Source organism: Accipiter gentilis, chromosome 15 (genome assembly GCF_929443795.1).
Source record: "Accipiter gentilis chromosome 15, bAccGen1.1, whole genome shotgun sequence".
Taxonomy (NCBI): domain Eukaryota; kingdom Metazoa; phylum Chordata; class Aves; order Accipitriformes; family Accipitridae; genus Astur; species Astur gentilis.
In genome coordinates, this window is record NC_064894.1 from 30,155,530 (window position 1) to 30,226,946 (window position 71,417).

General features: G+C 42.4%; 1 protein-coding gene and 1 long non-coding RNA gene across 4 annotated transcripts; both read left to right on the plus strand.

Moving 5' to 3' along the window:
- Window positions 1-2,381: 2,381 nt before the first annotated feature.
- TRMT11 (tRNA methyltransferase 11 homolog) lies at window positions 2,382-30,700 on the plus strand. Of its 3 annotated transcripts, none has more exons than XR_007508213.1 (13): window positions 2,382-2,546; window positions 3,914-3,979; window positions 4,711-4,784; window positions 7,148-7,229; window positions 7,324-7,416; window positions 8,506-8,640; window positions 10,329-10,485; window positions 15,194-15,274; window positions 15,948-16,112; window positions 17,505-17,577; window positions 18,314-18,465; window positions 21,796-21,916; window positions 30,133-30,252. XR_007508213.1 is itself a non-coding variant. In XM_049818039.1 (13 exons), exons 1-13 carry the CDS (start codon window positions 2,472-2,474, stop codon window positions 30,262-30,264), a joined length of 1,386 nt encoding a protein of 461 aa, XP_049673996.1. In that variant the 5' UTR covers window positions 2,387-2,471; the 3' UTR covers window positions 30,265-30,700. The 3 variants fall into 3 exon arrangements, 2 of the variants coding, with proteins under 2 accessions (XP_049673996.1, XP_049673997.1); XM_049818039.1 differs by having other exon boundaries at window positions 2,387-2,546; window positions 18,314-18,445; window positions 30,133-30,700; XM_049818040.1 differs by lacking the exons at window positions 2,382-2,546; window positions 3,914-3,979 and having other exon boundaries at window positions 4,711-4,791; window positions 18,314-18,445; window positions 30,133-30,700.
- Window positions 30,701-46,648: 15,948 nt separating this feature from the next.
- On the plus strand, window positions 46,649-53,109 carry LOC126046102 (uncharacterized). Its single transcript, XR_007508214.1, has 4 exons — window positions 46,649-46,745; window positions 47,726-47,826; window positions 48,598-48,754; window positions 52,370-53,109. It is a non-coding gene; the product is annotated as an uncharacterized LOC126046102 (long non-coding RNA).
- Window positions 53,110-71,417: the final 18,308 nt, after the last annotated feature.

Consider the following 71,417-nt stretch of genomic DNA (forward strand, 5'->3'; position numbering starts at 1 on the left):
TGCTTACATCATGGACTATCTCTGCAGTACGTAATTATTCTGGTGAAGCAGGGACAGACTTTTATGTACCCAGAGAGATCTGACTGTTATAACTGTGTCTTTGCTGGATCATATCCTTCACCTGTTGAAATACACAAACGAGAGTTTCCATATAGTACATTAGTACAGCTGATACTTTTCTTACAGGCATTGGAGATAAAACAGAAGATTAGTGCTGGCTTTTCTGTGGGGAAATGCAAATTCTGAACAACTTAATAACTGAATTATAAATTAGGTATTTCTGTATTTTAAAAGCATTGCTTTTTTTTTTTTTTTTAAGTAAGGTTTCATGGGAATTTGCCCATATACACATGTTGATGCTGTTGCATGTGAACCCCACGGGCAGTGTACAGAGCTCCCTGAATGCACCAGCAGAATGTGCAAGTCACAGTCAAAAAACACTTGTGTTGCCTTTGGGTCTAGAACAGTGCATGGGGTGAGCAGAAGATGGCAACACAATGGCTGCAAAAGAGAATTGAGAAAAATCAGCAGTGGTACACATTAAATAATGGCCTTTCATTCATAGGCTCTCACTTTTAAATTGAAACTCATGATTGTCATATGATCCTGTTGTTATATTTTTTGTGAGAGGAGGGTGGTTAATTCTAGCTTTCTGGATAAATATCAACTTGAGTAATTACATTTTGTGTACTTAAAATTCCCCTGAAGGCTAAAAAGGATAATTGTTCTTCCTTTCCCTCTCTGAAATAGTTATGTAATGCTGCCAGCGTAAGATGACTCCCCAAATCTACGCTAACAAACTGCTTGTTTCTCCTCAGTGGCAGTAGAGGAATGTATGTTAAATTTACAAACACAGCATCTGAAAAGCACTTTGTTTTTATGTCAGGATCAAATACTTGGTCAGTCTTATTTATTAATATACATCCACTTTCAAACTACGCTGAGCAGCATATAGAGACTGCCAGCAATTTTGCACGGATCCTCAAGTCAAAAGCAGAAAAAAACTTAAATTCTTCTGTAGAAAACAGCATCACTGGAAAATCGAGGTATTCACCTTCTGAGAACAGACAGCAATGCTCTGCAGATAAAGTAAGCAAAAGCCAGTCTCAAAGAGATTAAGCTTAAACAATAATACCAGTAACCCCTCCTAAGGAGTTTCTAAAATGGAAGCTATACAGCTAGGAAATTTAAAGCGAGACAGATCAGCAAAATAAAAGCAGAGTTCTTCCACTGAACCACTTTCAGCAATCCCAAGGTTTTGTAACCAATCTCAGACTCGTGGGATTTGTCAGCAGTTCAGCAATGTGTTTATTGCTGGGTCTCAGCACTCAACTGAGGTGAACAAGCCTGACCCACATCTACCTCTTTTCTTTCTCTTCTAGGAAAGTTCACGTTTAGCTGCCGGTTCACATTTCAACTGTTTCCTTGTTGATCGTCAGGGCTAAAGCTTCATAGCAAACCTTAGTTTTGATTACCACAGGAGGACATAACCGGAGAAACTGCAGGATGAGATTATGGAGATGCATAAAGAACGCAGCCCATGCAGTGCTCGCAGGTCATGAGCAAAATCTTAGCCATCTAGAAAAAAAGCCGTCCAAAAATCAGCACAGAAAATACTGAACATGAGTTCAGTGCTGAGCTGGCCTGGTCCTAATAAAAAGCTTACTGAAATCTGGATAAGCCGCACCTTTCAGCTCAACATAACAGGGAGATCAGTGAGTACGGGATTATAGTTATCAAGTCTAGATGTTAAAATAAAACAAAATACAAGCTGCAGTACAACTCCCCCCCCCGCCCCCCCCGTTGGATAGTCACATCTCTGCCTCTTTTCTGGGAATCTCTTCCTCGTCTCCACCTGCTCCTACACGCATGTCGCCGGCGCTGACCTCCTTCCCGTGGAAAAAACGAACGCCGCTCCTTTGGCATCTGTTAATTGTTAATGCGATTTAACGATCTGTCCCACCGCTACCAGCGAGGGCAAGTTATTGCCAGGGAAAAGCCAAGGCCCAAACCAGCCAGACCAGCGCCCGCCTCAGCTTCTCCGTCACGAACCCCTCAGTGAAACGGGTATTTATTTACTCATTAATTACACACAGCTGCTACTGCGCTGACGTACGGCGCGGGTTCTAAAGCACACGCAAAATACCAATGAAGAAAAGGGCGCAGAAGAAGAGGAAACGACCGCTAATTAATCAGCGAGCAGTCCCTTCGCTGCCGGCCCCCTCAGCCAGCGGAGCCGGCGGCAGCGCCCGGAGCGGGGCGGGAGAGCACACGGGGGGTCCGTGTCCGTGTGTGGGGGGGTCCGTGTCCGTGTGTGGGGGCTTTTTTCTGTCACACACCTCCCTCCCTTACCGATGGCCGCGCTGGGGCCGGCAACGGCGGCGGCTCGTCCCGCTCCTCCCGCTCCCGCCGCAGCGCTGGGCCCGCCCGGCGGCGCATGCGGCCCGGGGTAGGCGGGGGAATGGCCGGACATGGCGCTGGCGGCCCCGGCGCTCCGGCGGTACCTGCTGCTGCTGGCGCAGGAGCACCTCGAGTTTCGCCTGCCGGTGAGAGGGGACGGGGACGGGAGCGGGGCTGGGGACGGGGCCGGCTGCCGCCCGCCCGCCCGCTGAGGCGGAGGTCCGGGCGGGCTGGTGCGGGGCCGCCCCTTCTCCCCTCGGCCTTGCCGCGGGCGTAGGCTTCGTCCTCCTCCTCCTCCTGCCCCCAGCCTCCATGGAGAGCTTCTGGCGTTAAGGCAGCGCTTTCCTGGCCGCTTTCTGGAGCCTTTGGGGCTAGCAGAGGTCGCCAGCGAAGTAGCTGGCGGTTCCAGAGGGGATGTGGAAACTGGCTGGGAAAAAAAAAAAAAAGGGTTTGCAAACACGTTTTTAAAGGTCTTGGTTTGGTGGCTTTTTTAGTTCGTTTGAGGCGCGCAGGTGTTCCCGCCAGCGCGGTGTGGGTATGTAAACGGTGGGTGCTGTCCCGACGACAGGCGAGGTTCTCTCCGTCGCACGCGTTTGTGGAGCGGCAGGAGGGTGCGGAGATCCTCATTTTCCAGAGGACGACTTGGGCCGCAGCGAGGACGGGGCTTCTCTGAAGCCCTGGGGCCTGCCGGGATCCAAGGGAGAAGGTCTCCAAGGCCTCGGCGGGCGTCCTCATCGCCAGCCGCCCTCCTCCGCCTCGCACCGCTGGCCCTGAGGACTGCTCGCTTTCGATTCCGAGCGTTCGCTCCTGTGCGGGCAGAAGGGTTTGAGCGTTGGGCCAGAAGGGTTTGCCAACAATCTGGCCAACTCAGGGTCGGAGAGAGCGGACCCGCTTCTGCCGTGGTACGGCAGCGTGTCGGGCGTGGGAGCCAGCCAGTCCTGCCTCAGATCCTGCAGCCTCCTTGTCATTGGCACGTTTGTGCCAGCTGGTTGCAAAATTTGGGGCGCAGAGTTGGTTCCCTGTCGCTAAAGTGGTTTCGCCTTATCAAGTGCTATTCACAGAAATCATTAAAACAAAAATAAATGGTAATGTACCTGAAGCCGCCTGGTATTTTTTATGAGTCCCTGGTGGTTTTTATGGGTCCTGGCTGAACGTCTGGTTTAGCATATGCTCAATTTCCGTGTTTATAACAAAACCCTCTTGTTTGTAAATTTAACTTGTGATTGTTTTTTGGTTTTTTTCCCCGTGATGACTTACAGAGTTACTATACCCTGTAACAAATTTCGATACCCTAAGTGCTCTCCTAGGCACCACCTTGAAGAGCTAGTAATACAACATCCAGGGTAATATTGTTTAAAACAGTGCTGAAATGCAGAGGAGTTTTGTCAGAATTGGTAGGTCATCATTACACATGTTTTAAAATATTTAATGTGTATTGCACCATTTATTTTCCTTGTTTTCATTAAGGTTTTCTTTTGCACGTTGCTTTTTACTATTTGCTTTTTCACTTTAGGAAATAACATCTTTGCTGTCGCTTTATGGTGGACAATTCAGCAGTGAGCAGGAAATTCGCGTAAATGTAAGTGAGGACCAAATACTTTACTTGAGTGCGTGTATGATGTACAAGTATGTTCTTTATGGTATTTTTATTAAATGTGGATAGCTGAATAAATGTTGAAGTTTCTTAGGAAAATAAGGAATCTTCTAAAAACGAGCAGTTCTCAATTTCAGTAAAGACTCGGAACTGAGTAAGAGGTGCACAAAACCCACCTCAGGATGCCTCCATTTAACAGTGTGAAAAGAAACAATGCCATCTGCTGGGAGGCTCTCCTTGCTTTTCAGAATAGCTGAACCATGAAAACATGCTGCAGCAGTTTGAATTTGATGTTTGCCTCTAAATCAATGAGACAGCGTGTCTGGAAGAATGAAGCTACGAAGCTGTATGATTCTGGTCCCAATGCTTAGTCAGAGAACGTTACTGGGTTTTAGTTCTGCTCGTGTGTAATGAGGTATTTTGGGTCTTAAGACGATGAATAATCTAGAGAAGCATAAAAAAATAATAATATTTTACCAAGTCAAAGATATGGTGAGAAAATGAAATACCTAATAAAATTTCTCAGACATTCAAGCTGAGTATACAGTTTTACCTCAAATTAAATGTTTTATCCTCATGTTCTCTGTACGTTTTGTTTTTTTTTTAAATCTTCAGTGAGCATGTTCTGTTTTTATAGAACAGAATTGTGTAGTTCTGTAATTCATGTGACATCCTCCAGCTAGGTATTTGCATCACCTATCTTCTCTTTATTTCAGTCTCCGTTTTGGATTCTCAGTATTCCTTCAGAAGAGATGGCAAGGGGACTAATGAAACGGACAGTATGTGCAAAGTAAGAGGTGAAAAATCTTGTAAATGATAACTTAGGTGGTGGAAATTTGTTCTGCTATATTGTGGCAAATATCAGTTTCGTATGGAGTCTTAAAATAAACAGCCTCTGATTACTTCTAGAATTGAGGAGGTGTTACTGGAGCCTGTAGGACTGATTATGTAGCATGCCTGTCCTCTTTACTTAGTGTACGATCAGTGCAGGGTCTTAAGACAGTGTTCTTCAGTGCAGAGCCAGTACTTGTCTTGTAGTGTCACTGAGGTTTTAGTTGCCTTGAATAATGTTTAGTTAGTTGCTTGTTTTAAAATGTGTATGGAATTAAAAGATTAAAAAAAGTGATACATAAAAACTGAAAATGAAGTTTGGAAGGGAAAGGTAGTGATTCCTTGTGTCACCCTCCTAGCGCTGGTATCTGAGCCCTCAGGCCAGACTGCTGCAGCAGATGTTCTTCTAGAAAATTCAAGAGCACAGGAATATGCCAGAGAGTGATTGTTCCAGTGGCTTTTGGTCCTTTATAGAGGTGTCTGAATAACATGCTTTCCAGTGAGGCTTGAGAGATACCTTGGAGGCACGGTTCAGGATGAGAAGCAGCCCAGCTGTGGTATGGCTCTCTGACCATACTAAATCTGGGGTGTCTGTGCTGTCCTGTTCAGGGTTAGTTTGGGCACCTCTGCAGAGCATTGCATGGCACCTGTTGAGTGCTTCTTGTGTCACGTATTCAGTTTTACCTACAGTGACTTGGGTTGTACACTCTTCCCTAAAGAAACCCTACGTATACAAAATTGTCCTTGGGATAGTATGTTTCTAAATGGGGATAAACTGTACTGCACTTCAAAAAGCAGCTGTCGGCATCTAAGGGAGTAAAACATGACAAAACAGCTTGCGGATATTCCATTCGCCATGCTCTTTCAGCTAATGTATTTTATGTAGAAAGCATAACTGTCCCCCTGCTTTTTTCCTGGTCTGCTACTGGTTGTGGGGACATATGTTAGTTTTTGTGTAAGATTGCTGGAGCATCTCCATTGCAATGCTAATTAATATTAAAAGCTCTGAAGCATACATTTATCTAAATAAAATCTCCCCAGCATTTTGCAGGGGTTTTTTTGCAATACATATGTAAGTGTAAAAGTAAGAAGTGGTCCTGAAGGTGTTGTAAGAGCTTCTTCTCCCAACAGTTGAATAAAATTCAAAGATGAATATTCAGTTCTCTCTAATACAGCCTATGCTGTCAACATGTCCGTTGCTCCATCTAGAAATATAGTCTAAATTCTCACAGTAGATAGAAACAGATGCTTTAGGAAAAAATTAGACACTGTTAAAATATGTACTTTTTTCAGGGTAGAGGCAGGTTAGAAATATAGCCTTAAATAATTTATTCAGGAAAGGAATACTTGAAGAAAATGGCTTACCACTGGGTGTTGGTATCTGCTATTGTCACTTAGTAAAATGTAGTTCTCGCTTATTTTTGCTTGAGTGAGCTCAACCTTTGAATGTTTTGAAGATTTGCTTTCAGGAGTCATCTTTGAGAAGGTACTACATGGCACTGGTAATCCTTAAAGGCTGTGTTTACGATGCATTGCAAATGCACATAAGAGTGCCCAACAATACATGCAATGCCATGTATTAAAAAAATCCTGTACTAAAAAAAGATTTTTTTTTTCCCTTTGATACGGAAAGTCTACTCAGTTTGGGTATTTTAATGTTGGGGGAAAGGTCTATGATGGGATGTTGTGCCTTCATTACAGTAGCATCGGTTATCTCATCTTCCAAGGCAGTGCTTTGCTTAAAGCTAGCAATATGGAAACAAAACAAAAAAAGTGTGAGACAGCATAGTGTTTAAACATCTGAAAACATGAGCCATCATAACCACGTCTTAAAATGGGATAGAACCTCTGATGATGTTATTATACATAGGATGTTACAGTTTCACAATTTGTTTTACTCCAGGGTAGTGTAACACTTTGAAAGTCTGTTCTTGACCTTTTTCAGCCTTTGCTTACCCCATAAAATCAATAGGTACAGATGAATTTTGGCTCATTCGCTAGTATCGCTGTGTGCCAGAAAAAGGTCTGGTGATATCCAAGGATACATAAGATGGAAATTTACCTTTTAGTGTACGTTACCAAACGTAAAAGCTTCATTGAATTTCCAGTTTAGGATTAAAAATAAGTGTGTCCCTGTTAAGAACAAAACTTAAACATGTGCCAAGAGTTAAATAATGCACTTCAGTACTCCATAGACCAAAGCCTAAATCCTTTGGCGAAGAAGGTTAAAAGGAGTAAGTATCTGCAAGGCTTAGCCCCCCCCCCCCCCCCCCCCCCCCCCCCCGTATGACTGCAGTCTAAAAAAAAACTTTGTAATTTCAGGTCTATATTTGAACTGTGGGGTCATGGAAGATCTGCAGGGGAGCTCTATGCATGTTTGAAGAACTATCCAATGGACAAGATGGTATGCATATAAAGTATCTGGATAATATGGTTCCTTAATCACACTGAATAGCACTGCAGCTGTACTAATGAAAGTGTCTTTGCCTTTTTTTCAGCTTCCATATCTACAATCAGACTCTACTTACAAAGTACACATTCATACATTTAATAAAACACTGACCCAAGCACAGAAAATTAAAAAGATAGATGTAAGTAGATCTTTAAGAAAACTTTGATATTTAATTTAATCTATTCACATTGTTCTTATGCCATGCTATCAGTGCTGTCTAGAGTGTATTTAAGTTTGGGTTTCTGAAGATCTTAAACCAGTTTACAGCTTATGCCTTCTCAGCTCTAAGTGAGATCTTTGTGTCTGAATTAACATGCTCCTCAAAATTCATGACTTTGGTTTTTGTTTTGTTTGGTTTTTTTCTAAATAGACCAAGTAAGGCATATACAAAGACAAACAAATATCACTGCTGACTTCAGCCTAGTGTGCTGGGGAAGCTGAAGCTTAATGCCCAAAACTGTAAGATTCAAATGGCTGGAGTTAGGTGCTAGACTTTTAGAAAATCTGTGGCTTGATCTCCATAGTAGGCATTTATTGCTGCAGAATGTGGAACAAGCCAGTCTAGTGACTTCAACTGCAAGCTGTGCATTGTGTGCCGATTTCCTGTTCTGTCCTGATGCTCTTGTCTGCACCTGTGCTCTCCTCCTAACTGTATCAGTATTTTTAATTAGGAAATTTTTCTAAATTACTGTTAATTTTTGCTCATCCACATTCTATATCTAGCAGCTATTTATCCTATTTACTTCATTTACAGAGACTGAAATTACCTGTATTAATAGTAGCTACCCTTTCCTGTTTGTTTAGACTTTGTGTGCATGAAATAATGCTGAGTATGTAAATCGGTGTAGCTGCACACCATTGAGATTTTAAATCTCATTGTTCGTCATCGTGTTGTTTTTGTAACTTGAAAATTGCATAATTAATATGCACAGTTCATTTCCCCTAAAGTTGGGTTCTGTTCAGTTAATAAAAAAGTTATCCCTGATTTCTAATCCTTAATCATTTGAGCTATCTTTATTCACAAGAAAGGCATTTCAAAAATCTAGAGAAAATTGAGAATGTACTTTTAGTACTAACCTATCATTTCTCACAAGTGGAATTGTGGTTTGTTTTTTGGTTTGATTTTTTTTGTTTTGTTTTGTGGTTTTTTTGTGGTTTTTTTCTGTGGGCTGCGTATTTCAAAAATTTGACCCAGCTTTCTTTTACTCTGTTTTTCTTTATTTTATAGGCCCTTGAATTTCTGCCATTCAAAGGAAAAGTAAATTTAAAGAATCCAGAACACATCTTCTGGATTTTGGAAGATTATGGAATGGATCCTAATAATGTTCCAGAAGAGCCCTTTCACCTGTATTTTGGTAGATGGGTGCGTGAGTACACTTGCTTCAGTTCTTACGAGCTTGTATTTTCAGGAAAGTGTTCTTCAATTTAAATGGAAAAAATTGTGTTGACCCTTAATGGAAGCAGACAATATAATTGTGGCTGAATCTGTCACTGCATAATACACTTATGCAAGTCTTGAAAGTCCTTATTGTGACTAGGAAAAAGCAGGTTAATTGAGCAATTTAGAGGTGGAAAAAATTGAAGTTCTATCTGGGACCACACCTTGTCTTGCCCTCCACTGAGGGAACTCAACACAGCAGCGAGACTGCACAGCTATGGTGGCGTATTATATTATTGTCGGCCTAGATGGAGCTAAAAGCACCAGCAGGTTGTTTCAAACACAAAGACAGATTTACAGGAACCGTAGATGCCTTGCGGCCCCCCTGAGTTGCATCAGCCCAGCTGGAGCATTCTGTAAGTGCTTCGGGTGGTCCTGATAGGCACCTCCGTGGAAAGGCACGGGCTGATTGATCCCTGGGGATTTGGACATCAGCAGGTCCAGCCCATAGGTAGATGCTCGCCCGGAGGGACACTGACAGCGCGGTGCTGTACAGTAGGAACCACGTCCAAAAACTGTCTGGAGCTTGTCGTCTGAGGTCTTTACTCCAGGCTTCCTTGCCTGTTGGTGTTTGCACTCCAAACCTGCTGCGTTATTAGGATATCCTGAGGAAATCTGATCTGGTCTTTTATTTTTTGTGAGGAAAAAAAGTGGCTTCCCGAAGGACGTCTTCCAGAATGACACCAGCCACTGATGGGAATATGTGCTTGCAATGTCCTGGGTCAAGGGCAGCTGGAAGGAGGGAGAACCACTGCTGACATTATACAGCTATGGTCAGGGGCTTGAGTACAGAGAAATTAGAGATCCAAGTGATCTGTTCGCACCTGTAAATATTCTCCATGCCTGTGATTAATGTGAAAGCACCCTAGGATGTGGCAATACTGCAAAACGTTGCAGCTGTTGTCCCATCTGTGCTGGATTCCTGAAGTGTTTAAAAACAAGTAAACCAACCTGAAAAAATTAGGCAAGTGTATTTTGTTTACCCAGTAAGACTGATGTTGACTGGAGCTGGGGGATAGTGTTGGAAGAGCTTTTGAACATGTGTTCTTCCAGATTGCTTTCGTCCTCTTCAACATATTTTGGAAGTCTTATGTAAAAATGTTAGCATGTGGTCTTTGTTTGTTTTTCCAGTAAATTCCGCTCTGTCAACACTATCCTAAGTTTAGATTTTGAGTGTGACAGAAATGCCAGTGAAGATGGAAATTCTGCGATACCTTAAGCATGTGTGTGTGTATGTGCACGCATGTGTTAACATGCATTTCTACTCATCATAATTTTGAAATTCTTTTAACTCTGAATTGCCAGGAATAGTTTTTCTGATACCTAGAATAATAGTAAAGTTGCACTGATTGTTATTTCTTCAGAAGAATTTTCCCTCTAAATTGTTTGTATATTTTTGACCTCTGTCTTGAAGAATTTCTGTAGGTGTTGAACCAAGATATCTGTTGCCTGGAGAGAAGTCTGTCATGTTTTCAGATGGCAGAAAGCAAGGTGGTGTGTTATGAAATGAAGAGTTACCTGTTTGTTGGATGGTGCCACTTAAGCAAGTCTGTTAGCCTGTCTGCTTATATCCTGTATCTAAGACCTGACAGTGATTTTAAATGTTTCAACAGATTGCAGATGGCCAAAGAGAACTTATTGAGTCCTATAGTGTAAAAAAGAGACACTTCATTGGAAATACGAGCATGGATGCCTGCCTGTCTTTCATTATGGCAAACCATGGGAGAGTAAAACCCAATGATGTTGTATATGATCCATTTGTTGGAACAGGTATATATACATTTTTTTTCTGTTGGCAGGAAAAAGTGGGAGATTGTGTTAACTGCTCGCACCATACTTTTACCTGGTGCAGCAGCTTCTGGTGTTTGATACTTGAGGTGATGCCAAAAGCAAATTGGTGATTATAAAATGAATATTTTGTTAACTTGAAAGGGATTTTGGGGGAGGGAGATCAACTTCGGAAGATGTAAATGCTTCCGACAAATATATCTTCACTGTATTATTTTATGTAACATGGCTTAAATGCCAGTTCATGCGTGTGATGGACTGCTTAAGATCCAAAGAGACTAACAACTGAAATTTGGATAGAGCACTCCCTGCAGCCACTTTCAGAATGTTACAAGGAGCAGCATTTTTGGAGGTGGCTATTTTGAGGAGTGTTGAGGGCACTTCTGGACATATAACACAATATAGCAATAGTTTGGCCATAGCATTCAATAGTGATCAGTTCCTTGTACCATCACGTCTTATCTTCAGGATAATATTATTCACACCATGTATTCGCCCCCAGCTGAACTTTTCTTAGTTAAGCCAGGAGGGGGAGCTTTTATTCCACATATTACTCTGTGTGGCATAGAAGTCCTTTTTACCTAAGGGAAACTCGGACGTTTTGCAGGTGAAATAGAAGATCTATTGTGTCAGGTTGTGGCATTTAATCTTACAAGAGTATACTGTGTTAATCTACCTATAGTAGTTTCTTCAAAAGCATAGCAAAGGCTGTGTTTTGGACCTGTATTTTGCTAAACTTTGATGAAGAAGACTGTGTGTAAGATGCATACAAAAATATATTAATGGGAGGATGAAGAGAATTAACTGCAGAAATCACTGCAGAGAAGTTAGGGAAAGAGGAGGCAACACTACAGGGTCACTAGTAGGACAAATTCTTATTAGCATTTGGCTTCTCTGTACCATGGAAAACAGATCAGGGATATAATATTTTCAAAAGCACAGGGCTTTGGTGAACTAGATGTTTTTGTCTTAAATTTTTCTTCATGTAGAACCTGAATTTTTTTGTGTGCATAATAATGTCTTCTGAAATTTCCTCCTCCTCCTTGTGTTCCTCGCACATAGGTAGTACCCTTTGAAAGGCTGAGGAAATTCCTCTACTTCATCTCAAAGCAGTTTGTTTTATTTCATTGTCTGTGGTTTTGTGTCTTTTTACAAAAATATGCTAAACCTAAATCACAAAAATTTCTGAGAGCATGCATTCTCTTGGGAGTGAAAATCAAATTAAAAAAAAGGGAAGGGTAGAGCTAGAGAAAGAAAAATCACATAGAAGTGGTGAAGCTGTAGAAATTGAAGATAAATGTTAAGTTGTATTTCAGTTCAAAAGGTAATATATACAAAATACTCCCCAAATTGCCTAATGATTTGAATTGCAATTTTTGTGGTTTTATTGCACTAGACATCTGTAATATATAGGCTTGAGATTAAAGGTATGTAGGGACACTGGAGATAGTGGGTGGCACACCATTTGTCAGTAAAGTGTACTTATGACTAAACAACAAAACCGTGGCTTTTGCACCTCCTTTTGGTGAGTAAACCCCAGGAATTTCAATTGTCTCTTGAGGTCCTTTAGAGGATTTTCAAGACTGTCAGTGCAACAGTGCCCTCCCCCTGGAATTTTGGGAGATAGCTCAGAATTGAGAGTGATGCAGTGAGTCTGAGCCGATGGGTTTGGAAAGGAGTATTTTGAAGAAACTGCAGTTCAGATTTCTTTATTGGTGCAACTTTAATTAATACCTGCCTTGATTTCTTCCTGGGTTTTATGCTGAAAAGGTAAATAGTATCAAATCAGAATGGCCTTGCAAAATGGTGCTTGCTTGTTGGAAACAGACTGGTTTTGCTGGATGAGCCAAATCACAAGTCTTCCATGTTAGTGTAAGAGTGGACAATTGCAATTTGTCCTTGGAATAAAAAGTGCTTTTGACCAGGCCTGTTTGAGAGACTTGATTCCCCTTTTTTGTAAAGCAGAATTGGAATGGCTAGGATTGTTTTTGAGTTCTAAAACATAACTTCCATAAACTGTTTAGATATTCTTTCCTCAGTGTTGGGCAGAGGGAAGCCTGCAGGTTTCTGGAAATAAATCAAGTCTTTTACCTGAATACTTCGTACTTCCTCCTAGACAATCTGTTCAAGTTATCTCAGTAAGCTGCTTGTTTGTACCTTTGCAAGATACTTGTCCCTACTTTCCCTTTGCCAATTTGTGATACTTGCGAATGACAGGAATTTTTTCTTTGACATCCTGGAGGATAGTGCTATGACCAGACCCTTCTCTGTGCTGAAGAGGTGGGGGCAATAGTGTATGGTAGAAAGGCAGGACATTCGGTGCCATCATCATTCTGCTAATAGTCATCAGGGGACACAATGATTCTGTGATGGACCCTTTGTATACATCTGTTTGATACAGTAGGTCAAAGGGCTGGCTGTATAAGAGTATTTAGGTATTCGTGCACCTTCTGTTTGAACACAATTGAACTAGTACCAGCTGAGATTTATTAAAAGCTGTAAGTTCATGTTTTTCTAACTTCTTTTTCCCTGTGATTAAAAACTTTCTTAGATGGGCAAAGTACTTTCTTCTTACTTTTTTTATAGGACTGGGTGGTATGCCATACTTGGGGTCGGGGCTAGCTAAATTTGTCTTGACCCTCTGGAGGTACTGCCCATCTGTTCTGAGGGATTGCAGCCGAGAAGGGAAATGGGTGACTCCTCTGGGGTGAGTAACCTTGCTTTTCCCTGATCCATTTCACAAGAAAAAGCAGAGGAATTTTTTTTTTTCTTTTTCTCCCTCAGCTTCAGTTTTGGTAGAGTTCATTAGCATATGGCGTAGGAGTTTTCTAGTGCCCTGAGACGGGATCTTTAGCCTGCGCACACAGTGCATGTTAGGGATTTGTTGGTGCTGAGTGGGTGGCGTGGGGCAATGCAGCCACCTGAGATGCTTCTCTCCATGCTGCTGGTGAGTGGGAGAACTGGTGTCACCCGCACAGCGAGCTTGCATGTTGTTCCCTGTGCTGGTGAACTCTTCGTCCTGGAGCAATCGTCCCCTTTATTTTAGCAGGACCGTTTGTAGCCATAAGCAGTTAACGTCAGTCGTGTGGGGTTCACAACCTTGTTCTCGGTCACTGTTCTGTTTTAAACCATTTTGTTAGCTATGTACCTCCTTATTAATGACTCGACAGCACAGCTCTGGTAATTGTTGTGGTTTAACCCCAGCCAGCAACTAAGCACCACACAGCCGTGCTCACTTCCCTGTCCCTGGCCCTGACCAGTGGGATGGGGGCAAGAACTGCGGAGGGGGGGGAAGTTTAATTCATGGGTTGAGATAAGAACAGTTCAATAGGACAGAAAGGAAGAAAATAATAATGATAATAATAATAAAATGACAATAATAATAAAAGAACTGGAATATGTGAAACAAGTGATGCACAGTACAATTGCTCACCACTTGCTGACTGATGCCGAGTTAGTTCCCAAGCAGCGATTGGCCCCCCAGGCCAGCTCCCCCCAGTTTATATGGGGGGTCATGGGCATGATGTCACGTGGTGTGGAATACCCCTTTGGCCAGTTGGGGTCAGCTGCCCTGGCTGTGTCCCCTCCCAGCTTCTTGTGCCCCTCCAGCCTTGTTGCTGGCTGGGCACGAGAAGCTGAAAAATCCTTGACTTGGTGTAAACACTGCTTAGCAACAACTGAAAACATCAGTGTGTTATCAACATTGTTCTTATACTGTATCCAATACATAACACTATACCGGCTACTAGAAAGAAAATGAACTCTATCCCAGCTGAAACCAGCACAGTAATCTTCTGCTGTCTGTCTTTTTTTTCTTTTTTTTTTTTTTTTTTTTTTATTTGGAAGCTGTTAATGGGATAATATCATTTGCTCTTTTCTGTGAGCTATTCAACCATCGCCCAGTTTCAAGGGGAGATCACACATGCATTTTTGGTAGTTGTTTTTTTTAATTAGGAAAGGAGATCACAATAGTAGCGATTAAAAAATTAGTTTTATCGCAGGATGAGTATGCTAATAAATGTACTGACAAAACAGGTGGCACACTCACAGAAAAAATGCATCTGTATATAGCTTTCACACTGCAAAACAATTACGGAAACTTTTTTGATATTGCTGCTCACATTGGAGATACTTAGATTTACAAGGTTCTTGACCATTGCTTCTTACTTGGGGAATGGCCACATTATACAAGCTTGATTTTAGACACAGTTAAGGAGACTGACTTTGAGAACAGGCACGGTAGAAGTGCCATTTGTTTGGTGATGATTTTTCAGATTGTTTGCCAACAGTTTGAAATTCTGCTCCTTGCAAAGTAGAATTAAAAGTTTTGGTTCATGTAACGATTAAAGGATCTTATTGCCTTGAAATACAGAAGACCTTAAATGAACTCCTAAGAACAGTCTCCAGAGATAAAGGGTGACATAAGGCATAGCAAGCTAAGGAAGATCAGGTATAACAGACAAGGAACTTAGTGTTATTATTTCTGATTACAGTTGCATAGTGATTCTAACTGGTTGGTAGTTTTAATTCTCTTGTTTTTTTTTTTTTTTTTTTTTTTTTTTTTCTTGGGTCTGCCTTTGGGTCTAGTGTGCTACTGGTGTAAACTCCTGAAGTTCCTGAGCAAAAAATCCTAACACAGATAACATTTATGACAGCAGTTTATACTTTTCCCCTTTTCTTCCCTTTATAGGTGGCCTTCTAATCTCCTCAGCTCACTTTGGAGCGTATGTGTGTGGTACTGATATAGATTACAACACAATCCATGGATTGGGTATGTTAAATATTTCTAAGCCACTGAAATCTTACTCTCTGGAATTTAAGAATACTGATGGTAGGAGACAATACTTAGTGGATTTTAAAGCAACATTAATCTTCACAGGATTTATTTGGTCATGCTTATTTTTATTGACAAATGTACATGTATCCTAGCTAAGCTATTCACTTATTTTTTTAAGTAGGAAATATTTAATAAAAGGAATAATGAAAACTAAAACAAAGTTCCAAATAGTAATTACAACAGCTGGGTGCTTTCTTAGCCTGTGATCTAGGAAGCTTCTCGTAATCTAACCCAGGAGGTCTAATCCCATTCTTCTCTGAAAAACTGCAGTGGAAATTGTATCTGACTTATTGGACAGGATTATGACTGATGGATAGTGAGAACATCTTACAAACCAACATTTTTTGTAAATGTGTTCTGTGATGCCCCTATGTAGATGGTGCAGCAGAATTTTTCTCATGTATTTTCATTATTCTTTGCTATTTGTGAAGTTTATTGCAAATACTTGTGACAGTGAGCAAAATAAGGCAGGAGATAAACTCTGGGTTTGTATGTGATATTTAGTTCTTTTCCTTTAAATTAAATGATAAGAGTATATAAAAGCTTTTCTTATAAAATAATTTGTTGTTGCTTTTTTTTTCTGTTCCATGTCTCCCCTCCGCCCCAGGCAAGGCAAGCAGAAAGAACCAGAAATGGAGAGGACCAGATGAAAATATCAGAGCTAATCTCCGACAGTATGGTTTAGAGAAATATTACCTTGATGCACTAGTTTCTGATTCTTCAAGACCAATATGGCGAAAAGGGATGCTGTTTGATGCAATCATTACAGATCGTAAGTTTTTTCATGCTTTTTGTTGCCTAATAATGATGACTGAAACATCATTGCCTACGTCTATGCCTGTGTACATTAATTTATGTCTTGAGTGCTCAGATCTGCAGTTTCCATATTACAAAAGATGACCATTGAGAGCTGCATTGTGGAAATCGGATCTGCATTTGATGTCTCTGCATTAATTTAAACATAGTTATAAACATGTAATGGAGCTGGTGATAATACTTTCTTCCATGGAGAGAATACTATGTTTGCCAGTAGAAATCAATATGGCTGAAAATCATCCTTCAAAGAAGTCTCATTCAGTAAAGGCATAACTTTATTGATGCACAGAGACTTCTTATCAGAATGGTACATGTTGGTGTTAGGACTTGAGCTGCAAGACACTGGAATCTGCCATGCAGCTCTGATGAACTTTTCGCGACTTACGTTAAGTGCTTATTGGAATGTTTCCAAAGTGAAATTTTAATGCATTTCTGATACCCTTAACTGCTAGAAGCACTAGCAGTTTGAAAGGATCCTCTGATCTTTTAGAAACCTATGTACTTAACACATTTGTAATGCATGAGAGGGAGTAGAGGCTAAGGGATTAAATAAAAGACCCTGATACAGCAATTTCTGGTCTCTAGTGCTGGCTCTTAGGATGACATTCATATTAATTAGGAGTAGAGTGTGACTTTTCTTTGTGGGTTGCCTGCTAATTTTCATTTGGCCTGTTTGGCAATAAGACAATATAGAACATTAATATGACTTAGAACTGAGTTTGCAAATGTGTCACAACTACTTTGTTTACAAAATGGTTATATTCATGCTTCCATGATACCAAAACAAGTCTCACAAAAAGAAATGTGTTGAACATGAAATAAGTATATTATGCTATTAGAAATGTGCAAAAATGTATGAGAGAAAGCCATCTCTGGCTCTTCTCTGTCTGTGCGAGAATTACTATTTATGTAATGTGTTGGCAAGAAATTCCAATGTATACAATTCAATTTTGAGAAAGGTTAGCTAAGTGCTGTAGGAGAGATGTTTGTGTCTGTCAAAAGAGGATGGGATCATTTGTCACATATTGGAAATATAAGGAGTATCTTTTAATGAACAAAACAGAAAAGCATTGTCCTTTGTAGTGCAGCAAACGTCTGGCTGCTAGAAGCCTCTTCAGCTGAAGGGCTTTCTTTGAAACAGTTTTAAAGTAACCTTTTGGAGCAAGAAACTTTTAATAGATCTTGAAGAAATTACCCTTACTGACTTTCACTTTGTAAAAGCTTTTCTGTTTTTTTAACTTTGTATAAGCCACAGTTTGTGCACTGTTGTGTGTGTATAATATAATTGTATGTTATTTTGACAAAGAGTGAGGTTCTCATCTCTGCATTATGCATTTGCTTTGTATAGCACCATATGGTATCAGAGAAGCTACTCGCAGAACAGGTTCACAAAAGGAAACAGTTAAGTCAGCTGAAAGAAGGTAAGTAAACTGTCAGTTGTAGAATATAAACGTCTTAATGGAAACACAGTCATAGTTTTAGAATCTTTATTATTTCTTGGTTGGCTGTCAGCAGTTAAAAAAAAAATGATAGTACTAATAAAGCAGAAAAGCCCTTTTGGTTCTGTTTGCAAAACTAGTATGCAACTTCCTGAAATCCTCTTGTTTTTTGTTCTCCCTGATTATCATTTGCATGTATTCAGATTTCAGATCCTATTTCTCGTCTCTGTAAACCACCATTACCTTGTGTTTCATATTCTCAGAAAGTTCTCTTCAGTCCTTGCAAGCTGCAAAATCAGTCTAAAATGGAATACCTCTATTTTACCTTAATCTTCTCTTGGATTTCCACTGCTCCTTTCTCTTCGGAGATAACACATGGCTTCTCCACTGCCTGGCCTTCCTTGTCTTCTGCCCTTTACTCTAAATTGCCCTTAAGAAAGATGCTGAGCGAAATAACTATTCCCTACATGCTTGTGATTCTTTGACTTCCACAAGTACTAACGATGATAGTCTAAAGAGCCAGTAGAGGAATTTGGGAAGTCATATTCCTCATAGTAGAAGTTGTACTCCTGAATTGTCCTAGGTAGTTTTGCAAATCTCAGGTAGTGCTATTTTGTGGTTTGGGTTTTTTTGTTTAGGTTTTTTTTGTTGGTTGTTTAACTAAAAATGCAGGTTTTAAATGTGCTTTTATGTTTATACTTCTAAATTTTTTGTTTAGCACAGACAATCACATCTTCGTTTCATCCAGTTATCATCTAAGTGACATCTTTTTTGACCTGTTGAAGTTTGCAGCAGAATATCTGGTGATGGGAGGAAGATTAGTTTATTGGCTGCCAATTTACAGGCCTGAGTATGTATTCTTGATTTCTGGTATGTAGTATGTCAGAATGGGTGCTACATTCTCACTGTGCTTTCTTTTGGGGCATAGTAGAGCTGGAACTTCCATAGTACTAGCACTTAAGAGTAATGCTCAGACTTCATATTTCAAAACTTCATAGGAGGGAAAGCAGATTTTGAAATAAGGTTTTTGGGTGGAGATAATTCCTGACTACCAAAAAGAAAAAGCCTTCACATGTCCTTGCAAATGCATGTCCAATGGGTTGAAGTTTAAGCTTAGAAAATTAGACTTTCAAGGTGCAGATAGATTTCTAAGATAGTACTGGCAAGGCTCTTATTAGTATATGTTTCTACCAGAGTAGTTGATAGAGGTGCACAACAATGTCCTGTAAGAGAACATTATTGGCTCGTTGGGATTTGGCACTACTAATTTAGCTTTCTTCTGAGAAATCAAAAGTCAAGTGACCAAGAGATTGCAGCAAGAGGCAGGAAGCGTAGGGGAGCAGCCCTGTTAAGGACGAGAGGGGCCAGCAGAGACTGCAGGATGCTGTCTGCTCAGTAGTGCAGCCTGGGATTAGAACTGGGTTTAAAAGGAAAGACATCTGTTTGCATATCTTTTTTCAGCATCTCTTCGATACGGTTTTGAGGGTTTTGTTTTGTTTTTTTTTTTTTGTTTTTCCTAAAGCTGTTTCACAGTGAAGTGGGGAGTTGATGTACAGTAACTAAGTGTCTTCCAGATGTAGATTTGCTCTGAAGGTAGCTTCTGCAATGTCACATGTTTCTATGTATAGTCAAACTATACTGATACATAAAGTGGTTGTTGTCCCTGGTTTCACCATGGAAATGGCTTGTGACAGTCCTACATACAATTATCACATGCTGTTTTGAAAATGTGGAAATCAGAGGGAGCCATTTCTGTTACATGCTTCCATAACAGAAGAGTGCACTTAGCAGCTTGTGGGGTTTTTTAATGATAGAATTTGTATCTTAGGCTTTTTTTCTTGTAAGACTATTCACAAACAAAACGATGAATGCCATTAACAGCATTATAGCTAATTGTTCAAAATGTCTGTCTATACATGCTTAACCATGACAGACCATGTGTGGTTGTGAATTCTTAACTTCCATGTCAATAAACTGTCTTTGGAATTACTGAGTTTATTCTGTTTGTCAAGATACCAGAGCTTTTTGTCTGCTCGCTGAACATTGCTAAGAGCATGCGTCCTCAGTACAGCAGTATAAAGTGTTTAACTTCAGGTAACTATGAACTGCACATTCTGGTTCTACTTTAGTTGCTCTTTTGGGGAGGTTGGCTGTCTCAAGCTTCAGTTGGGATGCCTCTTAAAAAGTGAATTTGTACATACTACTATGAATTGAAATACAGAAGTCACTATATCAGCACAGAATATTAGTGTAGGCACTTTATTTTCAGTTGTAATGATGAACACAGGAACAAACATTAAAGCAGGTATGTGAGGGGAAGAAAAGATGCTGTCTACTAATATGTTTTGTTATCAAATATCCCTTGGCAACACCTGCCATCAGGTTCATATGTTATTTGAGATCTTTGTGTATTATCTTAACTCAAAAACGAAACAGGATTAAAATGGATGTCTGTTAAAACCACTGCTACTATATTTCGTACTTGATAATGTTCTGAGTTTTACCTGAAAGAATGTAGAAATATATGCATTAATGCTAACAGACAAGGCTTTTTAACAAAGAGATAATGATCTCTCCCTCTGCAAGATAGCATCTTGCTCCAAAGTTTACTCTTTCAATCTGACATTGAAATCATTGTTGAGTCTGAATTCTTTTAATTCCTTTGCAGTCAGGCTTTTATATGGTTATGAAGAGAGACTTTTAAGATGTGGCAGAGTGCCTACCTTTGTAAGAGAAAGAGGCAGTTTGGTGGTACTAGATGCATCAAAAGTCTTGTGTAATAGAAAAAACAGCTGAGAATTAATTTGATTCTCCTTTGTCAGAAGCATGTTCTGACTTCACCTAGCAAAAGTAGTGGCTTGATTCCACACGTGAGAAGCAACTGAAAGGTTGTTTTGCGATCTGGATGTTTTGCAACAATGCAAAGAGGCAGTACTGTCTGGTTTTTTTCCTATTTACAAGTCTATATTTGGTATTGTCTTGTTTAACAGCTCATATTATCTTTAAGAAATGTCAAGATTTCCATCAGCAGCTGGATGGATCCTATTTTGAGTTGTTACATGTGACTTCTCTTTTTCCCAGAACAGTACATTTACTTTGTGAAGTGCATTCAGAAAATCTACTCCTTCACAGGAAAAATGTGAAGCTCCTCCTTTGTATCTTTTAACTTCAAGTGATAGGTGTGAAAGTTGTTTAGTTCTACTTTTTAATGTCTGACTTCTGTTGACCCCCAAGCATTGGGGAATCATGAGAGCAAGCATTTTACATGAAATAATAGTCACTGACAATACCATATACCATTTTCAGTATTATGTTGTAACTATTACAGGAAAGTTTATTACAAAAACTAAGACTAAATAGCTAATCTATATTTCAGTATATAGGAAGGATGTCTGTTCTCATACTTATTAGCTAGGTCAATGCTTCTAGCTCCTGTAGTCCCATGCAAAGCCCTTAAATTCTTAAATTCCTCTTTCAGCATTTGCAGAGATTGAAAGCAATCTAGAGAAAGCTGTTTCTATAGAAGGTAGTATGCTTATGAGATGGAGGCATTTAAAACACTAACTGCTTGCTTCTATAGATAGGATTTAATTGCAAGCCAGTGTTGCTACCATCTGATGTTAAAAGATAATTGATTTTTGTTTCTTCCCTTCAGAAAAAGTAATTACAATGTGATAAACTTGTAACACCAAATTTCGAAGTCCAGGAATGTCACTGTCTAATGAAAGCTGGTTTAATACATCTTGGAATTGAAGCATAATGGTCTCCTTTTAGGGAGCCAGAGTTAAGTCTGTTGTTCCTGCAACTTTATATATGTTGACTGTGGAATACATTTTTAAAATTACAGCTCTGATTGGATAAGTTATTATTTCTGATAGGCTGAGGTATTTTCTAATTGAAATTATACAGGCAGGCCTGTGTGCATACATTAACATCATGTAAATACATGTAGGAAATGTGTGTGGATGTGTGTCTTTACTGTGAGGTTTTAATTTATTCTACATGTTTTATGTCACAAGATGATTGGAATATATGATGTAAAAACTCTGGAGCACCAACACCTGAATTTCTTTAATAGATTAAAATGCACAGCAACTTTCTAGTCTAAGCCATTTTGTGAAGAATCTGTATGAATTTAGTTTCAGACGCACGTCTTCCAATTCATGAGCTTACAGCTCTATGAATGTTTATTTCTTCCAGATACACAGAAGAGATCATTCCCCGCCACCCATGCCTGAAACTTATTAGCAACTGTGAGCAGATGCTTTCCAGTCACACATCAAGGCGCCTGATAACCATGGAAAAGGTGAAAGAATTCAAGGTAAGCTTGAATTCTTGATTATATTGTGTAAAATACTAGCTATCACATTCATGAAAAGTTTGTTGTATTCAGCATTTGATCCTTATTTCTATCACACGTGAGTTTTTTATGATGGGAGTTAGAGCTTTTGTAAAATTGCCACACGTTTCTTTAAAATAAATTGGGTAGTGATTTAGGGGAGTGTTCTGGTTTTGGTCTTTTCCTTTTTCTCCTCAGGTTTTGATAAACTTTTAATCCTGAGCAAGCTGCTTAATAGTGAGAGAGAGATCTTTGAACTTATGGTTACTTGTGAAAGCTGCATATGCTTTTCTTGGAAAACTGAACTCTGTGAATCTGATCCACAAAGATGCCTAGATGCCTAAGTTCCCACTGATTCCAAAGTGTAACTTGATGCCCAAGTAAATACTAAACGCCTTTGTGAGTCTTGCAGTACAGGTAGACTGTATTCAATTCTGTCACTTCATCTTTGGAGTGGTACTTTTTTAGCTTTCGAAATAATATTGTAGCTGTGATATAAGTACGGTGAAGCACATTGGCTTTTTTTTGTTTTGGGACATGCCAAGTGCCTCTCCCGAGGCATTGGGACCAGGGAATATTGCATTCAGGTCTCCTTTGCATTCTTGCTGCTTCTCTCACTTAATGCTGTTAAAAGAGATGCTGTCGTGCTTTAACTGCAGCTGGCACCATGCAGCTGCTTGCTTACTCCTTCCACCCAGTGGGATGGGGGAGAGAATGAAAAAAACAAACAAACAAAAAAAAACCAAAACAAAAACAACAAAAACCCCCACAAACTAAACCTTCTGGGTTGAGATAAAGACAGCTTAATAGGACAGAAAAGGAAGAAAATAATTAGAATGATGATAATAATAATATGACAATAATAATAAAGAATTGGAATATTGAAAACAAGTGATGCACAATGCAATTGCTCATCACTCACTGACCAGTGCTCAGTTAGTTCCTGATCAGTGATCTGCTCCCCCACACCCAGGCCAACTCCCCCCAGTTTATATACTGGGCATGATGTCACACAGTATGGAATACCCCTTTGGCCAGTTGGGGTCAGCTGCCCTGGCTGTGTCCCCTCCCAACTTCTTGTGCCCCTCCAGCCTTCTTGCTGGCTGGGCATGAGAAGCTGAAAAATTCTTGGCTTGGTGTAAATGCTACTTAGCAACAACTGAAAACATCAGTGTGTTATCAACATTGTTCTTATACTATATCCAAAACACAACACTATACCAGCTACTAGAAAGAAAATTAACTCTGTCCCAGCTGAAATCAGGACAGATGCTAAACAAAGGTGAAGCAAATTGTTAATGAAAACACATGCAAACAGTGAGCAAGTGTTTTTAGTACATTCCTGGTCAGTTGGAAGAGCTATTTTAAATGACAGGAGATACAGTCAGACTTCTTTGTCTGCATGGTGCTTGCTCTAATAACGCAGCATGGTTTCAGTACTGCATTCATAATGCTAATGATGACTGAGATTCTCAAGCAACACCTGAATGTTTTTTAAAACACTGTATGTGGAGTTTCGAGCCAGAGCTGCCAACTTTACCAGCAGTGAGCCAAGAGGGTAGATTATGGAAGTTTTTGACATGCGTGTCTCAGGGTGTTCATCAGAGGTTTTCTGCAGGAGTTATTATTAACGCCAGTGCTGTAGGATAACATGTTCTAATTTAAAAAAATATATCCACCTTTCTGCGAATAGACTTTCATCATTTGTTATTCTTGTGCATCACCTGTTCTTCAGTACATGCTTTGAGAGGTTCATGTCTGGAAATGCTTAACTCTGAGCACCTGAGTCTAGTTGGCAGGCTTACTGCTTAGATAAAACTGTGCAGGTGCTTACACTCAGGACTCCAGATGTCTTTTAGGTAATTTAAAGATACCAGAACCCATGTACTGTTTCTGACGATGCAAAACTTTTCCAAATAACAAATACATATTGACTCCTTAGGTAGTGCCTGCTTGCTGTTTGGCATCTAACTATCTAAGATTTCGCCACTCCAGTGTCCCTTACCTGGGACATGTTTTTTCCTGTTTTAATATCTTGAACAACCTTTGAATGGGATACTTCTGACTCGCCAATTACGATCATAAAATTCAATAGTCAGAGCTTTGGCCATTTTTCTTTTTCCTAAATAAAAGAATGGGGTTTTTTTATGAATATATAAGCATTTATATTTCCAGACAGTTCCTGTCTGCTTTACTAAACTGGTTTGTAACAGGCACTCACAAGTGCCTTTGAATTCAGCTTAGTGTAGTACTCGCAAGAGGCTAAGAAGTTTTACAAATCCTGTAGTGTCATTATGCAGTCCTCCAGTTTCCCCAGTATTTGCCACCAATAATGAATTCCAGATTTCACAGCAAATTCGATTTCACTATCAACACTCTAAACTCTTAACTGGAGATTAATTCAATCAGTTACTGAACATGAAATTGGCGGTGCAATTTGATTGTGCTCGTAATATAAAGGAGACCAAAGTGAATGTAAAAAGTGAATAAGCCTAGTTGAAGTATTGATCTATTGTACTTAATCATAAGCATGAAGTTCATAAATGTTGGATTAAAAACCTCACAAAAGGTGGTATATAACTCACTGTCTTGTAAGCATCCAGTCTGTTCTATTTAAGTTTACGATGAAATCGTGCCAACTGGAAAAGATTTCTTACGGAACACAGAGTTGATATGAATAGGCTTTTCCAGCATGTGCACAATATGAGCAGAAGAGTTGTTTGGTTTTTAACATTTAATGCTTTTTTTGGACAGCCGTGGTGGTCATTAGTAACCCCCCTCCTCCCCAATCTTAAATTATGGTGATAATAATAAAAGTGAATGAAGGCAGTTGTTGTAGAGGGCAGCTAGCTGTAGCCAGCTAGAAACTTCTAGTCTTCTAAAACTCTGAAGGCAGAAGAATTAGAGAAGTGAAGAACCAGAGTGTGGAACGGGAGAGGAACAAAACAGAAATGATACGAGGTGAGAGCTTACTAGCCTGATGTATTATTTTTTCTGTGGACATTAGTGTCCCTTCTTCTGGTATTAAATGGATATGGATCTCCCCAATGTCTCTTTAAACCTGAAATAAAACTTTCTAATTGATATTACAGCAGGCAGGACTGTGTGTGAGTCTACCCTCATTGAACTGTGAAGGGAGGGGGGTTTTTTTTTGAATCAGTAAAAACACTGGTTCAGCTCTCCAAAGACTGTAGGCATTTGTATGTAAGAACTGAAATACAGCAGTAGTGGAAGAATGAGAAGCTGTTGGCTGAGTAGATTCATGTTGCAATGTCTGTCAACTGTGATCTAGTAGGAGTCCAGTCTTCTGCTTTAGGTCAGAGGAGGTTTGAACCAATTTTTCCAGCCCAAATCAAGTGAAAATATACCTGCCATTGTGCCAGTTTATTTTTAAAAAGCCTTAAAAAATATAGTTACGTAAGGCTGAAAGGTCTCAGTCTGTGCCATCTATATCTGAATTGTCATCATTTGTATTTAAATGTCAAATATCTGGTAAGTGGTTAATCAGTAGGAAAATTTGAGTATAAAAACTTAGAGCATTATTAACACAAGGGTTCTTGGGAATCTTTATCTGGTGATCAACCAGCTGTTTTCAGAAGGGGTGGACTTACTAACAGTGTTTAACTGTAAGATTGTTTGGTGTTCCCTTTCTTTACAATACTATGTCTAGCTTTCTGTTTTCTGAGGCTTGTTGATTTTCCCATGCTGAATTATTTCAGCTGTTGCTGAATTACTTGTTTCATTCCTCTGCTGGCTGTCTTACAGAAATATATGGTATCTATTTGGCTGGTACATGCTTCCTAGTTCTGAAGTTTCTCATCAGGACTTCTTAAAAAAAATATTGGAGGAGAGATCTGTAATTGACAAGGGCTACGAGAGACACCTAGAAATTACGTAGCAAGATGAAACAGGAAACTTGACTGAAGAATGAACTCTGAGCCCGTGAAAGGACTCTGGAGCATCAGGCATACAGATCCATGACACTGAATGGGTCCAGGATTTCTGTGTGTCATGGTCACTCCAGAGTCATTACTGGTGTAGAATTTTTCCTACTGAATTTAGCAGTGTCTGTTCCTGGATATGACCTTGATTTGGAAACTGCTCAGTGTTGTTTATAGCTGTATAACATTAGTACAAGTGGTTTCTGTAGCTACTGTCTAGCACCAGATGTAGAGCGGTAGGAAGCTGTGATAAGGCTAGGAAGATTTTTTTTTCTCTTTTTTTTTTTTAAACAAAAACTGAATGTGGGTAATTACCCTGGGGCTGAACTGAGGCATGCTAGATTCATAAAAACCTTTAGAATATCACTTAATATTTGCCAGGATTTAAACAAAAACAAAGCTTTCTTGATATCTTGAAGCTTCCTCCTCTTTCTTCCACTTCTCTTGTTGCTTATTGGAGATCTGTAACACCTTTTTTAGTGTTGTCTTTAGAGCAAATAAGTGTTGAGTTGAAAACTCAAATTAGCTAAAAGCAATTTGGTAGCGTGCAGTTTGACAAGAGCTTTGTTGTTTTCAGTTGTCACAGAAGTCATCATAAAACATTTCAGAGCAAAAGTTGTATGTGATAACTGTTGTTTGCAATTAGTCTGCTGTTTTGAGCAGACTTTAAGTTTTGAGAACTTAAATTATTCAAAGTGACAACAAGGATGATGGTAAAGAATGACCAGGGATTAATGAACATCTTCAGTTCTGACTTTTACAAATAAAGGAAGCAGTCTTTGTCGTCTTGGTAGTGCTGGCAGACCGGGGAAAGAGCTGACAGTGCCAAGTAGGCTGATGGTTGCTGATCAGTCTTGGAAATGATTTCTTGGGAAGTCTCGCTGTTTTGTGTTGAGTAAGCAATTACAAACTTTATGCCTTGAAAACTATGTACACTTGTTTTAAAGGAAATAAATGAAAAAAGCTACTCATCCCTAGATGCAGCTGTGTATAACAAGCAGTACTCCTTATTCCTGTCTAAGTATGTCATGTTAAGAGGAAGAAAGAGACTGTCTCCTTTAAAACAAAATGGTTTAAAAAAAATGGTTCAACTCCATTCCCTGAATTTAAACTTTTTTTTAAAAAAAGGCAAGAGAAAGGAAAAAACATCCATGTTAACTGCACTGGACAGTTAATGTACTTGAGGGAGAGTTGACACTGTCACTGCCACACTCCATAAGAGACCTTCTCTTACTGCAAAACATTCCTGTCAGATACTTAGAGTGCATATTCTACCAATTTATGCTACTCAAGATGGAGCTTAACTGAGGGTGTTTGACTGGCTTCCTTACTAAAACGAGCTGGTACCTGATGCCCGGGCATATTCTAGTCCAAATAGTCACAGCAAATCGTTTCATGAAGATAATTTTTGACCAGTTCTTATCTCTGTAGAGTTAAATGCAGCCTATCCCTAGTGTTCAGATTGTACCCATTCAGCTCCAATGTAGATATAAAATACCCTAAGTTAGAATTTGTTCGGATCATTAGTCTCTGAAATCCGAGAATTCCTTTTACTTTGATCAGTTCCCATGTTGCCCATAAAACTGTTCTGACCAGTAAATATCAACAGTGAGTGGCATCTCCAGGTAGTTCAGGATTTCTTATTTTCTTTCCCCTTTTTTAAGGAGCAATTCCCAATCTGTTATTTTTCTTTAAAGCAATTACCATCTTTATGGGGCAGTCATGTCTGTACAGGGGTGAGGTAGGGAATAGAAGCCCTTAAGCTGGAATGATTGTGATATGGGCCAGGAGCTTCCTTTGTAAGCTCTCCCAAGAAATCCGTGCCTGACTGCAGACCTCCTCTCATCTAGTGAGCAATGATTTGTGTAGCTTTTGATGAGGCCTGGATTTACAAAATGGATTCTGCTGTGGAGTGATGCACCAAAGCACCAAACCTGTTTCCATTTGATGAAGGCAGATGGTCCTCTTACAGCTGTGTTAAACTTGAAGTTTGTTGTCTTACATATCATATCCTCTCTTTGCCCTAACCAGCTTGGGGGTAGAGGGGGGTAGTTCCTTTCTTCCTTCCTCCCTTCACCCTGAATCAGCATTTTGTTACTTAAGGAATCAAGATGAATGGTGTACAGATGTGGGACCTCTTAGGTTGTGGGGATTAATTTTTATGTTAAAATACTGTTGACACATATATCATTATCCTTCAGGGTCAAATATCCCATCCATTTCTCAAAACAAGCAAATTATGTAGAATTATCATTAAAACACATCCTAAAGCTATAAAAATATATTATAAGTTTAGGTCAAAGAAGGATTTCTGACTTGCAATTTCAGGGCAAGAATTAAGTGCCCTTTTCCTCAGAGTGGTGCTGTAGAAGAGACCTGGAGAAGTGGGTACAGGCTGGCTTGAGAGGGAGTGTGTCTTAATTCGTCCTCATTTCCTGTCTGCCTATAGTAATTTTTTTTTTTCCCCATGGACATGTTCAAAGCCTGTTGATTGTCAGCCTGAGAACAGCTTTGGAGGTGGCAGTCTCTGACAGGGGACCAAAAGACAACAGATAGTACCATGTCTGCAGTGGGTTTACTGAGGTCATTTTCTCCTGCTATTTTCCAACAGTGCGGTATTTAAGTAGAACTAATTTGCTGCTACTGGTGTACATGCTTTACGTGTTAGATAGCCACGTGGCACTTAACATTTACCAAGTTAATTTAAGCCAGTGGCATGCTACTGGTATCTGCTAGGATAGCAGATGAGAAGTACTTCATAGTATCTCATTGTGTCCAGAAGAGGGCACTTGTACATGCACACAAGCAGCTTGCTGTGTTGAAAAACCTTTTGTTTCACTCCTTTAGAGTGGGTATTAGGATATCCAAAGCAAGATGAGGTGTTGATCTTGCTAAGGGAAGGCCTAGAAAGGCTACAGAATAGCTGGAGGGGAAGATTGTCCACTAGGATTCAGTTAATCCTTGCATTGTAATGCTTTCATAGTATTTAAATATTGACTTAAATCTACTTCCATGTTCCTAGTACTTACGCTAAAGCATTCCACAATAAACTTATTTTCAAATATGAATAAATAACTCTGAACTGTGAACTTACGTAACGAACTAATCTGTATGTTGCTGCATTGCTTAAAAAAGTTATGACAGTGAGGATGCATTGAGAAGAAACATTTAGCGGAACAGAGGTTTAGTACTGTCGTACACTTGTTTTTATTTTCTCTTTGCACAGTTCAGTTGTTCTATGTGAGACTGCTTATCTCGGTTCCATCTTGCTATTGAGCATAATAAACTGACATCAACCATAAGTGTAAAACCATTTTTAAAAGTTGCCATCAGTTTTCTTTAGCACTCAGATTAAAGTGTGATGTATTGTTTATCTTACAGTATTGATAACATTAGTTGACAAGTATCTTAATGGTATAAAGCCACAGTACAAGATGAACTAAACCTTTGTATATATAATGGTCCAATTTTCTAAACTATGTTCCTGGCTGATGTCAAATAGGTATTATGTGTAGGGATTTACTGTATCAACTTTAACTTTCAGAAGTACATGAATACTGTACAAGAAAAAAATCCTCTGATTGCACTTCAGTAACTGTAGGAACTCATTTCAGTCATTTGTGTTCCTTTTCTGTTTGTATCTGCCCTCCACAAACCTCTGAGTGATTGAATTCTCCAGATGGTATTTTTTCTGGAAACTAAACTTAATATTTTCCTTTATAAAAGTCTGTGTGGCATAGTACCTGTGCTGTCATTCATTCATGCAAGGATTGGATTCTGGTGATGTCAGCTGAGATATTTCTAGTGATGCAGTGCTGTTAACACTTCAAGTGTCTGGTACTGACAACGTGCATCATTTTGCCATACAGAGTAGAATAAAGAACATTTGAATGACTACATAAACCACAATAAAACACCAACAAAACCCCCTTGTCTGCTTACAGCTTGTATTTGATCAATGTCAAATGAGAATTCATTGCATACAGAATTTCATTTCTGGTAAATGTTAAGACTTTGCAGTAGGATGTATATGTTATTGTTAATCCTAATGGAAGGTTTAGCATTCTAATTTTGAAATTCTTCAATCAATCCAGTGACTTAAGTGTTTGCCATTGAATTGTAAAAAAAAACAAACCAAACCAAAACCAACTTTACTCTTGCTTGTAATTGTTTGAAAAAGTTTGGAGGAAAACCAATGGCAATATATGCTGAACATACTCCCATAAAATCTAATGCTTGCATTTTGATACCATGCAGGATCAAGATCAGCATTCTTACTTGTTGGATGGTCAATATATGCCATACAGGGGACACAATTCTTTCCGTGAGAAGTATTTCAGTGGTGTGACAAAGAGGATTGCCAAGGAAGAAAAAGACAATCAGAAGTAAAATATAATATAAACAGATTAAAAAATGAGGAAAGAATGAAGATCGTGTTTCTTTGTAAGGACATCTGGATATGAACATTCATTTGGATGCCTCAGAAAAATAAATACTGCTTTTAATTTTAAAACAAGATGAAACCCACAACACAGGTTGAGAGCAGTTCTTTTTAATTAGCTTTGTTTATAGCAGATTTTATTGTACAAGCTTTTTGAGTCTTATTTAATTTATATATGTACTTTCAAGTACTAATGATGATTGACTAAAACCATTATTGTTCTTTCACCATTAACATTTACAAAAAAGTAGTAGTATTATTTGGCTTCTTAAACTGTGAACATCTGGCTGTTTTAGAAACACGTGGTGGTGATCATTTTCATTTGTTTTGTTTTTTTGTAAATGGTATACAATAAAACAAAAGATTGTTGTTGAGTTTTTTTAATTGTTGCATGCAATAACTGCTTGTATGAATTCCAGTTGCTCTGACTGATGCCAGAAGTATTTAAAACAAATGAAAACCACAAAGAAACAAATGTGGGTGCACATCCCACCCACCCCCCCTCCCCGCCCTCCCCCACCCCCCCAACAAAAATACAACAAAAAAACCCCTGTGACCTGACAAACTCTGGAGAGCCTATTAAAGCCTGTGAAGCCTGTCCACATCTGAAGCTCATCTGTACCTTGGATTTGCTTTTGCATTCCTAAACCTTGACTCTTGGTCAAGCCAACTGTCTGCAATTTCTGGTTCAGAAACTGATAGTTAAAGCAGTTAACAACAACAGCATAAAATCAGTAATGGTTCCCTAATGGTATTAAACCTAATCAAATCTTTGAAATTGAAGCTGCATTTGTTAAAGGGCAAACTTTCTGAATCCACACCATGTCCATCATGAAAATACCTCATTTGAAAACCACTAAGCCCATTAATTCAGGATGTTAATGGTTCTTCTCCTTTTGGTGGTCAAATATTCTTCAGCAGGGCGTTGGTGAATGTATCTACTTGCTCCGGCCAGAGGAAGCCTCGCTTCTCAACTCGCTGTAAGTCACTGACTGTGGTCATGTTACGATCGTTGTAGATTATAATCTTGAAGTGCCTCTCCAAAAAATCAGAGATGCCTAGGAAGGCACGGGTCATCGTGTATATCTGATCGAGTTCATTAACGGACTTTGCTCTTCTGTGTGTTGCGGTCCTCAGCTGCAGCAGGGAGAGCTCGCGTACTCAATGACAACTTTGTCTGACCTTCTGGATCTAATCTGTGGTGTGTTAGGAAGTTCTGAAATACTGATTTATTTTCTGTGTTTCCATTGTAAATCACTTTGTTTTGAGACTTTTAATGTCAGCCATATAATAGTTGTTCTGGGCTAAACTTGGAGCAAGATCAAAGCTCAGAAAATTTTTCAAAAGCAGAATTTGAATTGATCATTTTCAAATATTACATCAAAAAATTACTGCTTCTGAAAACCTGTCTTCATATAACTTCTGACTTCAATTTTAGCATTAAATTTGGCATTCAGCTTTTATTACTTTACAAATTAAAATTGCTTTCTGTTCTTCATAGGCAAGGAATTTTTCTAGATGGATTTATTATGCATTTATAACTTCATTTTCATAAAGGTTACCCTACATAGACACGATCTAAATGGTTATACAAGATGTAAGGTAGTGGCAAATCTGGCTCTGTCTATTCAAAGAGAATGATTTAGTTTATTTCTCCTCTGCCTGGTCCAACTTTTAGTCCATTCAGCAGCAGTGGTGTGGCCTCTGTTTAGCAGTTCATACATAACAGCTCTATCATTACTGAGGAATACCATTTTGAACAGAAACTGGGAGTGTATTTGGGGTACTGCATCAACATCCGCTAATCAAAATAGTTTAGAATTGAAATCAGATGTTCAAGCTCTGCTGATCCCCAACTTTAAAGCTATCATTTGGAAACATTTCTGATCTTTAAATTTCTCCTCGCTTAACGTTCATGCTCCCGCCGATTGTACGTGCAGACTTGCAACGCGGAGGCGTTTATAGCTGCAGAGCCACGACACAGTCCTTGCGCTCGCTCTAGCGAAGGACTGACAGGCGGGTGAGTTATCCTTTCGGCAGGATTTGGCGATCGGTGGCCGCGGTTTCTGGCGCTTTTGTTCGATCTGGTTCCATTCAGTCTCTTTCCGTCAGGTTCCAGTTTCCTGATGCTGGCAGGGAAGGGTCAGTTCACGAGCCCGCGCTGAACTCATGCTGTTGTCATTCTCTCCTTTGGGGTGGTTTGTGCCATTTTCCAGTTTTGAAAAACAAGTGTTATTTTTGGAGCACTTTGTTGCGCTGCAGCAAATTGGATGGAGGAAGGAGCTGAAAACGGCTGTGAGGTGATACGGGCAGAGGCTGTCTCTTGCTGCAGGGAGTGATTTGTTGAGGCAACAGAGGGAGAGAGCGTTGTCTTTTCACAGAATCCTTTTACCGGTGGTGGTGTTCCTGGCTGCCAAGCCTCCCACATAGCTGTGGGAAGAGGAAGCAGAAAAGTAGCGGAAATCAATTTTCTCCGCATTAATTGTGCGCCCTACCTGCTATCTCTCTCAAATACTTTTTTTTAATTAGTGGCCAATTTGAACAAGTTTGACAGAAGTTCAAGGTTCAATGAGGTCTTACAGATAACAAGGAGCTACAAATTTTGTTGAAATAGGCAGAGGTATTGAAAAGACCTAGTTAATCTCTTCCAGGGAACAGGTTGTAATACGAGTTCGACCCTCATTAAACATCAGAGAACCCACATGGAAACAAGACCTGGAGACAAAAACTCTTAACTAATGCTTTTTGTTGCTGCTGCGACAACCAGTGCTGGTCCTGCTGCTTCTTGATCTTCTCTTTAAAACAAAAAGACTCAAATGAAAGCATACAAAGAGCTTTTTTAGAAGGGACATGAAGGTCTCGGCTGAACTTCCCACGTCTACTCAAGCTACAAGACCAACTCACAAGAACTCAGACTCGGTAGTTTCTCCTTATTGCTCTGATGAGTGGAGTCAAGCAGCTGTGTCAGCTTGCCGAACATCTCAAGGAGAGCCCAGCCCACCCTTTAAACCAGGCTAAGAAACTGGTGTCTGTTACTGGGACAACATCTAACTCTGGGTCTCCTCTAGTAGAGCAGGCTTCTTGTTTCCACACCGCCCGTTGCTGGACTTTGTGCTGGGACCGTGTGCTGCGGCAGTGTCCACACACTGCGTACGGGCACTTCAACAGCAACTCTTGAAGTCTGGTTTTGGTGGATCCTTCCTTTCTCTCTACCTGTTCAACAGGACTGGAAGACTGTGGTGGAAGCCCTTAACTGTTTGGCGTCTCTTCCTTTTCTATAGAGACTAGTGTTTTAGGTCAGGGTTGTGACTTATAAGAGGGTCATAGGTATCCATACACGTGGCAGTTGGCAGAAGGTAGTCAGTTTTTTCCAAGTTCTCAGTCAAGGCTCTCCTGTCCAAAAACACTGAAAAATGCTGCTAAGAAGATAAAGCACGAGCTTTCTCTCAGGCTGTTTTGATATTTGTTAACTGTAGATGTGTTCTAGCGAGGAAACACCTTAGTAATTCTGAATCTTCTCTTTCTTTTTATCACCGCTTTTTAAGATTTCTTTTTAATGCTTGTTTCCACTGTCCCCAGCAGAACTCCATAGCCTCGGGGGCGCCAGCCAGAGAAGGGTGGGTGTCACAGAGATGGTGACCCTGTGACTTTGCACTGTCCTCTGGTCACACATTTTCCAGAGACAAAAATGTCCAGTTGGAGTGGGCAGGACTGGAGGGCACGATATGCAGTGGTTACGGGTTTCCCCGTCAGACAACAAGCAGCTCTGGGATTAGCTGACAGGCGGCTGATGAAGTCTCCAAAAGGCAAAGGCTGTTCTCTGCTGGCTTGGCTCCCATCGCCACCATGTTTCTTTTCTGACTCTCCTTTCCACCCCATCACAGAAGCTGAGAAGACAAATTTAATGCAGTCTTTCTTTGCTGTTTAACTTGGTCTGCAGTTTAAACTGAGGTCCGGAGTTGAACAAGGCTGCCTTTTCAGTCTGGAAACTTCTTCCCTGCTCCTAAAAAAAATGGAGTTTTTTTTAGAAGAATGAAGAGGCCAGCATCCCTCTCTGCCTTTCTCTTCTGTTTGCTATTTGGAAAAAATGTGGAGTTTTAACCTTGTTCTCTTAGATGATTGATTTTGGTGGTCACATAATTTAAACCAGCAAAATGTATCTTACCTGCCTCCCTGCTACCTTTTTGAATAATTTCTCTGATGTTCTCTTACTGGCTTATTTTACTGTAAAAATCTCTGTTTAGGTATGTATCCTCCCAACTGTTTTCAGTGTAGTTTTCTATCATGGCTGCTGTTATTTTGTCCAGTGCCTCTAACCAGCTAGAGCCTTCCCGAGCCGATGGATGGGGAGGACACCACTCAAAAGAGACGCAGCTCTCTCTTAGCTCAAAGGCCTCATCGGAGCCAAGGTCTCAGAGAAAGGACGATCTGTCTGGCTACACTAAGGGTATTGGACCTCAAGACAGGTTTGCCAAGTAAGATCTTTTTTAATTCTTGTAGGTTGCTTAAAACGAGGTGGGCAGCTGAAAGGTAAAATCCATGGGTAGGAGGGAGATCTTACCGTCTTTACTGCCGCTGTTGTGATCTTGGGTATCTGTACTCTCAGGTGCCCAGGAGATGTGATACAGATTAATGATGACCCACAGCAGACCTAGGCACCGGAGGCTTTGACCCTACACGTCAGGTTTGACAAGGAGTATTTTGAGTACAACTGGATAGGAACAGGACATTTTTGCTTCATTTAAAATTCCCCCAAAGTTAATTTTTTCAAATGTAATTTTTGGGTGCTAGAAAAAGACTTATTTTGTACAAAGATATGATGATTGCTAATGGTCATCTGAGATTCTAATCCAAAATTTCTGTTGCTTTACATAAAAGTGGTTAAAATAAAAAAAAACTTATCTTCTAAAGATGTCAAAACAGCATGGTATTATCACTGGTTTAATTCTCTCCAAAACTAAATGTTATTTAAAAATTACTTTTCAGGGTTTTTCCAATGAAAATACCACTTGCTGTATAAAATTCTAATTTAAAACTTGTTCTTCATGGATTCATTCTAATAAACTTTTCACTAATGAAGTGCAAAATAACAGGTCGTGTTACTGTATGTGATGGGACAAGTGGTTAATTCTAATCAAATACATAACTCCTATACTAAACAGTCTCATCTCCATAAGGAGATACTACTGGCAAAATTGTCATATAGCAATTAATCATAGTACTTCCTTCTATAAAGGTACGTCCCAAAAGATGGGCTGTCTCTGCATGATGACTAAGGATGGATGTTCAGTGCCACGACTGGACAGCCCAGAGTGTCTTTGCTTTATCCTGAGACTGATACGAGAGATCTCCACTGAACACGGGGAATTATGCTGATGATTGCATTCTGGAGGCAAGACTAATCCTTGTTCTATCTTTTTTTCTGTTGAATGGCAGCACTAGGAGAAATGCAAGTGGGTGATTTCAGTACAGGATAAATTTAGCTATGAAAATTCTTAACAAGTAATAGGGAAGGTTCATAAAATATTGTGATTTTTGGCTAGAGATGAAACACAGCTATGTGGAGAAAATCCTTTGAGTGGTTGGATCTATTCAATTGGAAGGATAGCTCCTTGCACACAGGCGGTCTTCTCCGCTGAGTTGTCCTGTTCTTCGTGGGAATGTATGTGATGGGTGGGATGATGCCTCTCTGGCCACAGTTCATGCCATTATAAATCGTTCTGCTCTACAGGTTTGTTTTGAGGCTGCTTGCATAAAGCTGTGAGATCCTGAGATTAGAAGCGCTAGACAGGTGCAATGTGTTTATTGCAAAACCAGTTGTGGCGGAGACTAGGATAACCAGAATCGTGAGCAGCACCATAGGGCACGTGCTCCTGTCTTGGAGAGAACCTTCTGTCTTGCTACTAAACAAACCTCCAGCCATTTAGGAAAGTTTTGGGAAGTTTCTACTCTCTCTTCAAAACGTGTATGTGGCAGAGAGTACTTGTATGCCTTTGCTCGAGCCTCATTCCTTAACATTCCTTGGAAAAAGGTAATGAAATGACATGAGAAAAGGGGCTGATTCGCTTAACCAGTAAATATTTGTCACAGTTGGCATTTGCAAAATGTCACGGTTTTGTCTCCGTGGCTTGCAACAGGAGCTGTCACGGAGTTGTGTGTGCACCTACGGCTGGTTCTTCGATAGTGGTTCCTGGCAGGCAGCTTCTGCGGTAGCGTGATGCCTCTGCTCGGTCCTGTAATTGCAAAGCAGCCGGTACGGACAGCGGCAAATATATTTGTGCATACTGGGCAAATATGGACAAGTGCCCAAGCACCACCTGTGTTTGTTCTGCCTCCCTGTTCTGGCGTTCTCTGGAGCGACCTGACAAGCTGCGGGCTGAACTCGACAAACTACTGCTGTTTGCTACAGGGAATGACCTGCCAAAAAACCGCACAGGCCCTGTGCCGCGGGGGCCAGGGAAGCGGGACCTCCCCTCTCGCCCCCAGCTGCCTTGCCTCTTTATAAAGCAAAGCAAGTTTCTACCTCAGTAAAAAATTAATTTTATAATAACCATGGTATAGCGTTTTTAGCCTTTTGTAAAGATGTCAAAGACGACAAAGATGCGGGCTATTTCTTAATTAGATACAGACTTTCTTTTGGTTTTTGTTTTCACTCTTAATGCAAAGCAAAACATGTTTGTGCCAATAACTGTTATATCCCACCCCCCTTTCTCTATTTTTTTTAATTGTATTTTTATATGCTTGGCAGAATTAATGATGAAATTCTTTCCAGCTGTGACTTTGCCAGAATCCCATTCTGAAGTTCCTACTAATTTGGATTAAAACTGGATGGATGAAAGCCTCAAACAGCAAATCCTGGCAGTAGATTTGCTGAGGCCCCACAGCATATACTTCTCCAACTGTTCTTATCTTCTGAGGCAAAAAAAAAAAGAAAAAGAAAAAAAAGACCTAAGCAAACCCAATTTTGTAATTACACAGTTGTTAGCACCCTCCCTGCCTTTCCCCTCCCTGGGCTGGGGCGAGCAGGGCACGGAGCACGCAGCCGGCGGCTCCCACCCGCCCGAGTACCCTGCAGGGCTTCCCCTTGGTGGGACAGACCTCTGGCTTTTGCAGGGTGGTGGGTACTTTTTTTAAGCACGACCTCATCCTGGCTACTCTAAGTGTTAACAGCCAGCGTTGATTTGAGAGAGTTGCTGCGCTGGGAAGTAACTGTTCAAAATGGGGAAGGCGGGTGTGCAAGCCTGTCGTTGCAGGGACACGAAGCCACCGAGCTTCCCGAGTCCCGGCTGCTGGGTGCTCACCTCGCTTGCTTAATTCTAGCGGCGTTGACGCCGTGTTTTCTTACTGTCCAGGCTTCCCGGAGCCAGCAGCTGCAAGCTCTTCTGCTGCCATAAACAATTAAATTAATTTCTTTAAATTGGACACATTTAAATCGGACAATCCTCTGGCAAGTGGCCCGTGTTCCTTCCCTTCCTCACTCTTGCCAGGAGAGGCTTCTGGAAGCTTGGGAGCTTACGAAGACCTCGCTCGGTGCGTTCCTCTCTCTTTGTGACCGCGCTGAAAGCGAAGGCGATGCTCCGAACGCAGGCAGTGCCGTGGGACGCTAACAGCCTCTTCCCGTGACCTTGCCAGAAGGTGCCGTCTCCACCAGCGCAGCCCCTCCAGACCTGAGGCTGCAGCTCACAAGGGTGTCGGAAAGCTGCTTGGGAGCACCTCGGCTTCCACGCCAGCACTTGCCGGTGGGGATGGCAGAAGCTCCTTCGCTGCAGATGCTCCGAGCGCCTTGCTGACCTGCCTGGAGCATCGCCGGCATGGAGAGGTGTCGTGGTTTAAGCCCAGCCGGCAACAAAGCACCACGCAGGCATCGTCATTCCTGCCCCCCAGTGGGATGAGGAGGAGAAAATATAATGAAAAGCTCGTGGGTCGAGACAAGGACAGGGAGGGATCACTCCCCACTTACGGTCACGGGCAAAACACAGAGTTAACCTGGGGGGCGGGGGGGGTGTCAATTTAATTTACTACCGATCAAATCAAAACAAGTATACTGAGAAGTAAAAACCAAACCTTAGAACACCTTCCCCCCACCCCTCCCTCCTTCCCGGCTCACCTGAAGATGGTGAAGGAGGTGGCCACTGCTAAAGCGTTGTGGGGGACGGTGCAGGCAGCAGCATCTCCAGCCTGTACCTGCTGGCACGGAAAGCCACGCAACCCCTCTGACCTCCCACAGGAGACCTTCCCCTCATTCCTCCCGGGCTGAGGGCTTTGTTTTTAAATGCTCCTCGTCACCGTTAGCTGCTGGTCTTCTCCGTTGGCTGTTCAGCAGGTGGGAGCAGATGCTTGACAGGCTGCTCCGAGGAACTGGGGGGATGCGCGGTGACGGAGCTCTTCTTTCCTTCTCGGAAAGGTAGGGATGAGCGTAGACTCAAGGAGGCAGCAAGAGGAAAGCGAAATGTCTCAGCAGAAATCCAGCCTGTCTTTCAGCCAGGCGAGGCAGCACTGGCATGTATTTTCAGCCATCGTCCCGCGTGTTTCTGTACCAAATGTGCGCAGTCTGTGAGCAAGAAGTACTTCTTCCCTGACGGCCACCTTTGCAAATGCTTTTTGAGTTCTGTAACAGCACGTGGGTTTTTTTCTACTTAGCCTATTATGAGCGGAAAGAGTTATTCAGGATAATCTCCTTACAAGTTCTTTATAAAGCTATTGCCTTCAGACTGTGCCCTTGAAAACATCTTCCTCAATCTACCTGTTTGTAGTATTAGTGCAAAAACAAGGCATGAATTTGGACATGCTTCTTTTTAAAGACATATTGTCTAATCATCTTCTAATTATCAACAATCAGCAGGTCTTGAATCCAGCTTTTGAAATAATAAAAAAAATATTTTAATGGGTTGCTTTGCTTTCCCATCGACTTGCGACTCTTAGGCTGACATATCCGAATCTGAAAGTCCGTAACATAAGCCACAAGGAGCATTCATTTTTACATGAGCAATTCTCACTGTACTCAGTGGTGGTAATGTGTGTGCCATTCAGCAAAGAGAATTTAGGTAAAAGGTAATATAGAAAGTTCTTTGTTGACAGTAAGGCCTATGTGATCCTTACAGCCATAATGGATTGAAATGAACTCCCTGAAAAAGCTAAAGCTTTTAACAAAGTAACCAAGTAAATGATGAATATTATACAATTTTAGTTAAATGTGATAAAATTTTTTACTTCATTCAACTCTAAAAGAATAAGATATGGGAGATATTTGAATCCTTCCTCTGCTTTTTCATCTCCCTAAGAATCATTTGTACTTTAGAAATGTATACCTAATTAACAAGAGCTATCCATTTAACTCACTACCAATCAATGGGACAAAGTAGTTTATTGTTTCTCATGATACTTCAGTCTCTCTTGATTTATGGAAATCAGGCATGGTTTGGGAATGACACTTCCAAAATTTGGGTTGTTTAAACCATACAATACCCTGATTTTTTAGAATTTCACATAGCAGGCTTTCAGGAACTGCTACAAGTTTGAGAAAGCCTTCTTTCCAGATACCCATTCTGACTGGCATTGATTGTTTTAATCTCCTTTAATTTTTTTTTTATTAACTGGGTTTCATATCAAGATTGGTACCACTGATCAAGTTGGCAGGCCAGTACTTTGTCTTCTACCGAACTGGCAGAACATTCGCTTTATTCCAGATAGCTTAAGTTTCTGCAGCAGACTGACAATCAATATTTAGACTGAGGTTTGACTCGCCTAACGTTTCATGTCAAGGTCTGTATCTAACACAGTCATGTTAGTCTCCTTCTAGTCCATGGAGAGGAAGAAGTCCAGAGCACTTGTCATTCTGCTCTTGTAGAGCTCTTGGATGTGCGTGGCTCAGACTTGCTCATTTAAGAATTACTCTGGTTGGTAATGTCTGTTGTTTTACTGAAACAATCTGTTTACAGTGAGGCCAGTTAATTCACCTTCAGTTCATATAACCATATCAGCTGCTGCTTCTGTAATGCTGGGTAAGAATATTTATGAAATAGTTCTGCCTCTTCATTTTCATCTACTTTGTCCTTCCAAAAATGAAGCAGTTTGGTTTTGAAATACAACAAAAACCAAGAGTTCAACAAACACATGGGAGAGCAAACACCCAGACATCAAAATCTCTTCTTTCTTAGTGTCTTTTGGCAGTTACAGAATTTATTTCCCTTTGTCCTTTTGGCCGCCTTATCAGTTTTCTGGCTTATGATTTCTATGAGTTGCTGCCTGTTTCTCCTTTTTTCATGAGTTCTCTAAATATTTGTACGGCTAATTTTACTTCCCCTTTCACTAGGTTGTTACTTTATATGTATGATACTTCGGGGAGCTGATGGGTGAGATACAAATCCTGCTTGGGAGTGCCGGATTATGTTTCATGAGAGGTTTTGCAGATGAGTTATTGCTCTGCAGCAAGTCCTCAGCCTGCGGTTTCACAAGCAGGGAAGCTAATGTGACAGTGCAGTGCTGCTGAAAGGCGCAGGGATTTGTGCCTTCTCCCTATTCCCTGCTCCTAGCTTTTCTCCTGCTGGGCTCAGCAGAGTTGCCCGCTCTTGCACTGACTCTGGCTCTTACTGGAGCCTTTCTTGTGCCAGTTCGATTTACTAAGCCAGCAGAAAACTATTCTTTTTGCTGAAAAAATGATCACTGCGAGGGAGTGAATGTCCTTCCATTGAAGGTGAGCTGTTGGATCAGCTCGCTGCGGTCCTGAAACTGCGGTCTCTGCCACGTTGCTCCTAGACCTCAGGCTGACTGCAGGGACTGCTCAGCTCCTGGCTGAATCACCCCAGAACCTCCTGGTGGAAAGCAAGCAGCCGATGGTCTTTTATGTAGCAGTGAGCATTGTTAAACTTAAAATTGTGGGAGGTTAGAAGAAGAAAAGTCATTAGCTAGCTGCCTTTCTCAACCCAGATTGACCACATCTTTGGGAAAAGGAAAGATAAACTCAAGGGAGAAGGACTGCCTTTGGGGGTTATTTACTCACTTGCAACTTATGCTTGACTGTGTTTTTCTTGTAAATGAAAAGCTATGTTGGGGCTGCTGAAAGCTTTCTTTTCTTATTGTGATCCAGGGACAGGGTGTGCCAAGGTTAACCCAGAGGAACCATGAGGATCAGTAGCGGAGCTGCAGCTGGGCTTTTGGTCCGAGGGATTTAGCACCGCGGAGAGGCGTGAAGAGATTTGCAGCCCTGGGGCACTTGCAGCCTCTCCTCTGGAGGGTTTTAAGGTGTAGAAAAATCCAGCCACAGTGTGTGTCACAGCAGCAAAAATCTCTTTTTTTTTTTCTGTGTGATTGTGGATCTTTAGCAGATCCAGTGCTTTAGCAGGTCCAGTGCTCTCTTTTCTAATACCTCCCAATTATTACTTCTGTTTTCCTTTCACAAATTCTCTTTCCAAGCTGATTTGATTCATAATAGTTTCCAACCCTGTGAAACTGTCCCTTTTGGAGCATAATGTGTTTGCTCACATAAAGATTTGGTCTTTATCCTATTTGGATTTGCATCTCAGTGGCTACTGATTTTTACTGAGCAGTCAGTTCTTTGCGCTCAGTCTTTCAACTGAGGGATGACCTGGAATTCCTTTAGTTTGGATGCTGCAACTTTTTGACCCAGGCGTTTCAAAGAGTGTGCATGGGTAGCTGGTGTGAGGATGTGCTGGTTTGGTGTTTTTTTTTTTTTTCTCTCTGAGTGCGGTTTGGTGAGACGGTCCTTGTCTGTGCGGGTATGGTCTGAGTAGCAGGACATAAACCAGACTCAACATGTGAAATCACTGACTAGTTAATCCCACCCTGAAGAGTACGGGGGAGCAGCAGTGGTGTGTCGCAGGTTAAGCCAGCTACCCAGCCAACAGCAGCACGCAGAGGAGTTTGGGGAGGTGTTTGGGATGAGATGCTGTGTGTACTCGTGGGGGTATTTGTACCTTATATGCTGAGATGATGAAGCGGTACGAGAGTGACAGAGCAGCAGTTGTGACTGCCACGGGTACCCCCGATTTTCTGTCCTGCCTGAAGCCTGAAGGGGTTTTCTGTGTCTGAAATGCAAGTAGGCATTCATCTCTGGGGCTGAGAACATCTTCCCGTGTGGAACATCTGCCACTGGGAATGCAGGGTGAAGATTCCTTTTATATAGCGCTGTGGCCATTCTTTCTACAGATGATATGGGAACCTAGGACTCCTTATCCTGCAAAGCTTCCAGCCACAGAAATTGCGTCATTATTTTATGTATTTATATAAACCATCAGCTCTGGGGGCCCCAGCATAAGGAAGACATGGACCTGCCTGAGCGGGTCCAGAGGACGGCCATGAAGATGATGAGGTGTCTGGAGCACCTCTCCTACAAAGACAAGCTGAGAGAGTTGGGGTTGTTCAGCCTGGAGAAGAGAAGGCTCCGGGGAGACATTCCAGCAGCCTGCCAGTACTTGAAAGGGGGCTTACAAGAAAGCTGGGGAGGGGATCTTTTATCAGGGAATGTAGTGATAGCATGAGGGGTAATGGTTTTAAACTCAAAGAGGATAGATTGAGATTAGATGTAAGGAAGTTCTTCACTGTGAGGGCGGTAAGGCACTGGGACAGGTTGCCCAGAGAAGTTGTGGATGTCCCATCCCTGGCAGTGTTCAAGGCCAGGTTGGATGGGGCTTGGAGCAACCTGGTCTGGTGGAAGGTGTCCCTGCCCATGGCAGGGGGGGTGGAACCAGGTGATCTCTAAGACCCCTTCCAACCCAAACCGTTCTATGATTCTATGATTTGAGTGTCTTGCATTCTTGAATGCATTTGTCCTCACAAGATCCTTATGAAATAGATATTATTCCCATCTTAGAAATGTGACTTGCCCAAGGTCATACATGACATCATAGTGGAGCAGAAAAATGAACATCTCCCAAGTCTCAGGCTAGCTCCCAAACCACTCCACCATCTTTTCTTCTAGGATTGATCACAACCAACTCACAATGCAGTACATTCACTGGGATTTTTTTCTGTGCTAGGAGATCAGGGAAGCAAAACGTTCTGGATCTGTAAATCTAAACCTGGATCTATCAGTGAAACCAGTAATTTTGTAGGGTTCTGTTGTAGCGTTTCATATTTTAGTGCTTGTGGGCACTACCTTCATTTGCTTTCTAACTGGAAACAGCCAGAGATCCATAGGAGTGTACTGAAAATACAGGAAAGAAAGACTGATTTTAAAATTAGTGGGGAAATTCATGGTGAACTATAAAGTAGTTGTCCACAATATACTGCACGTTCTCCTGAACAAAATACAGGTTATGTAAACTGCTTGGCACCGTGAGCAACAATGCAGATTTGTCAATGATTGTTAGATTTTTCTGGACAATTAGTATGATCTTAAAGTAAAACTTCAAAGGTTGTATTCTGCACAACTGGTTTCATTCACTCTGACTTATCATTTGTAAGGAAGGTACCCTTTATTTTATATCAAACTACAACAAACAGATCAAGACCTAGGAAACTAAGAGAAATAATCCTTTATTGTAGTGGTTATCTTCAAAGCTTGTCTGAAAGGTTTTTTTCCACTAAAGACCCAACTCTGTTAGATTTCCAAAGAAAAAACTGAATGTTTGTGATTGCTGTCAAGAAAGACTAATTTATCTGTGGAGCATTGCTAGTCTCTGAGCACCGATGGTGCTGGGAATAAAATGTACTCACAGAATTTCATTAAAACTGGTTAAGTAATTGGTGCTTATCACTCCAGATCTAAAATAAGTGCCTGCCTTATTTAACTCAGTGTTGTGCTGAGACACTCGGTATGAGAGACAGAAGAATAACATTTAATTTTTAAGAAAGCTTTATCTTATTAATGGCCGACCTTCACAGGAGTCATATGAGAATGGAGATGTCATTTAAAACTTACTGTTCTTCCATGTCACCTTCAGGCCCGTTTTGCCAGATCTGAAATCTAGAGCAGTGTTGACACTATTCTCTCACTCCAGAGAGAATAGACCATTCAGATCCTCGTCCGTCACTCAGCAGAGCTGTGACAAGGTGAAGAGAAAAACATCACAACATTTCAGAGAGTCTGTCTTAGCCTTCTTCACAGGATGCAACACATCAGCGCGAAGACAGAGGACGGGGTAGTGAGGTACCTCCGGCACATGCCTAGAAGATTATTTTCAGTTTTCTGTTTGTTCTTCTAGAAATGAATTCCCACTCTACGATGATGGATATTTTCAGTCTTAAAGGTAGGAGGCTAAACTATCAGATTACTGGCTACCAGATATGGACAACTGATCGTGTTGGCTGTTCCAGCAGCCTGTGTTTTTATGTCTGTGCTTAACTCTACCTTTCTAGCCTTCACTGCTACAGATGGATACTGGACTGCTATTCGTAGATGAAATTAGAATAATAGATGCTAGAGATGGAAAAATACCTAATGGTCCATTCCCCTATAAGCTGCCAAATAGACTTTATTAAAAAAAGTGCAGGCAAATATCTTCCATGGCAATATTTTACCATGAAATATTACATCCTCTTTATAGTCTGGGCAGAGAGCAGGAAATCTAACTGCTTCTTGGCTTAAGGTTTTGCCGTCTGTAAGCTTGGTACCCAAAGACTCTATTTTGGTACCAGTTGCCTTTTGCTTTGTAGATTTGGAGCACCTGGAAAGTTGGATAGGGCAGTCTTTAAAGCGTCCAACTAATCTGTTGTGTTAATACCTAAGTTCTGAAAAAGGGGGTAAAGAATATCTGTTGAACTGCAAACATTAAGCACCCAGTCCCACAGGTGGTTTTATTTATAACTCAAAGCACAAGTGCTGTAACTTTGCAGTAGTCCCTGCCATAACTGTAGGATGCCTTTGTAGCTACAATGGCTGAATGTACTTCACTTTGACGGACTGTCAAAAATATAGCTGTTCTGAGTGGGACAAAAGGGGTGCCTTTCTTCGAAATGATCCCTATCTGCTGGCTGTCCTAGCAGATATATAACTGCACTGTTGCTTCTGAGTTTCCTCAGATCAGATCTCAATATGTGATTTTGTAAACCAGGATTTTCAGAATTCAAAGGCTTTGGGGGGTGGGGTTGGGTGGGGGTGAGGGGGAATGTTTTTGTAAATCTGGAGTCTGTAGAAGTAACTAAAATGCCTCATTTAGGTTATTGAACCTGTAATGGAAAAAAAGCCCTGCAGACACTCTAATGGTTTAATTGGTATTCAATTGCTTGTACTTTTTCAGGCTTTTAAAGAAAAATATCAAAGAATGAACTATAAAACCAGATGTATATCTCCAGAGACTTAAATTGTCCAGTTTCCAGTGACATGCTTTAATTCTCCTCCCACTTAGTAATTTTACATTGGCGCAGGTCCTGTGGATAAGAAAGGGCAGCTGACCCCTCCAAAATTATTGTTCTTACATTGAGCTGGAAATGATGGGATCTCACGAAATCTGTAATCTCATTAATTATAACTGTGTGTGCATTAATGTCTTGGAGGTGATCCAGAGGAAGGCTTCAGCCTATGCAGTTTTGCACATGCTTAGGTGCTTAGCCAGCTTTAGAAATTATTACAGGTAAGGAATTACTGACGACCAAGCTTTTTCACTCCTTTCCCCGTTCCTCCCCCTCTCCCTTCCCCACATCGTTACTAGGATTTCAGTTAGTTCAGGTGCTCCCTGTTACATACATGTCTGCCTGAAAAAAAACCCAAAACCCTCAACAAAACCCAGCCCCCCCCAAAACCCCACCAAAGCCTGGGTTTGTGTTCTGAAGGTCCCAAGTCTTTGTTTCAGCTGGTCCTTGTGAGAAAGGGGGTCCTGGTGTGGCCGGCTTTGAGGTGACCACCAGTAGCCAGCCACGGGTCCCCTCTTAGCACTAGATGGGCAGCTAGAGGGGAAAGGGACCTGTGCCCGGGTGTCACAGGTCAAGACAGACATTCCTCCTCTCCACCATGGTAGGAAACCAGCACTGGTGTGTCGAGCTGCTTTATTTTGTGCCTTGATAGCTTTTCTGTTGAAGCAGGACATTGTGCCCTGAGGTGCAGGGCTCGGAAGGACCAAAACGTGCCACGTGCTTGGCCCCAAACGTGTCTGCTTCGTGCTGGTAAAACCACCCGCCCCTTTGTGGGTGGTAGAGCAGCCGATCTGTTGGGCTGGGTGCTGATGACCCGAGTTCTCCTGGTGACAGCAGTTCTTCTGGGAACGTATTGTGGTAATCCAGTCAGGTAAACGGTTGGGACCTCTACTTATCACGTGCAACAGAGCAATAAGGTGGGGTAGGGATTTAAACCCAAAGGCAATAGCCTCTGTCTATATCAGTTGGAAGAGAGTTTGAAATCCTAAGGCCTCATCTTGTTCTGGTTTCTTTGTGGGTTCACCTTCCTCTTTCCTCCTTGTTATTTATGAGAGAATGAAGTTTACCAAGACCTTTCATTTTCCTGACTCCTGTCCCAGAAGCAGAAACTCAGGATGAGGTAGGATCTACGCCAGCCTTGGTTTCTTTTCTATTCTCCATCAGTTGTCATCTGAGTATTAACTACATCAATATACATACAATAACATATATATTGGAGAAACAGATATAAAGTATGGTTTCTACTAAAAATGATCACTTTATTTATTATAGAAACCACAATCTTGCCTATTATCATTGGTTTAAAATATAACTAATTGTTTGGACCGACCAGCAGTTTATTTGGATGGTTGGCTAAATAGTCTAAGTTGTTCAAGAGTGAAGTAGTTGATTTTGATGATAAAACATGCTCAAATATTATTACAGTTGTGTGTTTGCCTGAAAATTGAGGGGAAAGGTTGTGGGGTTTTTTTTCTTTTTTTGGCTGAATTCTTGGTTTACTTGGCCAAAGAAATTGTTCTGTGTCAATCTGATTTGCAAAGAAATTGTTCATTGGAGACCCATAACTGTTTATTTAGAGCTGTTGGGGGAATGCTGAGATTGGGGATCTTTTGTTAGAGATGGAGGACAGATATTGCTTTTGTTAAAGAGTCTGAGGAATAGAATGAACCTAAACGTATTATTAATTCTACTTGCAAGAGAAGAAATTGCAAAACTGCAAAATAAAGGGTCGCTCATATACTTCCAGCTCCATTTCTATTGCAGCTAAAGTCTTGGGAGAGGTTGATCTGTCTGTTTTAAGGTTGTATTTTTCCCTTCTTAATCTAGCTTTGAAAGTCATGTGGTAGGGAGCAGGGGGATTTGTAACGTCTTTGAATATTTTGAATAAGGGTAGTGTTTCTCAACCTTTCTTAATTGAAGAATGATGTAGTCTTATGAACCTTTCTGTATCCTACTCTTTGTTGGATAAAAGGGTCAGTAATAAGTAAGAAAGTCTTTGTCAATTGAGGCAATCACTTTGCAAAATTGTAGCTTAACCTTGCAATCAAACAGTTTGATTAGATGTGTTGATAATAAAAATGTCTTTACACCTGCCAATAGGTCCTGCCAACCCATAAAAACTGATGGCTGAGTGAACTGGCTTCCGCTGCTTTCTCCAGCAGGCAGTGACGCTTCCCAGCAAACCCTCTTGGAAGCCATGGGTATGTTCGAAGCAAGTTGTCCTCATTTTACCAGCCACCTTCCGATGTTGTAGAAACCCCGGTGCTCTGTGGACCTCGAGCTGAGTAGCAGAGATGAGACAGAGCAGAGCTGTGGTCCATCACAAGCACTTCTCCTTCTTTTCTCTCTTCTATAAAATTTCTGCTTTTGAGCTTCAGCTGGACAATGTGGAGATGCATTAGAGTTGCTTCTTTACCAGGAAATGGGAAGTAAATCCAGTGTTTCCCAAAGGAAGGAAGGAGAGCAGTTTTAAAGCAGGAGAACAGTCTCTTTTCCTCTGTTTTGCCTGGTGAGGTGATGGGCCTGAGCCTGGGGATGAGGATGGAGGATCCTCCCATAGCTACACCTTGAAGGAGCGAGAGCGTTGAGAAGCACTTCGCATGCTGTTGTCCTTAGGCTGTGGCGAGCCTAAAGGGGCTGGCTGCAGGTTGTGCACAAAATGGTAACAAATCAGCAGAAATGGAAGCAACGCAATTAACTTCTACAAACCAAAGATTTTCAGGCTGATTATAGTAGAAATCCAAGGCATTTTTTTCAGCTAATTGCAGCACTACCATTGGCATAACCGCTAGTATAAACTCTGGGAAATCAGAGTTTATAGAGCTGTATTCAGAGGTGATGTGTCCATTATACCATCTTCCACAGACACAGGTTTTATCCAGCCTTCAGCTGCGTCGGATGAGATGAGCTACTTTCTGTGACTCTTCCAGTTGTAAAACAAAGTCTAGCTTGTTGTCTCTAATGTGCCGTAGACCTAGGAGTAAAATTGGAGCTTTGAACGTGCATTTCTACCTACGTCCTGAACATGAGGAGATCCAAGTCCTGCAAAGGAAGTTTACTGCTGGCTAAGTGACTGAGTGGGGTTAAAAAGGAGGCATTACAGTAACCTACTATTTGGAGTCTGGCATTGTGAGTATACTCATCATTTCTTAATCTGTCCCTGGGTCTGGTTATAATTTGCATCTTGAGCAATCGTATTGCATTCGGCATTCTCATTTGTGTTTTCTTTTTCTGTTGTTAAACCTGTTTTCATCTTACACATTTTTCATTCTTCTGCAGCCTGTAGCCAGTGATAGATGACAAGGTTCAAACGCAGAAGGTCAATTAGATCATCCAGTGTCCATCTCTGCCAGCACAGGATTATTGCTTTCATGGTCTATTTGCTATTGTTTTGTCCAGCCGATTGCTAAATAGGTCCCGTTTATTTGACAAAGTTTTGCCACCAATAATACCCCACATAACCCTAATTATAACAAGTGGGTAGTCTGGGGTATTGTTGAGAGGTGGGAGATGGTCTCATATGGTCAGAAAAATGATCTGGTTTTTGACTCTTCTTACTCAGATCAGATTCGGTACATTTTTCTGAAGCACATTTCGTTAACTGGTCAAATCAAACATGTACACCAACAGCGCTGTTTGAGTCCTGCTTATCTCAATCCTTCCAGTCTAGAATATTCTCTTAGCAGAAAACAAGATGGCTATTGGCATATGTCGTCATTAACTCAAAGGTTCTTTTGCTTATTGAGAACAGTCATTCCGGGCAAAGAGGTTTGCAGTTTTCTTTCCCGTGATTTCAAATTGCAGTGGTTTATCTAGCAGGGGAGCCTGTCTTAAGGAGCTAGATAAGACACTACTGAAAATTACTTGCCTGCAGAAGGAAGTAAGAGTTTCACTGGCAGCCACAGAGACAGAAATCCACTGAATCTGAGACTGGGAGTGATACTGCATTGCAATTGTCATTATGAAAATGGCTTAGTGCACATTTAAGTTAAATTTAAAAAATCCGTAATACCAGTCTAAAACATATATAATTCATGCCAATTTAAAAATTATTCTCTAATTTTAGACTTCCAAGATTATTCTAAATTTCACAATGAGAAGTATACTTCTAATTATTTTAAAGGAGGTTTCTTAGGTGCCTTAAGGTGTGCATACCAACCAAAATCAGTGGAGAGGTTGCCTGCAAGCCATATACAGCTGTCCATATTATAATATTACACAAATAAATTCTGTTCATGGAGAAGCATTTTACTGTTAGCTAGATAAAATCACATGAATATTCTTTGGGATAGTTGAGTTTTGGATGCAGCTCTCAGCCGATTTCACATAAATATTACTCTTGTACACTTAATAAGGGAGCATAAGGAGAAGGTAAATTTCTGGCAGAATTCAACAGATATTGCATCCAATATAAAAGAAATGCCCAGCTGTGCTTCTCTTCCTCAGGGAGAGCAGAGCCTCCGTTCACAAGGTAGCAAGCACAAGGGAAGATATCAAGAGTCTGTCTATTGGTTTCCTACGCCTAATACAGGAGTGAGAAAATGCTGACAAAGAGCTGGCTGTGAAACTCTTCCCCATTAAGCTTTTATGAAGTTTATCTGCATCTTCATGTTACCCTGGGTAATACAGGCAGCTGTGGGATTGTTGTGTTAGTATCAGATGGGTAGCTTTCTCAGGGCACCTAAATCCTGATTTCTAGGCACAGCTGAACGGCCGTGCTGTCCACCTAAACCTCTGTCTGTTGTCACGCTTATCGCAGCTTCAGTCTTGGCGTGGCCTGTCTTTTCGGAGCCTTGCTTACCTCCAAGTTCTTGCCGAGCAACTTCTCCAGTGGAGCACGTCTCCCCCATCATGGCTGTAGCTTGGCTTTCACACTTGTCCTCAGACTGGGTAAGCAAGCAGCCACAAATTAGGCTTTTCGGGATGTATTGGACAGAAGTTACCCAGTAGACAGAAGGCTGACCGGGGAAGTGGGGTATTTTTGCAAACTCGCACTCTCTAGCTGATTTGGAACAAAAATTTGAATGCCGTCCTCTGACACCCTCTATCAGCATTCAGCTCACCACTGGTGTTTCAAGGTGAGCCTTTCCCAGTTTCTCCTGCTGAAGCTGTTGCACTTTGCGTAGTCGCTGGGGGAGGGAGCGGGTGCAGGTGAACCCGATTTGGTGTGGCTGCTTGCCTGTGATGGGCAGCAGTCGGGACCAAATCCTTGCTGCGGATCAGGCAGCATGGAGGTTTGAAGCAGGTTTGCCTTCTTTGTGGAGAGTAATCTAGCTACCGAGACACTGCGGGCAATGGGAGGCGAAGAAAAGAGCAAAGTATCTTTTTTTGCGACAAAGAGTTAACTGAGCTCAAACACCTACCTTCAGGAAGAGATTCAAGACTGAGCAGAGAGAGAGATTTTTGCTGTCTCTGACTGTGGTCCTGTTCTGTTCTTCTGTGGTTTCTCCAGGCCAGTGTAAATAACTTCATGCTCAGTGTGCTGGTTTCTAGGAATACTATTCTAAGGCACCTAATTCTCCCCGGGAATTGTATCTTGACTGTCTAATTCCTGACTGAGGAGTCTGCTAGGCAACAGGAAATCTGCAAATTAAAACATTGCAACATCTAAGTCCCTGGCTGTACCCCAGCTTTGCTGGAGGACCAGTTTTCATCTGTTTGCCTATGAAAAATATACTCAGATGTATATCGTTTCTCTTGCATCATTTAAATGATTCCTCATGTTTCCCACCGGCTATTATTTTTATTACCCACATGCAGTCACTTTGCTGCTCATTTTGTTCATTGTAATGCAGCCAGTAGCACTCTTGTTTCTTGATCCTCCAAAATGTGTGGTTTAAGGTCCCACATTAGCAAAAGTTGGTTAAAGTTAAGTGGGCTTAGCCCTCCAGCTTCTGCTATTTTGTGGTAGGAGCTGGACCAGCTTATTTACCCATTGCAGAGTTGGACTGTCCATCCTGATTCATTGGGCTGGATGGCTTCTCCTCTTCCCCAGCCCCAGTCTTTTGTCCTTCCTTGTAAAGAGGTTGGAAGGGACTGTGCTCTGAGTCACTTGCTGACAGCAATCAGTATGACACTAGTCATCTTCACTTCTTCTCCCATTTGCTGACCGCTTCAGGCTCCTCTCTTTAGTAATCCAAGAAGTATTTTCTCTTCCTTCCCCCACAGCTCACTAGCAGCAATGCTAACCTGGTGCCAGGAGGGAGCTTTGCTGCTAGCGGCGTTCTCTTTGAGAAGACAGAGTAATCCGTGGTCCCGTGGCTGAAACACTCAGAAGTATGTAGGTGGAAGTGCCAAGTATTGCAGTGCATGCACGGGGGTTCAGAGAGCCCATAGATTATTTTTGGAAGTCAAGGGTAAACGGAGTCAACATTTTTTCTCCACTCAAGAACAAATCTGAATGTTCAAGCAAGTTTGTGGGCATTGATGCATTGGAAGATCCTGAAGTTCTTGGAGACTCCCAGATTTAATTGCCAGCTAGACTGCGTCTACTCCCCTCCAGGCCTTTTTTGGGAGAATGGTTCTTCTTTCTTTTTGCCTAGGAGAGGAGGGTGTCTTGCCTGTGAGTGACGCTCAAAGGCAACCTTTGGAAAGAGGCATAAACCAACAAAAATAAATTGCAATATTTATTCCTAGGGATATTTTTCAGTGTGGCCAGAAGTGTGTGTGCCCTATCCTATTACTTGATTTCTCTGTCCTTCTATAACAGTATGATGCTCAGCACTAAATCAGCTTTTCTTTCAGATGACACGCCTGCAGAAATATGAGAGCGAATCACTGATACTCTCTCAAGATTTCTGATGTTGACTCCGTAACACACATCGCTCTGGGGACCTTTCGTCCACCTTCTACACCTGCATTTTAAAAACCAATTAAAATTTTACCGGAAAAACAATGTTGGTTTTTATGATTGTTTAGTAATAGACTATTGAAACCCTGGATTGGGGAGCAGAGCACCTCTGCCTGAAGGTGTTCGGTCACCCACTGCACAGAGACTCGGTGTTCAAAGACTGGCTGGCTCTCTGCTTACCCCTGACGGTACAGTAAGACAGACCCTGAAGGACGGAGACGGCATTTAGGCACTTCCATCTCTACCTGCTTACCCGGTCTGCGAGACACCCGGTTTGAAACCCCCTCCTTTGCCAGGGGGAACCAGGGCTGTTTAACCCACCTTCTAGGAGAAAAGCCTTAGAAAGCGTTGTGGTGGGGGACTTCAGTCTGCCCACTGAAGCTGTCCTCTTTGGGTTCAAGGATCTAATTATCACGTTCAGAGGAAGCACTGGAAGAGGCAGGGCTGTCTCGCCAGGCTGCGAGACCTCTCTGGAGACCATGCAGATCTGGATGCCACTCTCCCACTGCACCAAATCTTTCAGACGGAGGCAGGAACCTGCTTCTCAACCTCCCAGATGACTGTCACATATACTTCTTTAGTTCGTATAAAGCAAAAGAGCTTGTATGCGAGGCAATGCGCTGCAGAATGGAGTGAAGACCCTGTTTCAGAGAGGTAGGACGTGGGAAGGGGAGGAAAAATTGAACTGAGGGGCTCAGCATCTTGCAAGAGGAAGGTGAATCCTACCTATTCATGCTAAAAAAATGTATACAGCCAGTGCAGTGCTCAGTGTTGCGGTGTTCCAGTTCTGCCTGCAAAGGTGGACCGCTGGTCTGTGTAGCTGGGACACAGATAAATTCTGAATTTGGAAGGACTTGTCCTGAACCACAGGAATAAAAACTTGTGTACAGTGCACAAGGTAAGATTTACTGAGCACTGTCACTATTAATAGCATGAAGCTATGTAACGACTTACTCCTTTCTAGCCGACAGTTCCCTGGCCCGAGCCGAGACTCCTGGACTGTCATCAAGGATGTTGTTATGCATAACATATTAACAGCATCGCTTCAGATGATTTCTGATTACAGCTCTCTCTTTGTTCCTTCCCAGTTTCTTTTTCCCAGGTCTGCTCGTTCCCACTCTGCTTCTTCCCAATCTCTTCTGGCTGCTCAGCTGCCAAATTTCTGGTCTGTTTGTGTGCGGCACCCGGGGCCAGCCACGGCATCCCAAAGCAAGGCGGGTGCTGGGTCCCCACTTGGGTGGCATCGCGAGCATCCCCAAAAGGAAGGGGAGCCGCTGGCTCTCCAGGCCGAGAGATGAGAGTCTGGCCCTGTATTTGTATGCCAGAGCTCCAGGCTCTCGACTACTCTAAGTTAGTGTTGGAACAACCAGGGGAGCTTTGTAATATACATTAGCTGAGCGTCTGCTTCAGAAAATGTGTCAGAATTAAGGGTATGGAAATTCCTTCATTATTGGAATTCCCCAAACTTTAGCAGTCAGCAGAATTCGCATGCTAATAATATTTGTGACAACAGGGAAACTACGTGGGGATTAAAAATAAGGCTGGAGGTAGAAGTAACCCAAATTCCTGGCTTTTGCCAGTTAAAAATAGTGCTGTGCTATTGAAATTTTCACCTTATGTCTTTTAAGAATCTCCGCACTGGAGCCAGAGCTGATGGGAGCAGTCGTCCATTGCCCTATAAATTCAGCTGCATAAACTAGGAGGTCTAGCTGCATAATTAGATTTAATCTAACCTATTATTCACAGAGCAGTGTGTAAAGTGCATTAGGAGAAATGGATTTATTTAAGATGCCATCTAAAGCAACTGATTTTAATAATTGGACAAGTGCTGAGCCAAAGGCCTAGATTTTCTGTTTATCAGCAACTTTTGCTGCTTCATATGCAAATTCGATAAGATAATGAGTGTTGGGGCCTAGTTTCTCCTTGAGCATATGTGCAGAGCTGACTGACCCCAAGGACAGGAACAGGATACATGCCTCCGAAGGCATAAGGGGGCCTCTTCATTTGCTGTACATAAATCTCAGTCTTTAATGACTTGAGGGAGAACGTTCGAATACTTAAATGAACATTATTCTTGAACATGAAGTTTTAATAGTGCACATTTTAAGTTTGTCATCGACCTGTATAAATTTATAGCAGCTGAGAGTCTGTGCGCAATGCGTTATCTGCTTTGAAGCGAGAGCCTGTTCCACGACTGAGGAATCCACCCTCTGCGCACTAGATCCCGAAGAAATCAAGTCCCCAGCCTACAACTTGCTGGGAGAAACTAATGATGAGCAGGATGGGTAGAAGGATTTCTACTACAAATATCTATATACACTTTAGCAGCAGCAGCTGCAGCTCCCATGGCAATTTTGCTTTTAGCTTTCTGTCAGTATAACGAGGAAAGAAAAGCTGGGGGACTGTTTCTTAATCACAGCATTAATTCTTTAGGCCGGATGTTAGTTGCATGTCAAAACCGAAATCTTTGTAGGTGGGAGTGGTATATTTACTGGACACATTTGGAAGCCTTAGAATTCAAAACAGCACCAAAATGGTTTAAATATGTATTTAGTCAAATATACTTTCAATAGCGTGAAATGTGTAATAGAGCCACTTGTGTTTTGATTTCAAAACAGCTCGCTGATGTTTTCTGTCTGAAACCGCACACAGTTGTAGTTGGGTAAATTCCTCACAGGGCAGGACGGGAAGGAGCCGTGGACGTTGTAAAAACCCCCTTCGCAATCTCCTGTGAAACAGCTGACAAAGGAAACCCAAACCCAGAGGATTTTAGGTGCTTCTGCCATCGGCGGCGGCAGGAGTGACACCTGCGGGACCGGCCGAGCTGGGGCAGCATCCCTGGAAGTGCCCGTCCCCAAGACGCTGCAGCAGCTGAGCTGGGGCTAAATTGGAAACAGAAATACCGATCGTCGTGTCACCCGGATGCTCTGCCTCCAGCCAAATGGTAGATGGAAAAAAAACCGCTACCAGATGTTCTTATGTTATTAATATTGTTATTATTGTTATTATAAATAATATTCCGTATTGGCTGGCTTTGGCTCCTGGCACATCTGGAGCCCACATGCTCGGGAGGAGAGCAGCCCCGGCGCTCCCCCGTTTCCCCGCGCACCTGTAAAAGCGGCCGGACCCGGCTCCCCGTGCCGGAGGGTGAGGGGGGCTGCCCTGCGGCGGGATGCCCCCCCAGTCCCGCTCCCCTCCCGCCACCACCGGGACTAGCCCTGGCTCCGCCGGCGTCCTGGCGAGGCTGGCCGAGCCCAGACCTTCGTTCCGCTTTCCTCTCCGCAGACGGGCGAGAGCCTTTCACCCGCAGCCCGGTTTGGAGAACTTCGCCTCCGGACGCAGCCCTGAGTTTGTACCGTGAGGTCGAGCTCCGCTGATGTTCCTCTCCCTGGACGTTTTGCAGTCGGAGATGCCGATGTGAGGTTTCCGGGGGCTGAAGCACCTCTGGCCGAAAAAGCAGGATGCCAGGTGCCACTTTGGTGGAATTTTGCTGGCTCAACCTCCCTATCTAATATTAGACCAGAAACTCTCCAAGAATGTTTCGATGTAATTGCCCCCACTCCATGTCACCGAAAAAATGGACTGGTTTTGGAGGTAAAAATGGAGAGTGTGGCACCACGCCAGCGTGGCTCTCACCATAAACTTTGGCAAACTCTGGGTCTTAAGGATGTGCCAGCTACCAGGCGCTTTTTAACATAAGCGCCAAACCATTGCTGGAGTGGAAATTATTCCATTATACCCATTTAGGCCAACTGTCTAGTAATACGGGAACAAGAAAAAAAAAAAAAAAGCACTGGAGGAGGTGATGACAGTGGTTCATTAAAAAATAATAAAATAGTAGGATACTATTAAGGATGGCATACCAGTATTTGTATATGTCTAAGCTGAGGAAACACAGCTACAATATAAATAGATGGAACTTTATAAATGGACTTTTGTGGTCACACTAACTGTGTAATAAGACAGGTATTTTTAATTATTACATTGCGGTGACATACGGAACGGGTAAGGCCCTTCCCATGGACAGGGGAAGATGCTGTGCCTGCTGCTAGAAGTTTACAACTGGCAAAAAATGAAGTACAGCCCTCCGAAGGCCAGGTTTGCCTGGGATGGCTGTACGAACAGCACATCTCCCTGCACATAGCTCTAGTGCCAAGGGCAGCACTGCTGCCCAGGCAGCTGAGCGCCCGGCGGGGCTCTCACTCGCCCACCATGGGTCACAATTCCCAGCCAGGGGAGCACAGACCCACCTGTGGTCCTTGCATTCCTGGCTAGAAGCAGGAGAGGTGCCCGGGGCAGATGCTGAAAATGGGCAATGCCCGCAGTGGCTGGAGAACCTCTTCCCAAAAGCAAATCTGGGCGAGGGACACGCTGGCCAAAACCACCAGCTGCGTTCTGGGTGACGAGCAGCACAGGAGCTAGCTGCAATCGCAACAAAACCAGTCGTCGCGTCTGACTTCAGTTGCTGTGGTTCGGCGTTGGAGCAATTCCTTTGCCAATGGCTTCAGTAACGGTCATCTTTTTTTTATCTACGCTTTGAGCAAGGCTCAGCCTATTCAATGAGGTGTCCATGCAACCAAGTTTTCTGGAGGATGTCTCCTTTTCTGGCTGAAAGGTTTGTCCAGGCAGAACAGAAGAGTTTGACACACTGGCCAGCTGGTTTTCCAGTCCGTGACTGGGTGAGGATGTTTGGGCTTCTGGAAATGCAGAAGCCGTAGGGAAAGGGCTCGGGTCACGCACAGCCCCTCCGTGCGCACCGGGAACGTCCCAGGCAGGTCACGCCGGCGCTGCCAGCCAGAAGCCCTCTGGGGAATACCGGGGACCCTCGTGGGTCTACGGCTGCAGACGAAGCCCTTCATTCCTCTACCGGCTAGCTTGGTATTTCTTCTTCCCCCTCCACCCCCCTCCTTTTCCTTTTGCACCTCTGAGAAACAGAATCAACCAAGTATATATTGGTGGAAGTGGCTTTTTCCCCCAACATGCTGCTGGAAAACAAACCTGGTACTAGTCTGAAGCCATAAAGAAATGGCAGGAAACCTTTTCTCTATTAAATCAATGAGGTATTGCCATCAATGTGAATAAGTCACAGGCTTCATGCTTGCCACCTGAGAGACATCCACTCATCCTATGGAAAAGAGAGAAGCAATTAGGCTAAATGGTGGGCAGACGAAGAGGTAAGGGTGCTCTTCTCTTCCCTTCTCTGCTATTTTAGAACCCGGTAATTTTCTGCTCCAAGTGGAAAATAAGGATCATTACTGTACTCAGCCTTGTTTTTTGTTAGATGCTTATAAATCTTGCTAATTAGCTGTAGAAATCATAAAAGCTCAGCATCATGTTTTAATCATAAGCTCCTCGGGCCACTGATGTTTATGTTGTTCCCTGGATCCTCATTTCCATGAACAAATTACTGAGCCCATAACACTTTGGCAGCTCATCTCTCATGCCAATGATATTTCCAACAGAATTATTATTTCAGTAACTAAGCCACAAGCCTACACCTGCAAAAAATAAAAAATAAGAGAATAACACAGCAGTTGAGGGTCCCCCCTCCTTGTGCTGGTGGAATATTAAAGCTTCTTCAAAGTAATTAAATGCAGGTTTCAAGTATAAAGCCTGGCTGACAGATCAGTAAAACCATTTTCTCTTTCCCAAGAAGCTAAAGAAAAGTTCCCCGGTCAGCAGCCGAGGAGGATACGAAACCGTAAGCGCTGCACTTAGACACCAGTGCTAACATGCTGGGAATTTCTGGGGCAGTACAACAGGTCCAAGGCATCATGGACACAGCTGGAAAATCAACCCTCAGTTGAATTCGTATCCCAATCACCATAAACGAGGTCAGCATCTGCTAAGACACTGGATAATAATAGCTTGCTTAATTATACATTTTGCCTGTAATTTAGTCCAGACCAACTTTCCTAGTGGCAGTGGAGGAGGGTATTTTCCAGTTCTTTTATGTTCCTGTGATTAGTGGATAATGCCCTCGGTGTATGTGCATGCATCTAATTTTCACTTTCAACTTTAATGCAATTTAACATTGTCAAAATAAATATTATTCTTCACTTTTCCAAATTTTGTTTCAGCGCTTGTAAAGTAAATATTTTGCTTAAGAATGTGGAAAGCCTGTGCCTGCTTACTGACGCTCTCTCTGAGGGGGAGAAGGAGCCCGTCCCTCTATCACGGCAGCTCAGGATTGCCTGGCAGCCGACGGTGCTTCTTTCAGGGAGGACGAGACCTCCCTAACCGGTGGCAGAGGAGCAGGTGGACGGCCAGGGATACCTGCTTTGGGCACTGCCATCGAGTTTGCCTTAGCTACAGCCCGAACAATAAAGGAGGAATGGGATCATGGGATAAAAGCTTCTTTTTTTTTTTGTTCCTCTATGCGATTTGCCATACTAAACTCATCTTCGAACTCTTAGACATCAGTCAAGTTCGTTTGCTGCCAGCAAGATGAGGATATCGGTCAAATTTCTGAGCAGCTCAGAGCTCCTGTGCTGGGCACGGCTGTGAGAACTGCAGAACTCGGGCTGAGCCCAGCTTGACCATTTGGGTACCCCCACCGCTGCTGAGGCGTCACAGGCCTCTGGTGGTTATTCCTCGTACACCTAAAACTGCTTGCTGGCAGCGAAGATCACCATTGAAAAGAGAATCTTGGTTTGCAGCTGCAGGAGAAAAGCGTGTAGGACCTGGGCTGCCCCGCGGGCGCGTCCCCAGCCCGCGCTGGGGGGGCTCAGGCGAGTGAAGGGGAGGTCTGTGACCGTGCCCTGGGCAGACAAAACCACCCCTCAAGATAGGTAAGTTACATTTGCTAAAAAATTGGATTAAGAAGTCACCAATCATGAGTTTCTGATTAAGTCATATTTTCTGAGCTGTTTTCAAGCAAAAGTGAAAATTGAAAACTGGCAAACTTACAAGATCAATAGGGTTTACTTAAATGACTCACCAATTAGCATGTCTGTGGCTTTTAGTAACATTGTATTCTTGCCAATCACACTGGTTTAAACTTTCCCTCATATATAAATTACACACCCAGATTCATGTCTCCTTTTGCCTTTTCTTTTTTCTCCTTTTTCTTTTCTTTTTCTTTTCTTTTCTTTTCTTTTCTTTTCTTTTCTTTTCTTTTCTTTTCTTTTCTTTTCTTTTCTTCTTTTCTTTTTTCTTTTCTTTTCTTCTCTTTTCTTCTTTTCTTTTTTCTTTTCTTCTCTTTTCTTCTCTTTTTTTCTCTTTTCTTTTCTTTTCTTTTCTCTTCTCTTTTCTTCTCTTTTCTTTTTTCTTTTCTTCCCTTTTCCCCTCTTTTCTTTTCCCCTCTTTTCTTTTTTCTTTTCTTGTCTTTCCTTGTCTTTTCTCCTCTTTTTTTCTTTTCCCTTTTCTTATTTTATTTTATTTTATTTTTTCTTTCTCCTCTCCTCTCCTTTCCTCACCTCTCCTCTCCTCTCTTCTCTCCCTCCCCCTGCCACTGACTCCAACATCCAAGGTCTCCAGGGAAGTCTGTCCCGCAGGCGAGAAGCGCGACTCCGGGGCAGATGCCCTGCGCCATCAGTAGCACGAGGACCAAAGCAGAGATCGAGGAGAGATCGCCAGGCTCCCTATGAGACGTGTAACCAACACTTCTTATTTCAAGTTCAAAGGTCTGCGGGGGGTAGAGGGTCTTAACAAATGCACTTTTTAGAGGACGAAGCGAGAGCCGCGGTCAGCACTGCTCTTCCCTCTGGCCAGCAGATCAGGGCCGTTACTGTTTTGGAAGCAGCCCCAGCTACCGCCACCCGCGGCTGGTCCCCGAGCTGGGAAGGAGAAGGTGCGAGCGCAGCCGGCCTTGCCGCGGGGGCGGCTGGGCTGGGGCCGGCGGGCGAAGTCCTGCGGACAGAGGTAGCTTGTACGGAGTCTCCACCCGAGTATGAATTTCCAGTTTTAGCTAGAACATCTGCAAATGGCTAGGAGCTTGCGTGCTCGGGAGGCCTGTCCCCGCTCTTGACTCTGCATGTGCATTCACCCATGGGGTTTGACTCTGCTGTCCAGGAGGAAGAGAGGGGAGCCCGGTGTCCCGCACGGAGCTTGCTTTGCTTTTTTGTTCACGTCAGACACGCAGCTGCGTTACCCCGGCTTGGCGAGCGGGGACGCGGCCGCCGAACTCTACCAAGTTCGGATTCGCCGAAACCGCGCGGTTTCACCTCGCGCTCACGGCGGGCGAAGCGTGCTCACGCAGACGCTCGCTGCACGGCAGCTCGTTAAGCGAGGGGAACCCGATCTGGTGTCTGAGCCCTTGTTCAGCCTGAAACGGGCCAGATTTGTTGACCTTAAAGGCACACTGCAAACCACATTATTCCTCATAGGCATTTCCAGAGGTTATGAGCCTGGGGAACATGTGGTTAAAAGGGAACTAGGCCATGTATTTACATGGTTTCATTTTATTCTTTTCCTTTCCCGGTGCAGCACGTTATTTCATTTGCTACAAAAGTGCCTGCGGCAATTGGATAGGCGCTTTTTGCATGTAAGAAATCTAAAGAAATTAAAAGTCTTTGAGGGGCTTAAACATCATCTTGTGTTTAGCCAGGATGAAGCTTAACAACAACCTGGACTAAGAGGAGTTTGTACACGGGCACATAAAGCTCCAGGGTGGTCTTAGGGGGTCTGCCGAATCCGCCCTTCATCTGCAGCGCTCCAGCCGTGTTTCCTGCTGTGAGTTTGCACAGGTGTCTGCAGAATTTGGCTTCCAGTGTACTCGTTTCTTGCGATGAGACACCAAACCGAAAAAAAAAAAATCACATTACACCAGCGTAGCCTGAGATCAGTTTGCTGGCCTGGCAGTCAGGGGAAAACCTCTGGTGAACTGTGCAGGTCTGACAGAGAGAGTGGGGAGACTGTCAGGCTCCGGACCCCTCAAGACCCTTTTTAGAGACGTGCTTTCCAGGGCTGACCTGCCCTGAGCATGACATAGGGAAGCCCACACAGTGAGTCAGTGCTGGAACCGAGTTCCTGGCGCTCGGTCCTCTGCTCACTCTGCTAAACCACACCGAGATTAAACCAACAGAGGCAAAGAGGGAGCCTGGATGTGAGGGAATTTAGCAGGGAACCTGCCTTGACTCATTAATGGAAACTTTTGAAAACAGGCAGCAGCAGTAATTTTATTATATTTTTTTCCCCATGCTGAAACAATTTGTGTGCAGTAGAGTCATTCCCTGGAAAAACATTTCTTTAATTTATCTTCTTTAATTATCACTCATCTTTAGCAGCATCTGGTTCTGATATTTTATTAGAAAGTTTGCATGTTTGAACCAGGCCTGGGTGGTATTTCATTTTTTCTTGTTTCCATTTTCTACTGTAATGGTACTTCCCATGGTGGGAAGAGATTGGCTTTGCTTTATTTCACAAGGCGTAATAAATCATACGGCCGTTCTACTTTAACATCATTATTACCATGTTAAGCATGCTCAGAGACATATCCTGCAGATTACTTGGTGTATTTACTTGAGGTTAGAATGCCAAGCATTACAAACAGCAGACCGGGTTCCTGTTGTGAAGATGTGCATACTGCTTATGGGAAGATGTACTTTCTAGCCGGGATCTTAGCATCTGACTGGTGATGCTGAATAGCTTATGATGGCCAAAATGAAGCCTGATTTTTGAGAGGACTCCTTAAAATCGTGCCCCTGTAATATTTCTCAAGTTGTGCATCCAAAGCATGAAGTACTCTGCATCCAGCTCCCTGCTGAGATTTTTGAGCTGTAGTTTCTATGAGCAACAGTGGACAGAAGAGAAAGGATTACTGCTCTTATGGGCGAGTTCTTCCCGTGTTAGTATTGCTTTTCAAGACTAGTTCCCTGCTAAGGGACAAGGTGCTGCTTAGGTTATCTAAGGCTGACAAACCTTTTGGTTTTGCTGCCAATTCTTTCTTCAGCTAAATGCCATTTTCTTTATGATCATATATGACCTTCTCTAAAGTAACCCACCAGTGTTGGTCAGAAATCGTCTGCCAGATGAACATTAATTCACCTGTAACAAGAAGATACCTGATTTTCTGAATAGGAGAAAAATGTCTTTCAGTGAACTGCAGATATAAGCTCTCACCATTTTACATCTGAAAGAATAAAAATGAGATCATGAAGCCAGCTATTAAAGGAGTCCTTTAGATAGCAATAAAGAAATGCAGATGTCAGTTGAAGGTTTTCAGTACCTACAGTGTTGTACTTTCCTTCCAGTGGCATCTGCTTACTCAACATGCTGTACTGGATTTTGTGGTGTATACTTAGTTTGCGGTCTGCCTGTTTTCCCTATCATGCAATGTTTTCTTCTGGTTAGACAGAATTATGGTCAGTGTGGTAAGGATAAATTAAATATGACCTAGCAGTCACTTGTCCTCATATACATAAGCCAGCGGGTGTTCGCTGTTGTCCCGCAAGGGCTGTGTCCTTTCTTACTGATGCACATCTATAATGCCCACAGAAGTCTCAATGAAATTTCATCTAAATAAGCAGTTTGGTTTTGGAAGAGAACTGCTAGTCCTGAAGTGCAGCATGGAAAAGCAATGCTGTGGGTACATGCTCAAACGACCACAAGGAGGACGTGCATTAGCGCTTCTTGTTACTGCCCTGGAGCTGGAAGGCAGGGACTGAGCAGGCCTAGAACATACCGCGTTGCAAATGTAATGCAAAATCCCTAATAAGCTAATAGATCAAACATGATTTCAGGTGACTTAAACTAGCCTAGCTTACATATTTGCAGGACAGCAAAGGATACTAGGCCCTAGCAAGAGGCGTTACCTTCTTCAGCACCAGTAGGTGATGCTTTCTCCTGCTGGTATACGCTTGCCCTGTGCATCTGTTTGAGCACACTCTGTCCCACCTGCAGGGCTGGCAACACTCCTGCCCCTCTGGTGTTGGGGCTCGGATGGGCTGCAAAGCCCACAAGAGGAGAAGAAAACAGTTTGGCTTAGACATCAGACCCTCTCTGATGTTCTTCTTGGAAGGACAGATGTGGAGGAGCCCACTGCCAGTGTCTGAGCAGGGCGATCCAGGACCAGCTGGGCTGAGGGGCTCACAGGGTGGCCTCCCCAGTCCCACAAGAGTTTGTTACTGGCAACTGGGTCTTGACCTCACCTTGGGCACCTAGCCTTGGCCAGCTGGGGGAGATTTCAAGAGTTTGGATCTTGTCTCTCCTTGTGTTGCCAGGGACTTCAGTACAGGGAGGAAAGGTTTCACCACAATATCCAGCCATGTTTGGATGCCTGTGGACTTTCCCTCAAGGACAGTCTGACAAACAATGCCCACAAAATGTCAAAACTGCTTTCTCGAGACTATAGTATTGTTTCCTTTTCCAAGGATGTATAAAACGAGCAATTCTTCCCCATCCTCCAAGTTATCCAAAGTTCTGCCCCTTTGGCAACTGAGGCAGGTCTTGCTTCTGCAGACACTACAGCGAGTGCCTGAGTCTCGGTCTGGTGCCCCTGAACAGCTCCCCAAGATCTCCCTGGCTCTGAAAAGAGAGTCCTGCTGATGCAGCCAGAGCTCATTTGCGCTTCTCGGTTGTCAGACTTTTGGCTCCGTTTTTTCCAACCAGTTCAGTAGGCCCTGCAGGAAGTTGAACCAGACTCCTGCGAGCCCATGACTTTCCCATTGTCCTGTGTTAACTGCAGGGCTGGCTGAGTTCATGCCATTTTTCTTCTTTTCTGATTGTTTTCCTTACCGTCTGCTATTAAACTTAACCAAAATATTTGTGCAATAAACAGTTATTAGGCCAACGCACACTGTTAAAATTATTGCAGAGTAGCTCTGAGTCTGTCACACCATGCACTACCCAGCCAAATATGCAATAGGCTTCTCCTTGTCCATCACGTATACAGATGTCCCTAGGACATCAACTTTAGAGTCGCACAGCATGATGAGAGACGCCTGCCCCGACACCTGTGCTCTTCTGATCAGAGTAAGCAATCTACAGGTTCAGGGATGTTTCCGAAAAGGTTTTGTTAAGAAGATTGGAACTGGGGCCGTGTGGCAATGTTAAGGTTTGGTCTTGGATGGCCTTCATCTTTTTTCACTGATTTTGGAACAACAGTGAAGAGATCACCCAGCTCTGAGGTGAGGTACAAATAGGCAGCAGCTCAGTTTAATCAAGGATATAACGTCAAGGTAGGGGAAGGTTGTTATCATTTGTTCAATGGACCGCATTAAACGCACGACGTCAGAGTGTCGTTGCAGTGGCTAGAGAGTATAAGCCTTTTATCCAGGTAACAAGAAAAACACATCTCCAGAGACTTTCCTGGATCTTAACAGGTAACCCAAAAAGAAGATAAGCATGGACACTAATGTGCTCTTTCATCTCTAGCTGAGTCCCATCCCAGCTCCCCTTCTTGGAGGGAAGTACGATTTTGGTAGAGGATGTTTTACGGGGAGTGTGAGGGGAAGAAGGCATTATGGAGAGGAGAGACTAGCAATCCCCCTCATACTGAAAACAGCCTGGCCTCCCACCCAGAGGGGACAGAAACTGCTCCAAGACACTCCTCCTGTCCCTGCTACCCCATCTGGGGGAACAACAAGAGACTTCACCTTCCTTGGGGTACCAAACAAATAATCTTTTGCCCTGAAAAAGCCACTGAAATAGAAGGAAAAAAAAAAGCCTCCCTCAGAAAGGTGGAAAATGGTCATGTAATTAGCAAGCTGGATCTCTTTTTTTCTGTGCTATGTTTTTCTGCTGTCATGGATGTAAACTTGGCCTTGAGGTTGAAATGGCAACAGCTGTAAACTTCAAAGAATAAATTCCTCCACGCTTTTTTAATAAGCGTCTACCCTCATCAGCAGACAATCTGCATGGTTCAGCTGAGTTTCTAATTGTCCAGTACTTTCATGCACGAAGTACAAGCTATGGTTTTCCAGTCTTGTTTTAGGACACAGCACTCACCCATTAGAGGGAAATTTTTCCATATTGCTCACTGACAGGATATGGAGGGAGTGAATATTTTGCTGGAAAGATCTGGGGTTATTCCCTAACAAATTGAGTGTGGTATCTGTGGCTTGGCATGAACATCAGCACCAATTTGTCTCACTGTAGCCCAGAATCACCGTAAGATATCTGATTGCCCCAGCAGACATGTAGGCAGGTTAGTGCACTCCTTCCAGCTAATTTTTCTCTTGCTTTCTATTGATTCAGTCCCAGGGGCATCCTAGAACTGACCCTCGGTAAAGCACACAGTCACCTCTTGCTCTGTCTTCCTTTTCAGCCATTTTCAGCTGCCTTATGTCTGAAATTAAGTGGAGAAAGGAATAAGTACACCATTATATTTAGGCCAGAGGTCCCTGGCTCATTTATGGCTTATTTAGTAAGCACCTGTTTTTACTGTTGACCTTTCCTTTCCTTTCCTTTCCTTTCCTTTCCTTTCCTTTCCTTTCCTTTCCTTTCCTTTCCTTTCCTTTCCTTTCCTTTCCTTTCCTTTCCTTTCCTTTCCTTTCCTTTCCTTTCCTTTCCTTTCCTTTCCTTTCCTTTCCTTTCCTTTCCTTTCCTTTCCTTCCCTTTCCTTCCCTTTCCTTTCCTCTCCTTTTCCTTTTCCTTTTCCTTTTCCTTTTCCTTTTCCTTCAATGTTTTCCACTCATAAGGCTTAGTGGTTGGGTGCTGCTGAATATTGATTGTATGGCGTTTGGGTCTTGGATCCTACTTCACAAAATTTCAGAAGACCCTCCTATGCCTTCAGCTCTCAGAAACAATCACAAACAAAAATAACCTTTGTATTAAATCTGAATGATGTGGGGACATCTTGGCCTTGCTGAGGTTGACGTCACGATCATAACTCATGATTTGTGGCTAGTCAGTGCCATGGTCTATGACTCTGGGAATTTCCCAGATATATTGAAGAGCCATCAGGATCCAGTTGCCAACTCATCGTCGTACTGAGATGTTGGTCTTGTTCTTGTGTCAGTAACAGTGGATTTTGTTTCCAAAGGGGACGTAACCCACTTCTTCCTTATCCTCTTCTGACTCTTCTGGAGAAAATAAGGGCACCCAGCATTAGCACTGGCGATCTGATCCCAACGCCTAGTACTTCGTACTTCTGGTTGTAGCTGACAATAAAGATGTCGCTTATTGGTTCCATAAAGCAACTTTGCACGTAACATGTAGGTCAGCTTGGGGAACCCGGCCATTTGCAAGGCAGGTAGTGTGTTTTGAATTCATTTCCTTCCCTGACTCTCCACATGTATCTGTGGCTTGACCTTTGCTAGAGGTTTTTAAGAACAGATTGAACATACGCTCTCAGCTGTATTTAGCCTGCCTCACGTTAAAAGCATGGAGTAAATGATTTCTTGAGATCCCTTCCAGCCTTGCTTCTGGGATGTTTATGACTCTCACTTTACTAGAACACACTACGCAAAAATGCATTTTACATCTGCTGCCTGTGAGGTGTTTGTTCAAGCTGGAGCCCTCCCCGGGCAGTGTCTCTCTGCCTGGTTTTAGTCTATATAAGTGGACTGTTCTCCACCTCAAGTTGCTTCTTTTATGTCGGCTGTACATTTGTCTTTTAGTTGTTTTGTCTCCTTTTGTATGTCCTCTTCTGCATTTCAGTTTGAGGAATTGGCTTCTTATTTGCTTGGTTCCTTTTTTAGTAGCTGCAAGATCTCTTGCAGGTCAGTTAGACTGTGCTGAGCAAGAGAAAGGGAAAGTTTTCAGCTTCACAATGCCATGAATAATTACCATGTTTATTGACCTGAGTTTCCATACGGTATCAAGTAAAAGTCTGGAGGGTCAGTCTATTCTGTGGATCAAGATAAATAACTAAGAGATGGCGCTTTTTTCGCCCCCCTTTTTTTTCTCTTTTCTCTCCCCCCCCCCCCCCTCCCCCCAGCTGTGTCAAAGTCCTGGACAGATCCACAGAAGGAATGTTTAAAAGGCCTTTTCAGGAACAGCTATTCCTAAGCAGAAATGGCTCCTGCCCAGGTCAGCCAGTTGACGTACTTCAGGGGACACACTAGGACACTGCAGCATCAGTGATAAGTCTCATTTACTGAAATGTTAGGATTATCCCCAAGATATGTAAAAAAGAAATTTCGTTTTGTCTCTGAAATTTAATCTAGTCAGCTGACTGAATGGATCACAGAGCTCTAGTTTTGAATGCCTTTATTTTGTGGGGAGCTGTTGTTTTGTAGGGATGTTTTTACTTATGTCAAAGAAATGTTATTGCTATTTGGTGTGGAAGCCAGATACCACCGTCTGCGTAAGAAAATGCTACTTTTTTGGTACACTGGGATGCCAAGTAGATGTGTTAAAATATGTCTACATGTATACATTCCCTAAAGTCTCTTTGGTATCAGTAGTGGATGAAAAGAATATAGATATATTTACTGGAATATCTGTAGATAACTAGAACAGTTATACCTGCAAAGATAAAGTCTTATTTTGCATTCTTGATGAATCAGAAATACAGTCCACATCCTCGGGGGCGGGGGACGACGACCAACAAAAAAACCCCAAAAATCAGCTCTGCAAGAGCAGTGAATGATCAAGCTGCGGTCTATTTTTTTTTTTTTTTTTCCTAGGGGAACAATGAATAAGGTGTTGATGAATGGCTTCTCCTGGTTTGCTTCAGCCACAAATGTTGTAGGGGTACAGGGTAAGTTAGCTCCAGGCACGCACTCTCTGTCCAGATCAGGGGAGCAGCAGGGGCACTTTGCAGTTACCTCCTGGGCCGTAAATCGGGGTTTCCACTCCATGGGGTGGAGGAGACCAGTCTGTAGCTGGGTCTGCTCCCAACATAGCACTGGATGGAGCTGGCCTGAATACCTAGGCAGAGGAGCTAGGAAGTATTCCCAGGTCCTGCCGGACAGACGTGGGCAAAATGCCCGGTGCTTGTAAAGTGTTTTGGAGCAGGGATAGATGATAGGTAGCAAATCTTGCATGCTTAATACTTATAAATTACCTTTCCAAAGACATACTTCCTTCCTTTCAGCCAGCTGTTCTGCCTCAGCACTCTTAGCTGGTAGTCTTCCAGAGCTGCAATGTGAGTTTAAATTAATTTTATGAAAAAATCTTCTTCCTTGCTGAAGTTTTCTTACCCCTCTTTCCTCAAGCTCTGTCAACTGAGTCTGCTGTGCTATATAAGAAAGAGTTGGTGGAACCAAGGTTATTTTCAGTAATTCTTGTTCTAGTTCATAATAAAACTTGTTGAGAAAAAGGCTGGTCAGTCAAATACCTTCACCGACCTTTTCTGCCCATTGTTTGCTGTCAAAACAAAATGGTTTTGTGCATTTTCTTTTCTTTTGTATTACGTGGGTTTAGACAAGGGCTCAGTCTAATACTTAGCGAAGGTAATAGAGTCCTTTCATCTACAGGCTTGCGTGGGCATTGGATCAGCTCCTAACTGCCTGCATCTGTATTTTTTGCCATGGAAGTTGAAAACGTGGGGGTGTAGATTGCAGCCCTCCCACTGGAGAAAGAAGCAGGGAAAATCCAATGGGTAGAAATGGGAAATCTGCTTGAACTGCACCTTCAGCCTTTTTCTATGTCTCAAAGTCTGGAAATCTGGCGGGACAGTGAGAGATTTTGAGTGTTTGCTGCTGACCCCAGCGATGTAGGTCCTCGGCAGTGGGTAGTTTCTCTGCTCCCACTTACCCTGGCAGCTATCCCTGTCCCTGTGTACTGGGATTGTGGACTGTGTGTGGGTGACCAGTATGGTAGAGAGGGAGGACGGTCCTCGATCTGATGTGTAGGATAATGCACTCAGACCCCAGTATTGTCAATCTGCTTGTCTGATCGTTCACACAGGTCTTTACCTCTTTCTATGCCTCAGCTTCTCATCGATAAAATGGGAATGATAACACCCTGAGAAACAACCACGGTGTACTACAGCAAATGTCCACCCAGCCCACCGTCTTCTCTCTCTTACCACCCAGTAGCAGATTCTCAAAGCAAGAATTCTTCATCACAACCTTGGTGATTTATGTGGGAGTTTTTAAAAGGCGATTGGGGATTTTTTTTCCATCCCATCCCTTTCGCAGTCAAAGAGACATTAAGTTTCCTCCTCAGCTGTCACAATTCATAGCCTGGCACATTGACTTCAGTCTTGTGGTTCTCACTTCACCTTAGCACCCCGGGCTGTGACCTGCTACAGACGGGTGCTCTGATTTGTGGTCCCTGCTGCCTGGTGGCTGATGGCCCGCGGGAACAGGAACATCTTCAGCCACCACCACTAAATTTGGCAAGGACTGGGAATCAGGGCCCTAAAATTAGGGGAAATGAGTGAATCTCTCTGTGCTTCTAGCTGTGATGACACGTCACATCTGTGCACAACCTCCCCTTCTAGGTTATTTATATAATGTAATCATCCCTGTGTGTTTTAGAAATGTTTAATCTTTCCTTCAAACTAGTCTGATCATTTTATTCTTATTTGAAGATGATGGCTATGAAGTATCACAGTTAAATTTATTACTAAAGATGCCCTCTCCAACTGTGGAATGCATTTATTTCAGTCTACTGGTCTTCCTTTCCTTTTGCACTATGCAATCTTTATTAGGGTCTTCCATGATTGATTTTGGACCAGGAACACAAAAGGGGCAGCTCTCCAAGAATGGCATTGTCTGCATTCACTCTCGGATGGATTTTTTTTTTATTATTTATTTCTTTGTTAAAAGATATTTCATTCAGAGAATCCCTGCTGAGCTTTTTATTGCAGAAAATTAGGGATCATAAATCGTCTCCCAGAAAACTATAAATCCAGTACTATTGAAACATTCCATGGGCAGAGCTTGGCTCTTTGATGAAATCACTCCTTTTTCTTGTATAATTTATGAGCTTTTTTTCAGCATGGGGGGATTTATGCTTTTAAATTGCTCACCAGGGTTTTATTGAATATAATTTGCTAGCAAATTTATATGAGCCAAATATATTGCATTTTATCCACAATTATGAGCAATAAAATTGATGGGGCTTTACTTTTCATTTTCTTCTGGCAAGCAGAGGAAACATGAGTTTATCCTGAACTTGGAGTGAGGTTTCTCAGGGATACACGTGTACAATTAAAAAAGAAAAGAGTGTAGTCAGCAAGGCAGAGGTGCCATTTTGGAAACTTTATTTGGTGTATGGGAGGAGGCAAGCTAGATTTCTCTTGCTGCAAAGGGACTGTAAAACACTGAGGAGCTGAGTTAAAGCCACCGAAGCCTGTGACACACATCGACTTCTGCGGGGTTTGAATCACACTGTTGGGAGGGAAGGTGTAGATAAGCTGTCTAAAAGCTGCTTGTCTTTCAAGGTCCCCTTTGGTCCCATTTTCCTGTGATTTTCTGATTTTCATTTGGTTCATGCCGGTATATCCAAAGGCACACACAAAAAAAACCAATATAAGCTTACCTTCTGTGATTTATTTTATTTACTATATCTAAATTGTGTTCATTTCTGTATGCCTGTTTTCCTTGAGGACTTTTCTGACTGACAGAAAATAGGAATAAAACTCCACGTATCATTAATCTCTCTAAGGCATAAGAGTCATAAAAGTGCTCTATCTCCTGATTCTTAACAGGCTGTTATTTCCAAGTATTTTTTCCCCCAAGTCAGACTTGTAAACCCATAGTTACCTTCATAACACAGTCAGATGCAAATATCGCGGCTTGCTTCTGAGTCAGCGGGTGACATTTGGGGTGCACCGGACCACTTAGGTGACAGGGTATGTGATGGGAAGAAAAATCAAGGTTCAAGACTATATTTGGGCAAAGCGTCCTTCCTAGAAGGGTCTTTCCCTGCCTTGAGCTTTGTGCCATGGGCTCTCACCTGATTCGGGCCAGCATGGCTGCTGCAGCCCTGCCTGCCTGCCTGTCTGTCCGTCCCTCTCTCTGTTGGCTCCATAGGCTCTAAATCACATCCCTCCATAGGAATACCAAACCCCTACAACGTAGACTTGTAGTCTGGGAGAAGCAATGCTTCAGCTGATTCAGCCGAACTGGGGCAAGCTGGTTTCTAGACACACATTACAGAGGA

Coding starts and splice junctions, on each gene's coding strand:
- TRMT11 (XM_049818039.1), top strand. CDS start 2,472: ATGGCGCTGGCGGCCCCGGCGCTCCGGCGGTACCTGCTGCTGCTGGCG. Junction 3,980..4,710: donor AGCAGGAAATTCGCGTAAAT/GTAAGTGAGGAC, acceptor TCTTTATTTCAG/TCTCCGTTTTGGATTCTCAG. Junction 21,917..30,132: donor AAAAGGTGAAAGAATTCAAG/GTAAGCTTGAAT, acceptor GATACCATGCAG/GATCAAGATCAGCATTCTTA.